General features: G+C 44.7%; 6 protein-coding genes across 10 annotated transcripts; 2 read left to right on the top strand and 4 right to left on the bottom strand.

Annotated features, from left to right (window-relative positions):
- The first annotated feature begins 37239 nt into the window (after positions 1 to 37239).
- LOC127319223 (protein FREE1) lies at positions 37240 to 41719 on the top strand. Of its 2 annotated transcripts, none has more exons than XM_051349456.2 (10): positions 37240 to 38107; positions 38737 to 38823; positions 38916 to 39047; positions 39166 to 39312; positions 39734 to 39799; positions 39879 to 39989; positions 40604 to 40693; positions 41063 to 41096; positions 41185 to 41261; positions 41374 to 41719. In XM_051349456.2, the coding sequence occupies exons 1-10, from the start codon at positions 37355 to 37357 to the stop codon at positions 41443 to 41445; spliced, it is 1569 nt and encodes a 522-aa protein (XP_051205416.1). In that variant the 5' UTR covers positions 37240 to 37354; the 3' UTR covers positions 41446 to 41719. The 2 variants fall into 2 exon arrangements, with proteins under 2 accessions (XP_051205416.1, XP_051205415.1); XM_051349455.2 differs by having other exon boundaries at positions 41368 to 41719.
- Positions 41720 to 42077: 358 nt separating this feature from the next.
- Positions 42078 to 44626, top strand: LOC127319224 (uncharacterized). The gene is made up of 3 exons (XM_051349457.2): positions 42078 to 42361; positions 43305 to 43757; positions 43839 to 44626. The coding sequence occupies exons 1-3, from the start codon at positions 42242 to 42244 to the stop codon at positions 44424 to 44426; spliced, it is 1161 nt and encodes a 386-aa protein (XP_051205417.1). The 5' UTR covers positions 42078 to 42241; the 3' UTR covers positions 44427 to 44626.
- Positions 44627 to 45452: 826 nt separating this feature from the next.
- On the bottom strand, positions 45453 to 49629 carry LOC127319147 (probable hexosyltransferase MUCI70). The gene is made up of 7 exons (XM_051349362.2): positions 49428 to 49629; positions 49165 to 49335; positions 48580 to 48651; positions 48309 to 48496; positions 46456 to 46871; positions 46187 to 46371; positions 45453 to 46007 (listed from the first exon to the last, which is right to left on the bottom strand). The coding sequence occupies exons 1-7, from the start codon at positions 49444 to 49446 to the stop codon at positions 45640 to 45642; spliced, it is 1419 nt and encodes a 472-aa protein (XP_051205322.1). The 5' UTR covers positions 49447 to 49629; the 3' UTR covers positions 45453 to 45639.
- A 6338-nt stretch (positions 49630 to 55967) lies between these two features.
- On the bottom strand, positions 55968 to 57991 carry LOC127319229 (uncharacterized). The gene is made up of 4 exons (XM_051349465.2): positions 57823 to 57991; positions 57620 to 57741; positions 57212 to 57457; positions 55968 to 56324 (listed from the first exon to the last, which is right to left on the bottom strand). The coding sequence occupies exons 1-4, from the start codon at positions 57917 to 57919 to the stop codon at positions 56166 to 56168; spliced, it is 624 nt and encodes a 207-aa protein (XP_051205425.1). The 5' UTR covers positions 57920 to 57991; the 3' UTR covers positions 55968 to 56165.
- A 339-nt stretch (positions 57992 to 58330) lies between these two features.
- On the bottom strand, positions 58331 to 61186 carry LOC127319174 (uncharacterized). The gene is made up of 5 exons (XM_051349386.2): positions 61029 to 61186; positions 60535 to 60786; positions 60300 to 60443; positions 59524 to 60213; positions 58331 to 58825 (listed from the first exon to the last, which is right to left on the bottom strand). Exons 1-5 carry the CDS (start codon positions 61122 to 61124, stop codon positions 58535 to 58537), a joined length of 1473 nt encoding a protein of 490 aa, XP_051205346.2. The 5' UTR covers positions 61125 to 61186; the 3' UTR covers positions 58331 to 58534.
- A 667-nt stretch (positions 61187 to 61853) lies between these two features.
- Positions 61854 to 64985, bottom strand: LOC127319176 (uncharacterized). 4 transcript variants are annotated; one of them, XR_007862440.2, is made up of 6 exons: positions 64798 to 64985; positions 63994 to 64245; positions 63771 to 63911; positions 63012 to 63689; positions 62171 to 62475; positions 61854 to 62044 (listed from the first exon to the last, which is right to left on the bottom strand). XR_007862440.2 is itself a non-coding variant. In XM_051349388.2 (6 exons), the coding sequence occupies exons 1-5, from the start codon at positions 64891 to 64893 to the stop codon at positions 62204 to 62206; spliced, it is 1473 nt and encodes a 490-aa protein (XP_051205348.1). In that variant the 5' UTR covers positions 64894 to 64985; the 3' UTR covers positions 61854 to 62044; positions 62171 to 62203. The 4 variants fall into 4 exon arrangements, 3 of the variants coding, with proteins under 3 accessions (XP_051205348.1, XP_051205347.1, XP_051205349.1); XM_051349388.2 differs by having other exon boundaries at positions 62171 to 62509; XM_051349387.2 differs by having other exon boundaries at positions 61854 to 62509.
- Positions 64986 to 69912: the final 4927 nt, after the last annotated feature.

Below are 69912 nucleotides of genomic sequence, written 5' to 3'. Positions count from 1 at the left end.
TATGTATTTCAGGAAACCATCATATCTGGAGGATCCAAGGACATTTATGGGCTAATTGCAACGAAATAAAGACATTTCCTTTTGAGGCAAACTTGATCCTGGAGACGCAGATGCTTTAACGGGCATCGGTACGGGCGAGGCTTGCCCATACCGTCCGCTCGTACGGACCAGTGCCGCCTTCGTCTAATCAAACCCGACCTTTTCTGTGAAGGCACAGAGACGAAAAACAAAACACAGCAGCCACCATTCGCACCAGAGAGAAGAGATCAGATCTGAAGAAGGAGAAGACCAACCTCGACTCCATCGAAGATCCATCTCATCAAGATCATCACCCCATCCATTACATCCTACTTGTACTAAGAGAGAGAGAGAGATTCATACATATAAGATTAGGGATTGAAACCTCTATTTTCATCCTGGTTTGTATTTGATTCGATCTTCAACTATTGTGGCTTGACTCCATTTACTATGCTATGATGTTGTTATGCTATTCTCCTATCATGTGTGAGTAGATCCCATTGGCGTGGGAGATGTAGGGGATTGGTGAGATGTGATGTGCCAATTTTATTCCATCCATTTGTGAACTTATGTTTGAGATTATTTTGTATATGAGTATGAATGTTTATGTGCACCTAATGATGTTATCTAATTTAAAGGCCCAGATAGCATGATCTCAAGAACTCATAAACAACACCTTTTGTGCTAGTGAACCGGCGACCCCCGAGTGACACGGCCGATATCAAAGAGGATCTAGCAATACTCGAGGAATCACAAACCACCGAGCTTAAAGCTTTACTCCGATTTAACCACCTTAATAAATGCGCTGACCATGGCTTTGGTAACAGGCAGAAGGATTATTGGAGGAAGATGAAATCTACCAAGAGGAGTCTTTCTCTCTAATGGGTTGGTTGCCTTCTCGGAAATAAATATGACGAATCATATTCACTTATCACATTTATTCCACCTGGCACATTCACTATCACCATGAACCGAGTCACCCTGCGCCTACTTTTCCATCTGCAGAAACTCGTTTATTCTTATTGAAGGAGATATACCCTAGAGGCAATAATAAAGTGGTTATTATTTATATCTTTATGATAAATGTTTATATATCATGCTATAATTGTATTAACCGAAACATTAGTACATGTGTGATATGTAGACAACAAAGAAGTCCCTAGTATGCCTCTTAAACTAGCCTGTTGATTAATGGATGATTAGTTTCATAATCATGAACATTGGATGTTATTAATAACAAGGTTATATCATTATATGAATGATGTAATGGACACACCCAATTAAGCGTAGCATAAGATCTCGTCATTAAGTTTTTTGCTATAAGCTTTCGATACATAGTTACCTAATCCTTATGACCATGAGATCATGTAAATCACTTATACCGGAAAGGTACTTTGATTACACCAAACGCCACTGCGTAAATGGGTGGTTATAAAGGTGGGATTAAGTATCCGGAAAGTATGAGTTGAAGCATATGGATCAACAGTGGGATTTGTCCATCCCGATGACGGATAGATATACTCTGGGCCCTCTCGGTGGAATGTCGTCTAATGTCTTGCAAGCATATGAATAAGTTCATAAGAGACCACATACCACGGTACGAGTAAAGAGTACTTGTCAGGAGACGAGGTTGAACAAGGTATAGAGTGATACCGAAGATCAAACCTCGGACAAGTAAAATATCGCGTGACAAAGGGAATTGGTATCGTATGTGAATGGTTCATTCGATCACTAAAGTCATCGTTCAATATGTGGGAGCCATTATGGATCTCCAGATCCCGCTATTGGTTATTGGTCGGAGTGAGTACTCAACCATGTCCGCATAGTTCACGAACCGTAGGGTGACACACTTAAAGTTGGATGTTGAAATGGTAGAACTTGAATATGGAATGGAGTTCGAATATTTGTTCGGAGTCCCGGATGAGATCCCGGACATCACGAGGAGTTCCGGAATGGTCCGGAGAATAAGATTCATATATAGGATGTCATTTTATGTGAAATAAAATGTCGCGGAAGGTTCTATGGAAGGTTCTAGAAAATTCCGGAAGAAACCACCAAGGAAGGTGGAGTCCACATGGGACTCCACCTCCATGGCCGGCCAGCCCTAGATGGGGAGGAGTCCCAAGTGGACTCCTCCATAGAGGCCGGCCACCCCCACATGGGAGGTGGAAATCCCACCTTTTGGTGGGAGTCCTAGTTGGGCTAGGTTTCCCCTCTTAAGGAAGGTTTTTGGTTCGGGTCTTATTCGAAGACTTGGACACCAACACTTGGGGATCCACCTATATAATGAGGGGCCAAGGGAGGGGGCCGGCCACCCCAAGACCACAAGCTGGCCGCCCCCCTTGAGTGGCCGGCCACCCCCTCCCAAACCCTAGCCGCCCCTTCTCCTCCATATCTCCCGCGTAGCTTAGCGAAGCTCCGCCGGACTTCTTCACCGCCACCGACACCACGCCGTCGTGCTGTCGGATTCAAGAGGAGCTACTACTTCCGCTGCCCGCTGGAACGGGGAGGTGGACGTCGTCTTCATCAACAACCGAACGTGTGACCGAGTACGGAGGTGCTGCCCGTTCGTGGCGCCGGAACCGATCGTGATCAAGATCTTCTACGCGCTTTTGCAAGCGGCAAGTGATCGTCTACCGCAGCAACAAGAGCCTCATCTTGTAGGCTTTGGAATCTCTTCAAGGGTGAGACTCGATACCCCCTCGTTGCTACCGTCTTCTAGATTGCATCTTGGCTTGGATTGCGTGTTCGCCGTAGGAAAATTTTTGTTTTCTATGCAACGTTATCCTACAGTGGTATCAGAGCCGTGTCTATGCATAGATGGTTGCACGAGTAGAACACAATGGTTTTGTGGGCGTTGATGCTCTTGTTATCTTTAGTTTGAGTACTTTGCATCTTTGTGGCATAGTGGGATGAAGCGGCCCGGACTAACTTTACATGACCGCGTTCATGAGACTTGTTCCTCGTTCGACATGCAACTTGTATTGCATAAGAGGCTTTGCGGGTGTCTGTCTCTCCTACTATAGTGAAGATTCAACTTACTCTTCTATTGAAAACATTAGTATCACCGTTGTGGTTCATGTTCGTAGGTAGATTAGATCTCTCTCGAAAACCCTAAACCACGTAAAATATGCAAACCAAATTAGAGACGTCTAACTTGTTTTTGCAGGGTTTGGTGATGTGATATGGCCATGATATGATGATGAATATGTATGAGATGATCATTATTGTATTGTGGCAACCGGCAGGAGCCTTATGGTTGTCTTTAATTTTCATGTTGAGTAGTATTTCAAAGTAGTTGTAATAGTTGCTACATGAGGTGAACAACCATGAAGACGGCGCCATGGACCTTGACGCTACGCCGACGATGATGGAGATCATGCCCGAAGATGATGGAGATCATGTCCGTGCTTTGGAGATGAAGATCAAAGGCGCAAAGACAAAAAGGGCCATATCATATCACATATGAACTGCATGTGATGTTAATCCTTTTATGCATCTTATTTTGCTTAGATCGCGACGGTAGCATTATAAGATGATCCCTCACATTAATATCAAGATAATAAAGTGTTCTCCCCTCGTATGCACCGTTGTAACAGTTAAAGTCGTTTCGAAGCATCTCGTGATGATCGGATGTGATAGATTCAACGATTCACATACAACGGGTGTAAGCCATGTTGCACACGCGGAATACTTGGGTTTGCTTGACGAGCCTAGCATGTACAGACATGGCCTCGGGACAATGGAAACCGAAAAGGTTGAACACGAGTCATATGGATGATATGATCAACATGTTGATGTTCACCATTGAAACTACATCATCTCACGTGATGATCGGTTTTGGTGTAGTGAATTTGGATCGTGTACCACTTTACAACTATGAGGGATGTTGTATTAAGTGGGAGTTCATTAGTAATTAGATTAAAACATGAACTAATTATCATAAACATAGTCTTAGTAGTATTTTGAATTAATTTTGTAGTATTGGCATCCGTTTACTACTATGCGCTAGTCTTATAATTGAGATAGAAATACTATTAAAATCTGACAAGAAACTTTACGGATTGGTACCGTATTGTTAAAGAATCAAGAATTGATTAAGTCCTATTGCAAACTTTTAGTAAACCTCACATTATTGATTCAAAGAGCTATGGTTTCAATTAGTACCTAAAGTTATCTTGTCTCCGTGAAACTTGAAGTTCAAATCTGTTTGAAAAGTAAGGAGCTGAAAATTTAGTTTTCAGAAATAATCAAGGTATGAGATATATGTGATATCTAAGACCTTATTGCAAGATGATAGAATATAATTTGGTGAGACTACATGAACTCATAAGTTTTATGGGAATGTACGAAGGTTGAAGACGCAAGGCGTCACAATCCTCCAACTATTGGGGCACTAACGTTATTCGCATATCCATGAAGTGACCATCCTTAATATGCACCGTTACTAAAACTCGTCGTTTCGAAGCATCACGTGATGATCGGGTGTGATAGATTCTACGTGTGCATACAACGGGTGCAAGCTAGATTTGCACATGCAAATACCAAGGTTAAAACTTTACGAGCCTAGCATGTACAGACATGGTCTCGGAAAGTCGTCATGATATGATGGATAAAATTATGAGTGAAATTGTTCATCATATTACAAAGTTACTAATAGTGAAATCTGGAACACTTGTCATATGATGATCAACTTCAAAGTAAGAACCTCAAGGTTATTGGTATTTGACCAACAAACCTAGAAGTTATTAATGTTGAAGTGTTTTTTTCTGAATAATGAGGAAAGCTAAAAGAGAAACTGCAAAAGATATTTTGGCAAAAAGAAAAGAAAAGACTAGAAAGTCTAGCTCAGGTGTATATAAATGATATACATGTTATGGTTGTATTCCTAGTTAAGTCACACAATGAAATTCTTGGGTATTAGTACCATATTGGTTGGTATGAAGTGTCATACAAAACAACGCAATACAAGAATACAATGGCCTAAGTGAGTGACAAGGAATATGATAGGAATGCACGTCTGGAACAAAATAAAGTGTTATTATGTTCGTCGTTGACATTCTATCTAGCCCTTAGAATTTATAATAAAGAACTTAATAATTGTTATTTTGCTCTGGTCAAATGAAAACAATGAGTTGTTTAAATTATGACATTACTCCATGTAAAATGGATAAGTTATTATAAATCTTAATGGTGAAACACACATACATAACACTGACGCTAAAAATGCCATAAGGCAAATGATTTGAATTCCACTTATTTGTGGAACCGCAATTTAGGTCATGTTAGAAAGGATCGCATGAAGGAACTCCATGCAAATGGATTTTTGGAGTCATTCGATTTGTTGAATCGTTTGGCACTTGCAAAATCTTTTCTGAAAGGTAATGACTGAAATACCGTTCATAGGCCGAAGAGTTGAACGGGCAACTAACTTAGTGAAAACATACATAATGATATATGTGGTTCACTGGGCATAGTTGTGTGCGGAAGATTCTTCTACTTCATGAAAACTTTCAAACAATGAATTGAGTATATATGTGGATATATTCAATAAGGAAAAGTTTGAAACATTTGAATAGGATTCAAATAAATTTCAGCATGAAGTGGAAATCATCGTAATAGAAAAATCAAATATCTATGATTGGATCATGGTGGAAATATTTGAATTACGAGTTTTAGCGAACATCTAAGAGAGTTATGAAATTGTTCTACAACTCACATTTCTTGGAGTATCATAATGATGATATAGTATCCGAGATATGTATCCAAACCTTGTTGGATTAATGATGAGATAAAATATTATGACGCCATTATATTTTTGTGAATTATGCTTTAGTGACTACCGCTTTTACACTGAATAGAGCATCATCATGATCCGTTGAAATGACACCATACGAGTTATGGCATGGGTATAAACCTTAATAGTCCTTTCTTTAAATTTTGGTCTAAGAGTTTTCAACCAAAATCGGATGAATATCTTTGTTGGTTATCCCAGAGATTTAATTGGGAATTCTTCCCACGAGACAAAGACAAAAGTGTTTGTCAATGTTTCTTATTTCAAAGAAATTGTTTCTAGTGAAGTTTTTGAGTGGGAGGACAATATAATTTGATAAGGTTTATGAACCTGAGCATAATGATCAGATTAGCGCAGCATCGAAATTGGTTTCGGAAGCGGCTACGACGATCATGGCTCCCATGACTACAAAGTGTTTTAGCCATGGAGATCGAAGTACATATTGAACATTGTAGGTATGGTTTACTTTGTGATCAAATAAAAGATTTGTGGACAAAGGATTGATTTTGAACAATAATAAACCAACTACAAACAAAGAAGTTATGATGGGCCCTGACTCCGTTAAAATGGCTATACGCCATGAAATCCAAGATAGATGAATACTTTTTGAAAGTAAATGGATCTATGAAATTGATGGACTTGGATGAAATATCCTTGAAGAAGCTCAACTTGTCGAAAAGTTGTTTATGACAAAGTTCAAAGAGTTGACTACGATAAGATTAAATCTTCCGTAGCAATGCTTATAGTCTATGTGGATTATTCTAGTAATCACTACATATTTCTTTTATGAGATATGTTAGTAGAGTGGCAAAATACACTACTTAACAGAAGTGTGTATTAAAGGTGTATACAAGATACAACCAAGAGTTTTGCTGGTCCATGGAATACTAGATAGGTATACGAACTTCCACCACCTATCTATTGGTTTCATTGGGTTTTCATTGGATTTTGTGTTTCAACTAAGGATAATATCACGATCCAAGCCAAACTTTGTTTTCAACTATGTATTTCAGGAAACCATCATATCTGGAGGATCCAAGGACATTTATGGGCTAATTGCAACGAAATAAAGACATTTCCTTTTGAGGCAAACTTGATCCTGGAGACGCAGATGCTTTAACGGGCATCGGTACGGGCGAGGCTTGCCCATACCGTCCGCTCGTACGGACCAGTGCCGCCTTCGTCTAATCAAACCCGACCTTTTCTGTGAAGGCACAGAGACGAAAAACAAAACACAGCAGCCACCATTCGCACCAGAGAGAAGAGATCAGATCTGAAGAAGGAGAAGACCAACCTCGACTCCATCGAAGATCCATCTCATCAAGATCATCACCCCATCCATTACATCCTACTTGTACTAAGAGAGAGAGAGAGATTCATACATATAAGATTAGGGATTGAAACCTCTATTTTCATCCTGGTTTGTATTTGATTCGATCTTCAACTATTGTGGCTTGACTCCATTTACTATGCTATGATGTTGTTATGCTATTCTCCTATCATGTGTGAGTAGATCCCATTGGCGTGGGAGATGTAGGGGATTGGTGAGATGTGATGTGCCAATTTTATTCCATCCATTTGTGAACTTATGTTTGAGATTATTTTGTATATGAGTATGAATGTTTATGTGCACCTAATGATGTTATCTAATTTAAAGGCCCAGATAGCATGATCTCAAGAACTCATAAACAACACCTTTTGTGCTAGTGAACCGGCGACCCCCGAGTGACACGGCCGATATCAAAGAGGATCTAGCAATACTCGAGGAATCACAAACCACCGAGCTTAAAGCTTTACTCCGATTTAACCACCTTAATAAATGCGCTGACCATGGCTTTGGTAACAGGCAGAAGGATTATTGGAGGAAGATGAAATCTACCAAGAGGAGTCTTTCTCTCTAATGGGTTGGTTGCCTTCTCAGAAATAAATATGACGAATCATATTCACTTATCACATTTATTCCACCTGGCACATTCACTATCACCATGAACCGAGTCACCCTGCGCCTACTTTTCCATCTGCAGAAACTCGTTTATTCTTATTGAAGGAGATATACCCTAGAGGCAATAATAAAGTGGTTATTATTTATATCTTTATGATAAATGTTTATATATCATGCTATAATTGTATTAACCGAAACATTAGTACATGTGTGATATGTAGACAACAAAGAAGTCCCTAGTATGCCTCTTAAACTAGCCTGTTGATTAATGGATGATTAGTTTCATAATCATGAACATTGGATGTTATTAATAACAAGGTTATATCATTATATGAATGATGTAATGGACACACCCAATTAAGCGTAGCATAAGATCTCGTCATTAAGTTTTTTGCTATAAGCTTTCGATACATAGTTACCTAATCCTTATGACCATGAGATCATGTAAATCACTTATACCGGAAAGGTACTTTGATTACACCAAACGCCACTGCGTAAATGGGTGGTTATAAAGGTGGGATTAAGTATCCGGAAAGTATGAGTTGAAGCATATGGATCAACAGTGGGATTTGTCCATCCCGATGACGGATAGATATACTCTGGGCCCTCTCGGTGGAATGTCGTCTAATGTCTTGCAAGCATATGAATAAGTTCATAAGAGACCACATACCACGGTACGAGTAAAGAGTACTTGTCAGGAGACGAGGTTGAACAAGGTATAGAGTGATACCGAAGATCAAACCTCGGACAAGTAAAATATCGCGTGACAAAGGGAATTGGTATCGTATGTGAATGGTTCATTCGATCACTAAAGTCATCGTTCAATATGTGGGAGCCATTATGGATCTCCAGATCCCGCTATTGGTTATTGGTCGGAGTGAGTACTCAACCATGTCCGCATAGTTCACGAACCGTAGGGTGACACACTTAAAGTTGGATGTTGAAATGGTAGAACTTGAATATGGAATGGAGTTCGAATATTTGTTCGGAGTCCCGGATGAGATCCCGGACATCACGAGGAGTTCCGGAATGGTCCGGAGAATAAGATTCATATATAGGATGTCATTTTATGTGAAATAAAATGTCGCGGAAGGTTCTATGGAAGGTTCTAGAAGGTTCTAGAAAATTCCGGAAGAAACCACCAAGGAAGGTGGAGTCCACATGGGACTCCACCTCCATGGCCGGCCAGCCCTAGATGGGGAGGAGTCCCAAGTGGACTCCTCCATATGGGGCCGGCCACCCCCCACATGGGAGGTGGAAATCCCACCTTTTGGTGGGAGTCCTAGTTGGGCTAGGTTTTCCCTCTTATGGAAGGTTTTTGGTTCGGGTCTTATTCGAAGACTTGGACACCAACACTTGGGGATCCACCTATATAATGAGGGGCCAAGGGAGGGGGCCGGCCACCCCAAGACCACAAGCTGGCCGCCCCCCTTGAGTGGCCGGCCACCCCCTCCCAAACCCTAGCCGCCCCCTTCTCCTCCATATCTCCCGCGTAGCTTAGCGAAGCTCCGCCGGACTTCTTCACCGCCACCGACACCACGCCGTCGTGCTGTCGGATTCAAGAGGAGCTACTACTTCCGCTGCCCGCTAGAACGGGGAGGTGGACGTCGTCTTCATCAACAACCGAACGTGTGACCGAGTACGGAGGTGCTGCCCGTTCGTGGCGCCGGAACCGATCGTGATCAAGATCTTCTACGCGCTTTTGCAAGCGGCAAGTGATCGTCTACCGCAGCAACAAGAGCCTCATCTTGTAGGCTTTGGAATCTCTTCAAGGGTGAGACTCGATACCCCCTCGTTGCTACCGTCTTCTAGATTGCATCTTGGCTTGGATTGCGTGTTCGCCGTAGGAAAATTTTTGTTTTCTATGCAACGTTATCCTACACTTATTAGCTGTTTACTTTTATGCACTTTACTTTATTGCACTATCAATACTCAAAACTCTTATCAATTGCATTCACCGCTTTCCATTTCAACTCTTGCAGTCAACTCACCTAAGACTTGTGACACCTTGGGTGCGGCATAAACACCTCTGATAAACATCCCCCCACGCTCCTTGTTGGGATACGATATAAAAACTGGAAATAATACTTCCGCGAAAATATACACGAATGACCCAGGCCATCACATCACCATTGCTTGGTCATTTCCAAATGTATGTGAATAAGAACTGCCATCTTTTAGATTTACCAAATGCATATCCGGACTTATGTCATGTATTAACTTGTAGGTTCATAAGTCAGATGGAGCTCTTGGGTTGAACATTAAGACTACTTCTACTCTTGGATTAGGGAAATGTAAGCCTAGGCCTCTAGCTAGTACATACACACTACGCATACATGTTTCTTTCATTGTAGCAAAAGAGATTTACACTTCATTTTATTCTTTGTTCATTAAGAGTATAAAGGCCAAGCAATAATCACTTCTTCATCGTAGACTTGTTACCCTGGATGAAATGAGTTTCATGGTGGTCGAGGGATTGTGTGAGTCAAACTGTGTGATTTTACACTTTGTCATGAAAACCTATGTGATGGATGTACGTATCAAAAATTTGGATCGCTTCTAACTTTTGTGGTGCTACGATGATGTATGAGTATGATACTATGTTACATGATATATTCGAGTTTGTGCTAGGATTTCTGTAATTTCCATTGGTTATCTATGATTTCTACTAATTAAACGAACCGTAATTAAATAAAAACATCATGCTAAAATATCATAGGGGGCACTAATTTTGTGTCGTGCAGGCAATTACATATACATGCACAACAAATAGTTTCGGCCCACAAACACCTAGCACGGCGCCTATGGTGTGCCCTCCCGCACATTTGTACCCCAGTGTTAGCTTTATCTGCAGCACTCGAACAAGCTTGGCGTGTCACCATACGCCGCGCAAAAAAAGCGTCGGATCTGCACTTTCCTCGATGCGGTTATCCTTGGCGGCTCTTTTATCGGGTTATGGTTGTTGCCGGCATGAGTTGGCACTAGGAAAAGCTCGTGGTTCACATGGTGGTTAGGCATTCCTCCTGTGCGAATAAAGCGTCGGCAAGGGTCCATGTCACCATTTGTAGCTTGTTTTACCGTAGGGTGGCGGCTCCGAAGAGCAGAGGACGAGCCTTGCGCCGGACATGCTGTAATTGGCGTTGTCGGGCGCGAGTGTTTTCTTCCTTACCATGTTGAGGTCATGTGTTATCATAGTTGTGTATTCAATGTATTATATATGTTTGTTTATGGTTTTGATTCCCTATCTTGTATCAACTTTGATAATACGCAGATACCAAGGAGGGAGGTAAGACTTTTGGAGAAAATAAAACATAGATGCCATATCATGACAAGAAATGCATATATCTTTGTAATAGACCTAGCCTTATTCATATAAATTAGTTTCCGTGTGAATCTGAGTTAGATTGATGTTACAAGTGAGCTAACTTCATTAGCTCGGTAGGCCGTAGTGTCCATAACAATATGGCAGAAACTCAATTCGGCTCCCGGGTCCGTATGATCCCTCTACCATAAAAACATATTTTCAAGTGTTAAAAAAATTTGACAAAAAAATGTACATGTACATCTCCATAATATATGTGTGTTCGTCAAGTTTCACGAAAAAATGATATTTTTTTGTAGTCTACGTGAAAAAGAGAAAATTTATCTTGTGACAAGTCTTTGTTTTAGCACCGAATTTTGTCTTTTTTACACACGCCACACGACAAGTCGATTTTTCATGGAATGACTTTGTGAGCGCTTAAGACATGAAGATGTATGTGCGAAATTTTTTGTTTCAAATTTTTAGACATTTCAAAATGTCTCTAACGTGTATTTCAAAATAAAGGGAGCATATGCTCCCATGTGCCAAAACATCACTCCCACAATATGGTCCTTTCTTTCTTTCCAAGAGTCGTGCATGACTCCTCCCAAAAAATATCAAAAGAAGCAAGCCATATGCATGTTTGGCCTTTGTCGATCAGTTTAATTAGCTAGGGTGTAGTTGTTGCATGTGCCCTCCACTATATATATTTCCTTCAATTTTTGCTGCACTGATAGTTGTCTGTTAGCTCTCCAGCTGGTCCCATGCACCGCTAGGCCATTTTCAGCTAAACCAAAGTCTTTAGCTTTGTCCGCACCCCTGAACTAACCAAACATGCATACATATATACAATGCTTCTTTTCGCAAAATAAATATAAACAATGCTTCTTCCAATCCTCATCCACCGTGCATTGTTCTTTGCTCACATTTAGTGGCAATTGCCAATAAAGCAGGAGCAACCACGACAAACAAAAAGTGAGAAGATCAGCACCATGCATCTGCTATAGTCTATAGATGCAAAATCAATCAACGTCATTTCCAGAACCAGTATCTAGATCGATGCAAGTGTCGTCACCGGAAATAAGAAACCCTTTGCTTGGTGGCGTCCACTGCACTGCATTTGATTCTTTTCCAGCTTACCTAGCAAGCTGAGAAGCAAGATATGTTTGTATTTGCCGACCTTAAGCTGCTTATATATTTTTCAAAAACAAGTTGTTTAGCTAGGTAGCCCAGATGCGTGGACACTGAACAAGAAAGGCAGTACGTCACCATCGGCTGCAAAATTGATTCGCAGCTTGTGGTGTGTCCATATACATGAGTGACAAGAGCTTCGTTTCTTTTTTGGGTGTCATTTTGATGGACGGTAATCAAGATTAAATTAAAGAACCATGATGGCTACAGGCTAGTTGTTTAAAACCTTGCTCAATTGAGAGATAAACCCAGCTACTAGCTCTGGCTCGAGCAGTGCGACATGGCAGGTTTCGGCAAGAGTCAGCGCGAAGGTTCCATGCACTTGGCTGGACTTGGTCGCTGTCAAAAGCTCACCGGCCTCGTCGTAAGCTTAAGAGTTTTTGGTTGACTTGCAATTATATTGGAGTATTCAGAGATGTTTTGCAATTTGCAAGGTCGGCTAGCCAGGAAGACATCAGCAAATGATTTTAAAAAAATCAGCAAATGATTTATGTTCATTTGATGGTCGATTCGGATCACGTATTGCATTGTGGCGAGCTAGTCTCCCAACGAGGTAGTAGCCGCGTAGTAGGTGTCCCAGCAATTTGTATTCCTTTTTTTAGTGGAGAGGACTTGGCAGTGACACTAGTGACGAGCAATGCAGAAGTTTTTTTTTGTATGGATAAAAAAAGAAGAATAGAGTCGAGTTGATTTGATTTGTAGGTGGGGCAGGTAGAATTATGAGTATGGACTGGTAAAGATGACATATTGGTAGTTTTATTTTACACCATGGTGAGTAGTGCTACCACCACTAGGGTCATTAGAAATTCTACTACCTCTATCCATAAAAGGATGTCGAAAATTTGTCTAAATTTAGATGTATCTAGATACCTTTTATGACTGGGGGAGGTTTAGAGAGTATGAGGTGTTGTTTGTAACTCAATTGCACGCTTAATATTAGTACCAGTTGTCACCCTTCCTGGCCGAACCGGTTGTCTCGCTCCTTGCCACCCTTACTCAACCACCATCGCCGCTGATCATGTCATCACCATTGGCAATTTCTCTAACTCAAGGGCATAGTAGTCTTCTCTGGTGCTACCGGTGTCATGTGCGGTCGATGTTTCCATCTCGAGGGAGCAAGAAATCACGAAGATATTGCATGGTTGGAAAATCATCTAAATTAACTATTGAAATAAATATATTTCCTAACCTATTTTCATTAGTTTGGAAATTTATAATAGTTGGTTAGTGCATTAATTTTATATGGTATCAGACCTAAAGAGGTCTCAAGTTTATGACCATGCTCACGCGGTATAAGAAAAAAAGATTGCGTGGCCTATATCAAACCTATGCTAAGGACTAAAACAGCGTAGACGTGAGAGGGAGTGTTAAAATAAATATATTGTCTAGCCCTTTCCATAAATTTGGACTTTTACAATAGTTGGTTAGTGCACCAATTTTTTTTATATTAACTACATTAGCCAAGAAAGCTCGAGATAACTTTTGGATTTAACTTTCATGGTTCTTTTGATTCGTGGGATTTTCACAAGATTTATGTAGGATTGAATTCCTATGGAAATTTTTCCTGCATGGGGTTTGGATTCATGGGTCATACTTCATCAGAACTAGTCTCATAAAATTTCATAGTGTAAATTTTAAAATAAAATAGCATTTTGAACCTCCTAGAAAATTACTTTGCTACCATAAAAAAAAGTTTATCTTCGATACAATTTTTTTGACATGACATCCCAATCCTGTATGTTTTATAGTACTATAATTTTCCTATGCTATGATTGAAAGGAGCCTTTGTACTTTATCATCACATAAATGCGCTCTTTCATTTTAAACATCGATTTACTTGAATACTTCTCTTAGGGCCAAATGTTGGCGCCCTTTATTACAGCGTAGGCCCTTAGGTTGAGCTAGCTTTTAGGTTTAACTTTCATGGCTCTTTTGATTTGTGATATTTTCACAAGATTTATGTATGATTTAAATCCTATAGAAATTTTTCCTGCAAAAGGTTTTGGATTCATGGGAACATATTTCATCGAAACTAATCCCATGAGAATCTCGTAGTAGCATTTTGAACCTCATAGAAAATTACTTCTACAATCAAAAGGATTTTCTCTTTTCATAGGATTTAATTTGGCAGTAAATCCCAATCATATATGGTTTATACTCCTATATTTTTCCTATGCTATGATCGAACGGAGACTTTGTACTTCCTCATCACATAAATGCGCTCTTTCATTCTAAACATTGATTTACACGAATACTTTTCTTAGGGCTAAACGTTGTTGTCCTCAGCAGTCAAGTATTCTTACAAAAAAAAGCCCGCATCCACAAATGTAACCATAAAGCAAGGTCCTTAAATGAAAAAATCTTACTCAAATGAGAGATAAACCCAGCTACTAGCCCCGGTTTGAGTAGTCACTAGTAGAAAACAGGGCTTTCGTGGGAGCCTTTTGTCGTGGGCGCGCCTGCACCCGCGACAAATGGCGTGGCCACATCGCCCCGAAACCATTCGGAGCAAGGCGGGCACGACCCGCGACAAAAGGGCCATGCCTATATATACTCACAGCCAGCTTCCCCCCCCCCCCCCCCCCCCCACCTCCCTACATTTTTTTCCTTGGTGGTGAAAGGTGGAGGTGTATGCTAGCTCATTTTTTCTTCATGTGCACAAGAGGTGTTTGATGAAATGCTTGTGAGGGATGCCACTTGATTTTATTTGATAAGATTTCTCCTCTTTTTGATCCTAAAAGGTTAGCAACTATTTTCTCGTATATACATAGTCCGTACAATACTAATTTTAGCAAGGTGATTGCATCTGATACATAATTGTACTTATGATGCAGATGAGTCATCCATGGATGTACGGTAACCGATGTGCTCCCACTTTCAGAGAGGGCGTGAATTCTTTCCTGCTTGTGGCCGAGGCCAACAAGTCGAAGCAAGGTTTTATGTGTTGTCCATGTCTGAAATGTAAGAACGAGAAGGATTCTCTTGCTCAAGAGACATTAAGAGCCACCTGCTTCGGTTTGGATTCATGTCCAGCTATAATGTTTGGACCAAGCACGGAGAAGAAGGGCGGCGATGAAGAAGAAGATAACGATGACCAGTACCGATCTATGTTCTCTGAATGCGATGATACCGCAATGGAAGACAATGAAGAAGAAGGAGGTGAAGAACAGACAGCAGATGATCGTGTTGATGATGATCTTCGTCGGGCCATTTCTGATGCAAGAAGAGACTGTGGCACGGATAAGGAGAGGTTGCAGTTCGACAAGATGTTAGAGGACCACCACAAATTGTTGTACCCAGGTTGTGAAGATGGGCAGAGAAAGCTGGGTAGCATATTGGAATTGCTGAAATGGAAGGCAGAGGTCGGTGTGACTGACTCGGGATTTGAAAAATTGATGATAATATTAAAGAAGCTGTTTCCAAGAAATAACGAATTGCCCGTCAGTACATATGAAGCAAAGAAGCTTGTCTGCCCTCTAGGATTAGATGTGCAGAAGATACATGCATGCATTAATGACTGTATCCTCTACCGCGGTGAGAAGTACGAGAATTTGAATAAATGCCCGATATGCGGTGCATTGCGGTATAAGATCAGAAAAGAAGACCCTGGTGATGTTGAGGGCGAGCCACCCAGGAAGAGGGTTCCTGCGAAGGTGATGTGGTATGCTCCCATAATACCACGGTTGAAACGTTTGTTCAGAAACAAAGAGCATGCCAAGTTGTTGCGATGGCACATGAAAGAACGTAAGAAAGACGCGATGTTGAGGCACCCCGCTGATGGTCGGCAGTGGAGAAACATCGGGAGAGAGTTCCCGGATTTTGCAGGTGAGGCAAGGAACTTATGGTTTGGTCTAAGTACAGATGGCATGAATCCTTTTGGGGAGCAGAGCTGCAGTCACAGCACCTGGCCCGTGACTCTATGTATCTACAACCTTCCTCCTTGGTTGTGCATGAAGCGGAAGTTCATTATGATGCCAGTGCTTATCCAAGGCCCAAAGCAACCCGGCAACGACATTGATGTGTACCTAAGGCCATTAGTTGATGAACTTTTGGAGTTGTGGGCCAAACCAGGTGTACGTGTGTGGGATGAGTACACCGAGCAAGAATTTGACCTACGAGCGTTGCTATTCGTAACCATCAATGATTGGTCTGCTCTTAGTAACATTTCAGGACAGACGAACAAAGGATACAATGCATGCACACACTGTTTAGATGAGACTGAAAGTAAATATTTGGGAAAAAGCAGAAAAGTTGTGTACCCGTACAATCGCCGTTTCCTTCCGCGCAAGCATCTCTTAAGGAAAAAAGGCAAGCATTTCGCTGGCGAGGCAGACAACCGTCCGAAGCCTGTCCCCCGTAGTGGTGCTGATATATTTGACATGGTCAAGGATTTAAATGTTATCTTTGGAAAGGGTCCAGGCAGTCGACCTGTTCCGAAAGACGCTGACGGACACGCGCCCATGTGGAAGAAGAAATCTATTTTTTGGGAGCTAGAATATTGGAAAGTCCTGGAAGTCCGCTCTGCAATCGACGTGATGCACCTGACCAAGAATCTTTGTGTGAATATTCTAGGTTTTCTGGGCGTGTATGGGAAGACAAAAGATACAACAGAAGCACGGGAGGACCAGGAACGTCATAAAGGATGAAACAGGAATCATCCAGGGCAGTTTGAAGGGCACACAGCCTACGCTCTTACCAAACAAGAGAAGGAGATCTTTTTTGAAGCCCTATTCAGTATCAAGGTTCCGTCTGGTTTCTCGTCGAATATAAAGGGAATAGTAAATATGAAGGAGAAAAAATTCCAGAACCTGAAGTCCCATGACTGCCACGTGCTTAGGACACAATTGCTTCCGGTTGCATTGAGGGGACTTCTACCAGAAAATGTTCGACTAGCCATTGTGAAGATATGTGCATTCCTCAACGCAATTTCTCAGAAGGTAATGGATCCAGAAACTTTGTCAGGATTACAGGAAGATGTGGTCGAATGTCTTGTCAGCTTCGAGTTGTTGTTCCCACCATCCTTCTTCAATATTATGACGCACCTCCTCGTTCACCTAGTTGAAGAGATTAGAATTCTCGGTCCTGTATTTCTACACAATATGTTCCCCTTCGAGAGGTTCATGGGAGTATTAAAGAAATATGTTCATAACCGAGCTAGGCCGGAAGGAAGTATCTCAAAGGGCTACGGAACTGAGGAGGTCATTGAGTTTTGTGTTGACTTTCTTCCTGACCTTAAGCCGATTGGTGTTCCTGAATCTCGGTATGAGGGGAGGCTGACTGGAAAAGGCACACTAGGAAGGAAAGCAACGGTGTGCAGGGACAAGATTTCTTTCAATCAAGCACACTACACAGTTCTATACAATTCCAGCTTGGTGGCTCCGTACATCGAGAAACAAAAGAATGTTTTACGAGAAATAAACCCAGGCCAGCCCGAGTCCTTGATTACACGTCAACACATGAATACCTTCGGCAGTTGGTTGCAAAGACATCTCATTAGTGACCCAACTGTTGTAGAGCAGCTGTACTTGTTGGCCAGGTTACCATCTTCAAACATATGTACATTCCCGCCGGAAAAAGTTTAGAAAAGTGGACTGATCCGCGTCCAACGGCTCCAGGCCGTTGGATTCAAGCGGCCGGAGCCGTTGGATGCACTTGGCGCGGATCATCCCCAACCCCCTTTTGTCGTGGGTGGTGGCACGACCCGCGACAAAAGACCCCCCCCTTTTGTCGCGGGTCGTGCCACCACCCGCGACAAAAGGGGGCCTTTTGTCGCGGGCCGTGGCACGACCCGCGAAAAAAGGGGGTCTCCTATATAACCTCCGCGTCGCGGGCGGAGCCACCACCCGCGACCCCGGAGGCAACCCTAGACGAGAATTGCGCCGCCCGGCTGCCAAATTTTCCCGCACCGCCGCGCCGTCGCCGCCAGCATCTACGCCGCCCCGGCCGCCGCCGCCACCTCTGCGCCGTCGCCCACTGCCGCGCCGCCGCCCTCTGCCACGCCGGAGGCCGCCGCCATCTCTGCCGCACCGCCGCCCTCTGCGCGCCACGCCGGAGGCCGCCACCGGCCCTCTACCGCGCGCGCCCATCTGCGCAGGTAGCCGCCGCCGGCCACCGGCGCCCCCGCCATTTTTTTTTAAATTTTTTTTGTAATATTATTAGTTAGTTATTTAGTATATGTAGCTAGTTAGTTTAAATTTAGTATATGTAGTTAGTTAGTTTAAATTTTGTATTAGTTTTTTGTAAGTTTTTTGTATTAGTTTAAATTTTGTATTAGTTAGCTAGTTTAAATTTTGTATTAGTTAGCTAGTTAGTTAGTTTAAATTTATGTATATGTAGTCAGTTATTTAGTATATGTAGTTAGTTAGTTTAAATTTAGTATATGTAGTTAGTTAGTTTAAATTTTGTATTAGTTTTTTGTAAGTTTTTTGTATTAGTTTAAATTTTTTATTAGTTAGCTAGTTTAAATTTTGTATTAGTTAGCTAGTTAGTTAGTTTAAATTTATGTATATGTAGTTAGTTATTTAGTATATGTAGTTAGTTAGTTTAAATTTAGTATATGTAGTTAGTTAGTTTAAATTTTGTATTAGTTTTTTGTAAGTTTTTTGTATGAGTTTAAATTTTGTATTAGTTAGCTAGTTTAAATTTTGTATTAGTTAGCTAGTTAGTTAGTTTAAATTTATGTATAAGTTAGTTAGTTTTTTAGTTAATTAGTTTTATGTTGTTTATGTATTAAGTTAGTAATTTAGTTAGTATTTAGTTAATCGCCACGCGCCACCGGTATTAAGTTAGTAATTTAGTTAGTATTTTTTAGTTAGTTAGTTTAAGTTTTCTGTAAATCTTTCAAAACGCCCCGACCGGACCGACACCGTCCCACGCTCCGTCTCCCTCGCTTCGCCACCCCCGACGCCGCAACTTCCCTCTCCTCTACCTCTGAAACATCACAACTTCCCTCTCCTCTCCCTCTCGCCGACACCAGTCGCCGACACCCTCACGCGCCCTCTCCCTCTCGGAAACACCCCTCTTCTCTCCCTCTCGCGAACACCCCCGACGCCGCAACTTCCCTCCCTCTCGCAAACAACCGACACCCTCTCCCTCTCGCAAATACCAGTCGCCGACACCCTCTCCCTCTCGCAACCAACCGACGTCGATACCCTCTTCCTCACGTGAGCATTGTCGAGATCCTCTCCTTGAGCCTACCCCATCCGTGGTTAGGGTTAGGGTTTGGGTAGTGTTTGGTTAGGGTTAGTGTTTGATTAAGTTTAGGGTTTGGTTAGGGTTAGAACATGTACTTATCGATTTAATTTTTTGCAGAAACAATGGATCCATTCGAAATCCATCGAGACTTGGAACAGGAAGACCTATTCGAGGACATAATCCGCGATGGTCCAGAAGCCGACCGAGAAGAGCGCGACTCTGGTGATGGAGAAGACTGCGGCTCCGGTGATGGAGAAGCCGACGGCTCCGGTGATGGAGAAGCCGACGGCTTCGGTGATGGAGAAACCGACGGCTCCGGTCATGGCGAGGTATACGATCACTAGGCATTAATGGAATTCTATATGTACATATAGATATAAATTAATTAATTTTTATTCTCTTAGGCCTCCGAAGATAAGTTGGAGAAACGAGGCCCGGCAAAGAGGTTGAGCCCAAAAGACCACTTCACAATTGAAGCTATATCACCGAAAGGCCAACCGGTGGCACCCGCGACTGTCAGAGTGACATTTAAAAATCAGTGCGGAGTTCTGGTTAGGGATCGTCTCCCGATCACTATTAGAGAATGGAACAAGACCAAGAATGTGTCCGAAGATCAGGTTGCCGATAGGTACAAAGACACACTTTTTGACGACCTCATGACACATTTCACTTTGCCAGTTTTGAGATCGGAGTCTGAGATGGCCAAGCAGAGGGCGCTAGTGAAGAAATGGGCTCTTAAGAAGATGGGGGAACTTTTCCGGGCGTATAAGAACCGGTTATGGGCAACTTATAAGGCCGAGAAGAAGCCTCCATTATTCGAAAACTATCTAGCGAAGCAGGAGCATAACTGGGAAGAATTTGTGAAGTACAAAGAATCAGAGGAGGCTATGAGACTGTCAAAGAAAAACAAGAAGAATGCAAGCGAAAAGAAATATCACCATCATACGGGGCGAGGGGGCTACGAAGTAGCCATGCCTAAGTGGGATGCACAAGAGGCTGAGATGAAGCGGAATAGGATCACTCCAGAATCCGAGCGAGAAGGATGGGACACTAGGGCTCGAAATTGGTTCCTTGGGCATGGCTGTGAGTATGACATGAAGACAGGGAACCTTGTTGAAAGTGACAGCAAGGTTAAGGTACCCAGGGAAAAATGGATTGAAGTGATGGCTGATATTAAAGCGGGAAAACTGAAGTTTGCTCCCGATAGAGAGAAAGACTTGCTGACGCTTGTCCTCGGTAATCCTGAAAAGGGAGGACGAACAAGAGGCTTCGGCCCTAGTGTTCCGTGGGCGCTTGGGTTTCCGGACGACGCGGAGACTTATAGAAGCCGAGCGAGAGCAAAAAAACGCGAGCTGGAGGTGCAGAATGACCGGATGGCCGAGTTCCAACGTCAACTTGACCAGCAGCAGCGGGAGATTCAGCAGCAGCAGCGGGAGATAAATGAACTAAAAGGACAGCGCCAGCCAGATAATACCGCCGGCATATCTCAGCGGCGAGACAGCAGCGTGGCCGACTCGGAGGCCCCGCCTTTACGGATGATAGATGGCGGTCCTGGCGACCCCGTGGATGGAATCAAGGAGCAAACACCTTGTGATCTCCATGAGGTGTTCAGGAACTTATCTGTTAAGGTGGCGGTCGGCTTTGTCTTACCTGCATTTGGAGCTGAAGGTGAGCCGGCAACATGGCATGGCAATGAGATTCCAGCTGGCTATGCTCGTGTCGGGGTGGATTCAGTTGTACCGTCGTGGGAGACATTGCAGCTCGTAATCCCTGGAGGTGATGGTCAGGTTACACTCGGAGACGTACTGGGAGAAATCATTCTTTGGGAAAAGAAAAACATCAAGCTTCCAGGTTGGGTAGCCCCTAGTACTAGTCGTCCCAGGTCACCATCACCTCCTCCAAGTGATCGCAGACCACCATCACCTCTTCCGACTGATCACATGTCGCCACCATCACCCTATGGGTACGACCATGACATCCGTAGTCCATCTCCATCTCCAGCGCCGCCGCCTGCGCCCACTAAGACTCGGAATGCACCCAGCCGGAAGCGTTTCAAGAGTCCTGTCCGCAAGCGGTCGCCCCTCCCAACAGTACCAAAGGTTCCTCCCCCCGTCCTTACGATCGTACTAAAGAGGAAAATGAGGCCATTGTAAAGAAACACGTGCATGAACAGCTTCATAAGGAAAAACCTCCAGCGCCAGCGCCATACACCGAGAAGCAAAAAGGATATGCTCTTGATTTTCTGAACACACCATCGCAATATGACTTACACGAGAAGAAGGATGACTACACACGCACACTTGCGAGGGTAATTGAGGACAAGGGCACTGCTAAGAAGAAGGATAGTGCTAGCACGAGCAAATCATCAGCTAGAAGTGTAGCCGGGAAGAAATCAAGTTCAACAAGTGCACCCCTCAAGGCCAAGCAAGCAGCGACAACGGGCAGAAAAAGAAAGGAAGTTCCCCAGCTCGGAGAACAGGCCAAACAATCGATCCCACCACTCAAAGTGTTAGATGTTCCCTCGGTGTACCAGGAACATGGTGATTTCGATCTGGAAGCTGCTGCGGCGCTAGCGGCTCAAGTTGGCTGTACCGTGGAGGAATTGCTGAGTGCCCTTGATGCAGTACTACCCATTGCTGATATAGCTCCTAAATTTGTCTACAGGGCCGACTTGGTCAGCAAAGAGCGGCTGCATAAACTGCCAACGCATATGCGGAATTTGCATCAGTGGTACCTTGATGCGTGCAAGGAGAACACAAGTTACATCGTGGCGGATATCCCAGAAGATTATTACTTCCGAAAGGAGGAGATCCATATTGAGATGAATGAACTACGCGAGTTACTCAATTTAGACGCCCTCGACAAATCTCTCATGAGTTGCTACTGCTTGTAAGTTGTTAACTACATATAAGTTCATGTTCATTCAGTTGTTCCTGTTCATTGCATATACTCATTATATCTTATGTGTTCTCTTATGCAGACTGAAGATCATTGAATGCAGAAGTAATAAGATGTTCAATGTTGGGTTTGTTGACCCAGATAAAGTACATCATGACACGGTAAAGAATAATGTCGAAGAAACGGGGGGAAACCTACTAAGGTTTATAGGGGAGCAAAGCTTCTGTGATTCAATACTGTTTCCTTACAACTACAGGTGAGAGTCTTACTGATCTGTTGTGCACATTCAGTTTTTCTTACTCGATGTTATGTGTAATTCATGACATATATATATATATATATATATATATATATATATATATATATATATATATATATATATAAATATGAGCAGTGACCACTGGATTGTGCTAAATATACAAGTTGATAAGGGAATAGTTGAAGTAAGGGACCCATTGAGTAGAGGCACGGACGGGTTCCGCGACTTGCAGAAGATTCTCCAGACGTAATTTCAATCATTGCCGCGCTATATCTTTCGTGAGATATCAATTAATTATCCACTCATTCAATCATTCTTTTGCCTGGCAGGTGTTGGAGAGCTTTGAAGAATAATATTGCGGGTAACTTCGCAGAGAAGCTAACATTTACTCTTGTACCGTGCACCCAGCAGCTACAGGGGACGAATCTATGTGGATACTACGTTTGCGAGTCCATTCGCATGTTAACCACTGAGAAGCACAACGATAATAGATTCAACGTAAGCAATAACATTCACAACTTTAGTTTATTATCGTCAGTATTTCGTTATCAAGATTGATATAGTCATATTCATCTCATTTTCCTATATAGGTCGACTTCATGCGGGAGAAGCTCCAACCACACGAGCACATACTAGGAATTACGGAGGAATTGGCGGGACTTCTAATGAAAGAAGTAATAGACGACAACGGCTTGTTTAGTCCAAATAGGCGCAACAAATGATCCCCATGTATTAGTTCGAATAGACGACGGGCTTTAGTCCCGGTGGTAGTGAGCTCCATGTATATGTGTAAGGGGAATCTACGAAGTTTTGCTCCCAATATTTGTTTGCTCGATCTATATATAATGAATGAACGTGTACAACTTGTAGTAGCGTACAAATATTTGTTATGCAACTTTTATTTTAAAATGAAAAAATGAAATAAAAGGGGGGGGCGGTGGCGGGGGGGGGGGGGGGGGGAGGGTTGCTGCACACCTCAAACCCTAAAGCAGCAGCGTTCTGCGCGCGCCACGTAGAGGACCTTTTGTCGCGGGTGGTAATACCGCCCGCGACAAAAGGGTGTGCCCCTGGGGCACCCCGCGCCTGCCACGTGGTGGACCATATGTCGCGGGTGGTAAGCGACCCGCGACAAAAGGTCCCCTTTTGTAGCGCCTTCGTTGTCGCGGGTGGCCGCCCGCGACAAAAGGCCCTTACGGCCCGCGACAAAAGGGTTGTTTTCCACTAGTGAGTGCAACATGTCCGGTTTTGGCAGGTTCCATGCATATGGCTGGACTTGGTCGATGTCAAAAGCTCACCGGCCTTGCCATAAGCGTATGAGTTTTTGTTTGACTTGCAAATAGATTTCAGTATTCAGATACGTTTGTTTGTTTTTTGTATGCAATTTGCCATCAAGGTCGGTTAAATAACCGAGGCGTGCTTATGGTGAGCCTCCCAATGAGGTGGTAGGTGTCTTAAAGTTGCAATTTGTAATAATTTTTAAACACATAGGAGATGACTTTTCCCCCCTTAGAATAGGAGAGGACTTGTTAGTGACACTAGGGACGAGGACCGCAGAGGTTTCTGCATGGACAAAGAAAAAGAATGGAGTTAAGTTGGTGTGTAACTGGGGCAGTTAGAATTATGAATGTGGATTGGTAAAGATGACATATTGCTAGTTTAATTTTACATCACGGCGAGTAGTGCTATTATCTCAAAGGTCAGTACAAGTTATACTATCTTTTAGGTTTCATTTCATGGTTATTTCATTCGTGGGTTATAAGATCTGTGTAGGATTGAAATCCTATGAAAAAGTTCTTGCAAAAGCATGAGATCATATTTCATCATAGCTGATCCGGTAAGAACCTTGTATCCTAAAGTTTAAAGGAAAATAGCATTTTGAACCTCATAGAAAATTCTTCGCAACAATCAAAAATAGTGCTACTTGGTTAGGTTCTGGACCTGAAGCTATTCTTCAAGATCTAGATCATGATCGACTTGTAACTCATCCTGCTTAATAAAGTTCCTATTTTACGCGTAAACAAAAAACAATCAAAAATAATTTATCTTTTTATAGGATTTAATTTGATGGAACATTCTAATTCCATATTTTTCTGCTATGAATCAACGGAACCCTTGTACTTTATCATCACATAAATGTGCTCTTTCATTTCAAACCTCGATTTACATGAATATTTTTCTTAGAGCCAAACGGTTGCCATCCTCAAAAGTCAAGTATTTATAGAGAATCTCTGTAACATCCCAAAAATTTCAAAATAAAGACAATGAATTTCCCTTTTTCCAAATTTTGGAACTAACAAAAACTTTTATTCAATTAAGTTTGATCCATAGTAATCTTACTTAATTCTTGTGCTATTGCCATGATTGCTTGTTATAGTACTTTGAATGATCTTAAACCCTAAACCTCACCCCTCTTTTCATCACCCAAGTTAAAATAAAATAAAAGGAAATTAAATAAGAAAAAGGTATGTGTGCCTATGGCTATTGTTATAAATCTTTACCCTAGACCTTTCTACTTTGTTTAGAGGTTTGGAAAACCTTCATACACCTTACCTAGTACTTATCAAACCAAATCCAAGGTGAAACAAAAGAAAATAAAAAGAAACTAAAAATGCTATAGAGGCATATGAGAGTAAAATAGCAAATATGTGAATTTAAGAATCTTGACCCTAAGACATGTTGTGAATGGTTGGATCACTCCTATATACCAATTCAACACTCAACAACCTCATTTGGGTCAAGCCAAGTCAAATTAAAAATCAAATGCAACATATGCATAGAGGCATATGTGGCACATTGCCATAATACCCAATTCTTGTCCTATGCACTTATACCTTGCCCAAATGGTGTGAAACCATCTCTAAACCTAATCTAACCCTAAATGGACCCTTACCCATGCCCAAGTAAAGCAAGATAAATAAAAGAGGAAAATAAGAAAAATTGGAATATCACCTCTTATGTGTTCATGGCCATTTTTGCAAATCTTTGAGCTAGACCTTTGGGAATGGTTTCAATGGTTTGGAAATGTTCCTAAACTAATAAGAATCACTTTTGAGTCAAGAAAAAATCAAATCAAATAGAGAGAAATGAAATAGTGAGAAAATTCCATTTTCACTCACATACACTTAGCCAATTTTGCCAATCTTCAACCAAGGCCACCATGGCTTGTGCCATTGTTTGTAAAACACTTATATATCAATAACACACCCTTTTGAATCAAAGAAACCCAATTCAAAGCAAAGGAAAATTCAAATCCAACATACATGTGATAATGGTCAAATTGTCACATTATAAAATGCTACCCACTTTGCACCCCTGGTTTGGAAAATTCTTAAACTAAACTTGCCCAACTCTCACCACCTCATCCAAGACCATGTCAAGGTGAACCACTTTGATGTTGACCATCAATGTTGACTTTGCTTGGGTTGACCAGAATAGATGAGACAAGAGGAGACATTGAAACTAAGAGAAGATCAATCCACTTTTTGAAATCTTGCAAACCTTCACCAAATTGACCACCACCACCACCATTCTACTTCTTTGATTATTCAAATCAACTCCACCAAAAAGAATTGAAAAATTTGAATATTTTCTTCATGCGGCCATTTCATCGAGCACTTGGCAGGCACAATTCTGGTTTATACACACCCCTCTATATCCATCAGATTTTAGCCTAAACCACTTTAGTTCTGAGGTGATAAGTGCCTCTATGTGTCTCCTGCATCAAGCCATGTCCTTGCATTGGTGTTTAAAGCTGTAGAAAGCCACAAACTATGCAATGCCGTACCCATGCCGACCCTCATGCCACTCATCCTCTCCACCCCTCTCTGGCCAGCCTTGCCATGTCAACTAGGTAGCCCTCACTCCACCCTGCACGCTGGTACACTCCCTGGCTCGAAACAAGCACGACACTGGCAAAACGACGCGCGCCCAGACCACGCCCAGACACGCCCAGAACAATGCCAGAGCGCGCACGGGCACCGTCCTGGACGCGCCAGAGCGCACGCCGTGCCGTCACCTCAGTCCACCCCTGCACACCTACCTCTGCATCAAGCGTCGCCACCACCTCCTCTACCCCGTAGACACGCTCAATAGCTCGCGGAGGACCCATTGCCGTCGCCATGATCAAACCCGTGCCGCCAGTACCCGCCACAGACACGGAAGCTATTTGAGCCGTCCCCTCCTCCCTTTCTTGCGCCAGCACGCTCCCTAGCTCCACCATGATGCCTGCAACACCACGCCCCCATCGCCTTGCCCCTTCGCGCCCTGGACAGCCATCGCCGTCGACGACCTCCACGGCACCCACAGCACCCGCGCGCCATTATAAATAGAGCCCCTCCCGCACTTCATCCTCCACACCAAATCCGCTCCCCTCCTTCTCCTCGACCCCTTCTCCACCTGGATTATGCCCTAGATAGCTCCAATTGATCCGTCGATCGCCGGAGCCCGCCGCAGAACAATCCCTCGATTTAGGCCACCCCAAGCCCTGCCGCGACTACCGTTGAGCTCAGCGTCGTCGACAACGCCGCCGTGCCTCATCGCTGACCCTCGCCGGAGCCCCAGCTCGCCGCCGACCCCCTACCTCCGCCGTGCCAGCAGCCGCCTCTCGACGACGACGACGACAACCCTCAACCGCTCGATCAGCTCCTAATCGCACGGCTCAGGGTGAAAGGTACCGTTTCGGGAATTTAAGTCGCTGACCACTGGGTCCCACTGTCAGTTGGCCCGTGGCATTTTAAACGCTGTTGGGCTGGCCCCTTCGCCTTTTCAAACCAATTCGGCCCAACTGTTTTCCCGCCTAGCCCATTTAGCCTTTTTCCAATTAAATTGTTTCAGAGAATTTCAATACTGGTCCCTTGCTATAAATTGAATAGTTTCAAATCTACAAACCCAAATTGAGTGATTCGAAATGTTCTGGAAAGCTTATGAAATTATCTAACTAACCCCACTAGATTCAACCTTATAGCTTGTGTAGATTTTGAATAGAAAAAATAACAAATCAGAGACTTTTCAGTATTCAAATAAATAGTAAAAATCAACCACTTTGAATTTTGAAGTGAATCCAATTGCTATAATTCACATTTCACAAACTCTAATTTAATATGTAAAAATATGATATGGGTTCTGTACATGATCATGGGCTAGAAGCAAAATATTGGCTATGTAGTCAATAACTAGCCCATTTAAATCATTTCAAATTTTAGGAATTTAAATCTATGGGGTGTAGCACCTCATTCAAATCACTTTCTCAAGTGTTATGAAGTAATGAGATGTCCTTAATTAGATGGTCTCATAATTGCTCACTTGGGGAGCTTAAATCAAAATAGTATTTAAATTACAATGGGTATTTAAATCACATGAGATGATGAATCTCATTTAAATCATTTTTCCCAAATGCTAAGTGTGAAGTGTTGACCTTGGTCAACATGTGATCATACATGGTTATTTGAGAAGATTAAATCTTAAGAAGATTCAATGAGAGGAAATTATTTCTCACAAACTAAAGAGAAACCCTAACTCCAATTTCAATGAGAGGAAATTATTTTCCTAATACTAAATAAGGAAACCCTAGCATAATTTTGGACTAAATGTTAAGTAGTGGTGCTAGATCAAGTGTGTGAGCCATTAAGGCAAATTAAGACTACTTAAGTGTTGTTTGGTGATTGTATCCTCGTATTCGTTTATAGACGCTAGTACCGGAGACTATCAAGAGGAAGAGGTCTTCTACCAAGAGGAAGAGGAAGAAAACTTTGATCACCCCACCAATCAAGGCAAGCTATTGCTAACCCCAGCTATTACCATGAGCAAGCTAACACTCTCGCCCAGTTCCTAAAAGCAAAGCTCTAATGGAGCAAGGCACCATTACACTTATTTTTCTGTTCAAGGATCCAATCCCAAGTTTTATTCTTACAAGCTTTTACTTTGGTTATTTAAAGCTTACTTTTATAGTTAACTTTGGTCTAAGTATAGAGTGTTACAAGAGTATCAAACTTAGCCTAGAAAGCTATAAGCTATTTAGCACCCCTCATAACTAGTTGCTAGGGCTAAATATTAAAAGTGACTACTCTAGTTGGGAACTTGTGAAATGAAATGACTTTGAAAACCTTGGAATGATGAGTCATTCTATTGAGAGATTTTGAAGGTGAATATGACTTGTGAATATGACTTGGTGAATTTTACCAAAACTGATGGTTGGGTTCGGATGCGATACCATTCCAATTTTACAAGTACCCCCACAATACCTGAATCTGGGTAAGGCTTAGCTGGAAACTTATGTATTTTAGTATGGGTTCCCTCTAAACAAGCGTCATAGGGGTTATGCCGAGGCTGCCTCCATTGAATGTGAAATGACGTGAAATGAGGTGAATGTCCTACCCAAGCCATGTGCAGTTCCCGGGTTGACGGTTTGTTTCCACCGGGAGGCCAAGCTCATGGGGAGAGGTGCCTATACTAGGGTATGTAAATGAAAGGTTAGGATTGGTAGTTCGCGTACTGCGTACGATAAATCAGGGCCAGTTACCCCTGACGAACTATTGCAATTGTTGTGGCACAAGTGTACAACCTCTGCAGAGTTTAACCTATTCGAATAGCCGCGTTCGCGGTCATGGACAGTTGGAAAGGCCATACTGTTCCGTCATCAGAACTTTTCTAAAAATATGAATGGTGACTTGTGAATTGAATTGAAAGTTGACTTTGACTTTGACTCACAACTGAGTTGTGGGAATGACACTAATGTTCCCACTTGAGCTAAGTTAGGCAAATGAAGAGGCTTTGAGTACTAAAGTGCTTATGAAATAAAACTGGCTTTATGCAAATGAAACTAGAGCTTAGAACCCCCTTACTATAGTTGATAGTTTTTACCTTAGTATTAGTTTGCGAGTACTTTAAAGTACTCATGGCTGTGTCCCTGGCTATTCAAATGGCCAGACTATGAAGAGGAGTATCAGAACCCGGAAGAAGGACAGCAGGACGTCTACGACAACTAGGATCACTCCTGACGTCAACAGTTGCCTGTGGAACAGATGGACCAAGACCATTACTACTTCGCTTCCGCTATGTGTTTTGTATTTGGATCTCTAGATCCCCTATGTTGTATTAAGACTGGATCATGTGATCCTTTGTTGTAAGACGATTATGGTATGTAATGAATGATGTGTTGTGATATCAATCTATTATGTCTCGCAAAAACAATATTCCTGGGATTGCGAGGAACGGCATAATAGGCATCTGGACTTAAAAATCCGGGTGTTGACAAGTTGGTATCAGAGCCGTTGTTGACCTTTGGAGACCCTAGCTAGAATGGATGTCTGAAAAACTTAGTTTCAAAACAAATGAAGTGATTATTTATGAAAACGTATTCTCCCTCTTATCCTTGAGATCTTCTTCAAAATAAGAAAGTAATGCTCTATTCTTCTTATACTACTACATAAAATTTTGACACACTACTCACTTCTCTAATTTACTCCTCATAATTCTTCACAGATGGAGTACACCTGCAAGTCCTATCAGCTTGGTCACGGAGGAAACCTAATGTTCGAGAAGGATCTAAAGCAACTGGTTGAATATTTAGGACGCCCGTATCCCGAGTTCTTCGGAATACCCCTCAACCATCCATCAGGAAGACAACCTCGGTGGGAAGTTACTGCAGATCTAAGAGGAAAGCTCGGAGCCCCAATATGGGACACCATCTGGTTTTCTGTAACGGGAAACACTTGGAAGGAAGGACTAGTCAGAGCTATGCAAGAAGCAATTGCCCGTTTGTGTGGACAAAATGAGAACAAGATCAAGAGCACCCGCTTCATTTACTACCCAAGACATGACCCCATGGGAAGACCAATAATCATGCCCCCGCACCCGGAGATGAACCACTATGTGGCATATCTAGATTTCATGTTGTACAAGACCCGCAAGGAGTTGGACAACGCCCTTGCTTTTCGCCAAGCACATTACCCGTGAAGACGAAGAATCCCCCTGAAGAGTAGCATCACCAAAGCCCTATCGTAGGTGTGAGTTGTATCAGGATCCCCTTGTATCGTAGAACGAATGAATGGTTCTTCAAACCAACGGTGTGTTAGCTTTGTAATGTGTGATGCTTGGTATGAATGAAAAAGTGTTGTTGGTTTTTACCCCCGCAACACTACTCCAGTTTTCAAGTTATGAATTTTTTAAACTTTAACCAAACAAACCATAGAAATTTCCCTCTTATCTTATCATCTACCTCAACGTTCAGAATGGACCCCACCATACCCAGAAGTACCGCAACAACTCCTCGGGAGGATTTACCCCAAGAAACAACAAGCCAACCACTCAGACGTATCGCCCCAACTACCCCAACAACAACGGAGGACCCCCGAAGACCGGAGGCAACAACAACAACAGCCACCACACCAGCAACAACAACAATGGAAACAACAACAACACCAATACTGCCCCGAGGACTGGAAGCAATGCCACCCCCGTCACCCCGAAGGACAAGTCAACTGTGAACTGCTATGAATGTGGAGTTGTGGGTCACTACTCCAATGAGTGCCCCAAGAAGCTTGCTAAGATTGCTGCCAATACCGCTGCACCTGCTCAACAACAGCGCCGCTTCGCAGGAAGAAGGAACCAGAACAACAACAACGGCCGCCTCTACCACATGAATGCCACTGAAGCCCAGGAAGCACCCCAGACCATGCCAAGTATGTCTTCCTGTTAATCAAAATGCTCAATCTCTCTTAGGAACCTAATTTTTCTTAAAATCTCGGGACGAGATTTGTTTAAGGGGGAAGGGTTTGTAACATCCCAAAAATTTCAAAATAAAGACAATGAATTTCCCTTTTTCCAAATTTTGGAACTAACAAAAACTTTTATTCAATTAAGTTTGATCCATAGTAATCTTACTTAATTCTTGTGCTATTGCCATGATTGCTTGTTATAGTACTTTGAATGATCTTAAACCCTAAACCTCACCCCTCTTTTCATCACCCAAGTTAAAATAAAATAAAAGGAAATTAAATAAGAAAAAGGTATATGTGCCTATGGATATTGTTATAAATCTTTACCCTAGAACTTTCTACTTTGTTTAGAGGTTTGGAAAACCTTCATACACCTTACCTAGTACTTATCAAACCAAATCCAAGGTGAAACAAAAGAAAATAAAAAGAAACTAAAAATGCTATAGAGGCATATGAGAGTAAAATAGCAAATATGTGAATTTAAGAATCTTGACCCTAAGACATGTTGTGAATGGTTGGATCACTCCTATATACCAATTCAACACTCAACAACCTCATTTGGGTCAAGCCAAGTCAAATTAAAAATCAAATGCAACATATGCATAGAGGCATATGTGGCACATAGCCATAATACCCAATTCTTGTCCTATGCACTTATACCTTGCCCAAATGGTGTGAAACCATCTCTAAACCTAATCTAACCCTAAATGGACCCTTACCCATGCCCAAGTAAAGCAAGATAAATAAAAGAGGAAAATAAGAAAAATTGGAATATCACCTCTTATGTGTTCATGGCCATTTTTGCAAATCTTTGAGCTAGACCTTTGGGAATGGTTTCAATGGTTTGGAAATGTTCCTAAACTAATAAGAATCACTTTTGAGTCAAGAAAAATCAAATCAAATAGAGAGAAATGAAATAGTGAGAAAATTCCATTTTCACTCACATACACTTAGCCAATTTTGCCAATCTTCAACCAAGGCCACCATGGCTTGTGCCATTGTTTGTAAAACACTTATATATCAATAACACACCCTTTTGAATCAAAGAAACCCAATTCAAAGCAAAGGAAAATTCAAATCCAACATACATGTGATAATGGTCAAATTGTCACATTATAAAATGCTACCCACTTTGCACCCCTGGTTTGGAAAATTCTTAAACTAAACTTGCCCAACTCTCACCACCTCATCCAAGACCATGTCAAGGTGAACCACTTTGATGTTGACCATCAATGTTGACTTTGCTTGGGTTGACCAGAATAGATGAGACAAGAGGAGACATTGAAACTAAGAGAAGATCAATCCACTTTTTGAAATCTTGCAAACCTTCACCAAATTGACCACCACCACCACCATTCTACTTCTTTGATTATTCAAATCAACTCCACCAAAAAGAATTGAAAAATTTGAATATTTTCTTCATGCGGCCATTTCATCGAGCACTTGGCAGGCACAATTCTGGTTTATACACACCCCTCTATATCCATCAGATTTTAGCCTAAACCACTTTAGTTCTGAGGTGATAAGTGCCTCTATGTGTCTCCTGCATCAAGCCATGTCCTTGCATTGGTGTTTAAAGCTGTAGAAAGCCACAAACTATGCAATGCCGTACCCATGCCGACCCTCATGCCACTCATCCTCTCCACCCCTCTCTGGCCAGCCTTGCCATGTCAACTAGGTAGCCCTCACTCCACCCTGCAGGCTGGTACACTCCCTGGCTCGAAACAAGCACGGCACTGGCAAAACGACGCGCGCCCAGACCACGCCCAGACACGCCCAGAACAATGCTAGAGCGCGCACGGGCACCGTCCTGGACGCGCCAGAGCGCACGCCGTGCCGTCACCTCAGTCCACCCCTGCACACCTACCTCTGCATCAAGCGTCGCCACCACCTCCTCTACCCCGTAAACACGCTCAATAGCTCGCGGAGGACCCATTGCCGTCGCCATGATCAAACCCGTGCCGCCAGTACCCGCCGCAGACACGGAAGCTATTTGAGCCGTCCCCTCCTCCCTTTCTTGCGCCAGCACGCTCCCTAGCTCCGCCATGATGCCTGCAACACCACGCCCCCATCACCTTGCCCCTTCGCGCCCTGGACAGCCATCACCGTCGACGACCTCCACGACACCCACAGCACCTGCGCGCCATTATAAATAGAGCCCCTCCCGCACTTCATCCTCCACACCAAATCCGCTCCCCTCCTTCTCCTCGACCTCCTCGACCCCTTCTCCACCTGGATTACGCCCTAGATAGCTCCAATTGATCCGTCGATCGCCGGAGCCCGCCGCAGAACAATCCCTCGATTTAGGCCACCCCAAGCCCTGCCGCGACTACCGTTGAGCTCAGCGTCGTCGACAACGCCGCCGTGCCTCATCGCTGACCCTCGCCAGAGCCCCAGCTCGCCGCCGACCCCCTACCTCCGCCGTGCCAGCAGCCACCTCTCGACGACGACGACGACAACCCTCAACCGCTCGATCAGCTCCTAATCGCACGGCTCAGGGTGAAAGGTACCGTTTCGGGAATTTAAGTCGCTGACCACTGGGTCCCACTGTCAGTTGGCCCGTGGCGTTTTAAACGCTGTTGGGCTGGCCCCTTTGCCTTTTCAAACCAATTCGGCCCAACTGTTTTCCCGCCTAGCCCATTTAGCCTTTTTCCAATTAAATTGTTTCAGAGAATTTCAATACTGGTCCCTTGCTATAAATTGAATAGTTTCAAATCTACAAACCCAAATTGAGTGATTCGAAATGTTCTGGAAAGCTTATGAAATTATCTAACTAACCCCACTGGATTCAACCTTATAGCTTGTGTAGATTTTGAATAGAAAAAATAACAAGTCAGAGACTTTTCAGTATTCAAATAAATAGTAAAAATCAACCACTTTGAATTTTGAAGTGAATCCAATTGCTATAATTCACATTTCACAAACTCTAATTTAATATGTAAAAATATGATATGGGTTCTGTACATGATCATGGGCTAGAAGCAAAATATTGGCTATGTAGTCAATAACTAGCCCATTTAAATCATTTCAAATTTTAGGAATTTAAATCTATGGGGTGTAGCACCTCATTCAAATCACTTTCTCAAGTGTTATGAAGTAATGAGATGTCCTTAATTAGATGGTCTCATACTTGCTCACTTGGGGAGCTTAAATCAAAATAGTATTTAAATTACAATGGGTATTTAAATCACATGAGATGATGAATCTCATTTAAATCATTTTTCCCAAATGCTAAGTGTGAAGTGTTGACCTTGGTCAACATGTGATCATACATGGTTATTTGAGAAGATTAAATCTTAAGAAGATTCAATGAGAGGAAATTATTTCTCACAAACTAAAGAGAAACCCTAACTCCAATTTCAATGAGAGGAAATTATTTTCCTAATACTAAATAAGGAAACCCTAGCATAATTTTGGACTAAATGTTAAGTAGTGGTGCTAGATCAAGTGTGTGAGCCATTAAGGCAAATTAAGACTACTTAAGTGTTGTTTGGTGATTGTATCCTCGTATTCGTTTATAGACGCTAGTACCGGAGACTATCAAGAGGAAGAGGTCTTCTACCAAGAGGAAGAGGAAGAAAACTTTGATCACCCCACCAATCAAGGCAAGCTATTGCTAACCCCAGCTATTACCATGAGCAAGCTAACACTCTCGCCCAGTTCCTAAGAGCAAAGCTCTAATGGAGCAAGGCACCATTACACTTATTTTTCTGTTCAAGGATCCAATCCCAAGTTTTATTCTTACAAGCTTTTACTTTGGTTATTTAAAGCTTACTTTTATAGTTAACTTTGGTCTAAGTATAGAGTGTTACAAGAGTATCAAACTTAGCCTAGAAAGCTATAAGCTATTTAGCACCCCTCATAACTAGTTGCTAGGGCTAAAGATTAAAAGTGACTACTCTAGTTGGGAACTTGTGAAATGAAATGACTTTGAAAACCTTGGAATGATGAGTCATTCTATTGAGAGATTTTGAAGGTGAATATGACTTGTGAATATGACTTGGTGAATTTTACCAAAACTGATGGTTGGGTTCGGATGCGATACCATTCCAATTTTACAAGTACCCCCACAATACCTGAATCTGGGTAAGGCTTAGCTGGAAACTTATGTATTTTAGTATGGGTTCCCTCTAAACAAGCGTCATAGGGGTTATGCCGAGGCTGCCTCCATTGAATGTGAAATGACGTGAAATGAGGTGAATGTCCTACCCAAGCCCTGTGCAGTTCCCGGGTTGACGGTTTGTTTCCACCGGGAGGCCAAGCTCATGGGGAGAGATGCCTATACTAGGGTATGTAAATGAAAGGTTAGGATTGGTAGTTCGCGTACTGCGTACGATAAATCAGGGCCAGTTACCCCTGACGAACTATTGCAATTGTTGTGGCACAAGTGTACAACCTCTGCAGAGTTTAACCTATTCGAATAGCCGCGTCCGCGGTCATGGACAGTTGGAAAGTCCATACTGTTCCGTCATCAGAACTTTTCTAAAAATATGAATGGTGACTTGTGAATTGAATTGAAAGTTGACTTTGACTTTGACTCACAACTGAGTTGTGGGAATGACACTAATGTTCCCACTTGAGCTAAGTTAGGCAAATGAAGAGGCTTTGAGTACTAAAGTGCTTATGAAATAAAACTGGCTTTATGCAAATGAAACTAGAGCTTAGAACCCACTTACTATAGTTGATAGTTTTTACCTTAGTATTAGTTTGCGAGTACTTTAAAGTACTCATGGCTGTGTCCCTGGCTATTCAAATGGCCAGACTATGAAGAGGAGTATCAGAACCCGGAAGAAGGACAGCAGGACGTCTACGACAACTAGGATCACTCCTGACGTCAACAGTTGCCTGTGGAACAGATGGACCAAGACCATTACTACTTCGCTTCCGCTATGTGTTTTGTATTTGGATCTCTAGATCCCCTATGTTGTATTAAGACTGGATCATGTGATCCTTTGTTATAAGACGATTATGGTATGTAATGAATAATGTGTTGTGATATCAATCTATTATGTCTCGCAAAAACAATATTCCTGGGATTGCGAGGAACGGCATAATAGGCATCTGGACTTAAAAATCCGAGTGTTGACAATCTCTAACAGAGCCCGTAAACAGCTCAAAACTGAATAATAACCGCTAGTTTAAGGGTCCGGTTCGAAAAGCGACGTAGATCAGCGACCGCATACTAGTCAAAACCGAAAAAAAGTTTTCGGGCCGAGAACGAACCCCAACTCGGCCTGTATTTGTAGAGGTCGAACGAGCGAACCGAATGCAACCCGAACGAAACCCCTAGTTTGCGCGTGACAGAACTTCCACCTCCTCCCAACAACGGCCGTCGTCGCCGTTCTGCGCGCCCTCACCGTCCTCTGCGCCGCCGTCGCCCGATCTCGCCGGCATGAGTCTCGAATCGACCCCGCCGGTTGCCGGAGCTAGCTAGAAGGCCCCGCCACCCTCTCCCATGGCCGCCGGAGCTCCCGCCACCCCAACCACCCCCGCCACCCTGCCGATGTCGTGAGCCTGGTCATTTCCACGAGCTTCCTCAAGCGGCGGCGCACGGGAACACACATGGTCCCGCAAACTGGTGTTGCGACCACCGGTGTTGGGGCCAAAGCAATGAAGCAACTATTGGCCGAAGAGAGGGAGATCGTGATGATGAACACAAAGGACATGAATGGGCAACAAATGGAGTGGTGGAAGGAGGCCTCAGTGGAGATCATGGAGAGATGGAGACTAGCTCGTGAAGGGGCAAGTGGTGGTGCATCGGCTACGCATGGAGGCGGTGGCGATGATGGTGACGACGGTCCTACCTCCGTTTGATGCAGGTGGTGAGAGGAGATGGTGAGGAGATTGAGCAACTTTTCATTGTTTAGGGCTCTGTTAGAGATGCTCTTACAGCATATGCCCTTATCCACAAATGTAACCATAGAGCAAGGTCCTTACCGCAAAACAGCCCCACTGATCACTCGCTCGCTCGCGAACCACCCGCTCGTCTCCTTCCTCCGTCTCCCCCACCACCTCCGGTCAACCTCGCCCCGATCCGCCGGAGATGCATCCCGCCGGCGCCGGCGACTACTCCGCCTCCTACTACCCGCCGTACCCCGCCTCGGCCCCCGCGCCCGCTCCGCCGCCGCCCACCTTCCACCCCTACGACAACTCCGCCTCCGCGCCCCCGTACTCCCCCTACCCCACCCACGACTACCCTCCCGCTCCCGCTCCGGTGCCGTACCCCACCTACCCACCTCCGCCCGCCGCCGCCGCCGACCATCTCCCCCACCACTACGCCCCACCGCCCCCGACCACCGCGCCCCCGCAGCCGTACTACCCCTACGAGCCCTCGCCCCTCCCGTCCCAGCACCACATCCCCGCCCCCTCCCCTTCCCCCTACCCATCGCTGGACCGCCCCACCACCTACGGCGGGTACGGATCCGGCGACGGGTACGCGCCGCAGCAGGGCCAGCTCTACCCCGCCCCGCCGCCGCCGCCTCCCAGCGCGGGCGGCTGGTCCGACGACGGGGCCTACGCGTACCGCGGCGGCGACGCGCCGGAGCCCTACGGCGCGCGGGGCACCGCGCCGCGCTCCGGCTCCGGCTCCGCGGCGGCGGCACTGTTCGACGACTACGGGCGGTCGATCGGCCCTGGCGGGAAGGAGCGGGGCGCTGGCGGGGGCGCGGCGAGCCCGAAGGTGGTGAGGGCCGTGCCCAAGGCGGAGACGTCCGAGGACGTGCGGGGCGGCGTGCAGAAGTTCCGGGTCAAGCTGCTGCCCGAGGGCGCCGGTAGCCCCATGGATGTGCTGTGCCAGGTAGCTGGCTCTGCGTAGACATCCGGAAATTGCCATTCGAATGCATAGCGCTTCTCAGTGGATAGTTAGCTGTAAAATTGGTCCTATAATGTAGATCATGGAGCTTAGTTGAATGCTTCTTAATGTAGCATCGGTCAGTTGTTTAGAGCTGGTAATGAAAATGTGTAGCATGGGTAAATAACTAAATATCGAGAAGCCGATGAACTTGCTAACTACTAGTTTATGCTTTGAGAGGAAGGTTAAAACATGCAACTTTACCAAATTGGCGCTAGGAGCTTTGTTTGGACCTGCTTTCCATAGAACTGTTTGCAGAGGCTGAAGAGGTTATGCAATTTAATTGGTGGTTCCCGACCTGAAAAAATGAACAATTGTGGCATGCAATCTAGCTCAGAGTAAAGGGCAAGTGCAGTTAGTTACTAGCTAACCAACCGGATGTTATATCAGGAATTATGAGATGGTCATTTTGTTGATTAGCAATCAGTCTTCATTTAATTTCTCATAAAATCTGACTTCATTGAGTACTGGAATAGGGTAGGGTTGTTATGCTGTTGTGCTTGGTCTATCAATGCCTAGAGTAATCAACCAGTAATCCCTGCTAATCATTACTTACCCTGTTGTACCTCATGCAGGTTGGTTTGGATGGGATTCGGATGCTTGATCCCAACACTAGTAGAACACTGAGGATATATTCCCTTGAGAATGTAACTAGATGGGATGTAAGTGACAAGCTCTTGTTCCATCAAAGTGCAAAACTTTTTTTTTCCTTCTTAAGATTTGCTTGACTAAGCCTGGTAGCTTATGTATCTAGGTGTTAGATTCTTCTATATTTGCCTTTTGGTCAAAGAGTTCAGTTGATCATGAAGCAAGAAGAATAAGGCTCAAGTCAAGCAGCTATACAACCAACACCATTCTGGACACTGTGACAGCTGCGTCTGTGCAGGTTTGCATCTGCAATTGATGATATTTTCTGTTTTATGATTCAGTTTGTTCTGATTTTGAGGTGTTGGTATTTTTTGTTTATGGAAACAAGAGTTGACACTAAGTTTACTGTACTATAGTTCAAGGAGATGGGTGGAAGCAGCATTTCGAGAAGTAAAGCAGTTAGTGATGCTGCCAGCCCTTCTGAACCGCAAACTGAGAAGAGGAAGAATTTCCTTGATTGGAGGAACTTAATGAAGCCCATGATTGAGGAGAAAGACCACTGGGTAAGTTCTTTCTCTGCCTCCATCTGAAATGAGGCATTCTTGTAAGTGTTTATTGAATTATTACCTGCTTATTTGCAATGTGGAATTTTGGAGATACACCAATTATATCCTTCTGTAACTCAGTTATTGTCTGTTAATCTTTCAATCTGTTATTTCGCTTGTACGCATGACGCTCATACTGTGTTTTATTCTACCATTATACAGATTCTGTTAATAACTGTTGATGAACTGTTTGAACTTCTATTCTACTCCATTTGCAAACATATATTGCAGAAACTAATTCTATAGATATCGCGGTTCAATTAGAAATGCACGAAAGCTCTTTAGAAGAAAGTTTAGAGTTCATATATAATTTGCTTACCTAATATTGATAGGCTCTATTGTTAGTAATAATATCCTGTTTTCTGCATCTTACTGTCAGGTCCCAGATGAAGCGGTCAATAAATGCACGGGCTGTGCGGGAGACTTCAGTGCCTTCAACCGCAGGGTAAGGACAGTTTACTATTGACATGTTGATGATGTACACTTGAGGTACGTTAATTAATGTCGTGAACCTGTATATTCAGCATCACTGTCGAAACTGTGGTGATGTTTTCTGCGATAAGTGCACCCAAGGAAGGACTCCTCTAAATTCAGATGCTGATTCTCAACCAGTCCGAGTTTGCGACAAATGCATGGTAGTGTTCTTTTGCTTCATGCTCTTATATTGCAGTCGCAGTTGTGATTTATCATTTATGCTATGCAGATCTTTTGGTGCATGTGTTGCTTAGTGAGCATGGACACTTAAACAACCTCTTGAGGCTTGAGATATTAATAGCTATTAGCTCTTTGACTTGGGGCTCCACTGGTCATTTAAATCACCAAGAGGCCGGAACAGGTGTTGAACTCATGCAAATTGGAATCATATCTTAGTTATGCTTCCTTGTTACTGCTCTGTTGGGGGAAATGAGGGTGTGCCATGTTAGTGTCTGTATTTTGTCATTGAGCTGAATGAAATTGGCGCCCCCAGCGCCTGTCTTTGTTAAAAAAAAAAGGTATACCATTCTTAAGTTTTGGTTCAGTCAATACCACCACATTTTCTTGGCGAAGTATATCATGTTTAAGGGCAAAAGCAGCTACCAACTTCTTATTGCAGACTGGTAGCCCCCTTTCCGTTATGCCTATGTTTCTTGCCGTTATGCCTATGTTTCTTGTTTCTTCCATCCTTTACCCCATTACTTCTGGGGAGAGGTTTATACCATTCTGAGTTCTCAATGAATGATAACAGTGCCATTTTTTTCTATTCTGATAGGCTGAAGTTTCTAGAAGACTGAACAGTGCAAAGGAAGCAGCAAATCGACCTATTGTTCACAGTCATGAGGATCTTGCCAAAAAACTTCAGGTATGCGCTTTAGTTTCTTATTTCGGTTATTTAGCCAGCTAGTAGAGCTTGCAATATTCATACAACATACCATGTACTTGGCTCAACATACTATGTTACCGGACCATTCAGTACTGCAAAGCACATGGAACCAGGAAATGACATTACTGAACATCTGCAACCCTGTTAGCACGCATGTTTCTTGTAGAGTATAAACTGTAGGGTGTCCTGGTGTTTGTGTTATGATTTCCTGCACTAGTTTCTTTTCTATATTATCAGGCATGTAGAAAGGAGTGATAAAATATGGAAAAACTCTGATTACCTCGCAAACTTTCCATACTTGAAAAACTTATGCTGACATGACACAATCTCTGATCTGGTCTGATGCAGGAAGCAATGGATATAAATAAGAAAACATCTTCAGGTTTGTGTCTTCATATACATGTTCCATTTCAGACGGGCCCTCTTCAGTGTCCATTATTTTGTTTATAAATGTGTTGGTTCCTCGACAGGCTCGAGATCTTCGGATGGATCTTCTGGCAAGCGAATGCGAGAGGTCGCATGCCCCATCTGCACAGTACACCTTCAGGTTCATCACAGCTGCATGCCTTCCCTACTACGGATAACATTCGTTCATTCAGTAGTCAGCACCGACATCGAAACACGGTATCTAACTAACCCAGCTTTTCCCACAGGTACAGGTCCCGGCATCGGGTTCAGAGACAATAGAGTGCGGCGTATGCCAACATCCTTTCCTCGTCAGCTCTCGCTAAACTCCACCGTGCCGAGTTCGGTCTCCGGAGAAATCCTCGCTCCCATGAAGGCTGCTGCTTCGGTTCGCCATGGCGACCTTTGACTAGTGCACACCTTTGGTCTTTGTATATGAATCGATGCGGTGGTTCGGTACAGTTATGTCCAGAATCAAGGAAGAGATGAATAATAAGAGACGCTGTCCGTTGCTACCCCTTTCCTTACTCTAAACTGTATAGCTTCAAGTTCCATGAGATGTATGTAATGTAGTGTGCATCGCCGTTTGACCTGTTGCAACTCAACATGTTTCCTTTTCTACTATCATCCTCTTACAATCTGTTCACAGTTCTCTTGGTTCCCTAGGATGCATGTTGGCTTTGTCAAGACTACTCACAAAATACGAATAAAATATTGAAATTGTCATGGGAAATGCTATTGCTGAATTTGCTACCGAAAGCACCGATATGTCTTCCTAGTTTATATATATACGAAGAACTTCTATTTTTGAGTAATATATACTTTTCAAGAATTTTGTGAGATCGATTGGACCTGAAGCCCAAACCGGCCCAGTGAACCCGTACGAACTCGGCCCTGAGACCCGGCCCGCTATGCTCGCGCGGCCCAAAACCGGCGAGCTTCGAAGCCACCAGGCGAAAGCAGCAGAGACCGACTGAGAAAAAAGGCAGCGAAAGCCTACTCCTCCCTCACGCCACCCCCAACCCCGGCGGCGCTCCGGCGAGCGGCCACAGGCGCGCGGAGGGCAATACACGAGGCGGCGCAACAGCGCAGCAGCGGGTGGGCGGCGGCCGCCGCGCGAGGATGGACGCGGCGTGGGCGTGCGCGGTGGACCGGGCCGCCGGCGCCGCCGACTCCACCAAGCGCTTCTTCCTCTCCTTCCGCCGCCCTCCCGTTCCTCCCCAGCAATCTGGCGCCAACCCGGTGAGCGCGCGAGCCCTCCGTTTCTCCCGCCGGCACCCCCCTTACTGAACTGAATTTGCCCTCCTGCTCCTGGACTGAATCGCTGTGGCTGATGTAGCTTCTTCAGATGTATTTCGCTTAGAGTTTTGCTAAAATAAATGTTTCGCAGACGAGCTTAGAGAAAATGACCTGCAACCGAGGTGAGAATGATTGCTTATCGTGCTTAGGACAACTGAACTGATTTGCGGTGGCATTGAACCAAAGTAGCTTCTTCAGATAGCCTGAAAATAAGGTGTTTTTGTTGGGAATGGCCAGTCCTCAAGATCTGGAATGATATGTTGCTGGTACTCGTGAGGGTTTCTGGGGAGGGGAAGATAATAGAACAATGTTGCCGACGTACATAAGCGATGTGGTCTGCTTGAAGGATTCTTTTTCCATCTCGAGTAAAAATGATCATGTCTTGTGCTTAATTACAACTGCTGAACTGAATTGTTGTGGCTTCTTTCAGATTTATTAGTGGTCTCACAGGGCACAGGCTACTACAAGTAGATAAAACCTGCAAGGGGGGTGTTTTTGTTGGCATTGACCAGTCCTGAAGGTCTAATGATCTATGACTGGACATTTGTGTGAATCTGTGATTATGCATATCTACGAAATCTAATAATTTTGAAACAAAAATTAGTATGGGGGATGAAATGTCTCAGTTGCATCAGCAAGAATCACAATTATTCCACCGTGAGCTTTGAGATACTCACTGCCGTTTCTAACATACATCTTTCAGCATTATGGCCCGTTGTGAAGTGGGTATCCAATTGGTAGCCGACCACATTTTTATTCTCCTTTCTTTCTTCGTAGAAATGCTTTCTGTCTGTCCTCTGATTCCATGTATATTCAGAAGACAATGACAAGAAAGGACCAACTCATATTGATCTCTTATCGTTTATCCTCTCCTTTTCAACATCAGATAGACATCTTGAAGCGGTTGCAGCGACAAGCGTTTTACGACATAATGCAGCTGAGGGAGAGGCAGGAGAAAGTCGAGAAGGTGCTCACACTGTTCAAATCTAGTAAGATCGGTCCATTTGCAGAAGACAGCACCCGAGTCAAGGGCCTCGTCAATTTTTCCGGAGCTCTAGCGCTAAAAAACAAACAAGCCACAGCACCAGATACCTCAGAAGCAAATCCTGGCATCAGTTCACAGTTTGCGTTCCACACCACTGTTCGAAAGAAGGATTCTCTCGTGGCAGAGCTTGCCACCGACTCAAGATTCTTATTTCAGGAAAATGATCTCGTTGGGAGCCCTCTTGTGCTGTCGAAGGTGATGTACCTGGCAAATGTCAATGACAACTTCTCTGTTGCTGCTGTGCCAGTAGGAGCAAGGTGTGATGATTTTTCAACTGATCCAAGCACCCGAGAGGTAATTTCCTCGTCCATGCAGTTGTACTCACACACATATCACTTTTCCTGCTAATATATCAGGTAATAGTTTTCTTGACAGGGGCACTGGCTTCCCAGCTTCCGTTCCTCGCTGAGGCCACCGTTGCTGCGTAAGCGCCACCAGCATGCTGCTGGCCTGATACTAAAGTCACAGAACTTTGCAGCTTCTCTTGCCGAGCTGGTCTCAACAGCTATGAAAAGCTCGTCAGATGAAGCCAGCAGCATTTTCACCGGTTTTGGGCAGATCTCATGTCGAATACACGATGAAATGAAGCTGACTATGTCTGCGGCTGTGCACAGACCGTGTGTAATTCCTCGGAAGCGCAAACCGACTGCTGGAGGGTGTGTCGATCTTGAACTGAAGCTCGACGAGGACTCTAGGATCGGGGCCTGGGTTGAGGTGAAGAGGTCGAACCCGAAGCAGCTGAAATGGGCTGTCGCGCTGTCAGACATGCCGGACGATGACCTAGGCTGGGGCGTGAGCGTGCGGAGGGGTTGTTCCGAGGGGGCGCCAGAACAGATCCAGCTGGAAGGGTTTCTGAATTTGCATCTTGGCCAGAAGGCCACCTTGCAGCCTGGGTTAGTGTTCAGCTTGGATGGTAGGAGGTGCGCGCCATCTTTCGTGCTCCAGTCAAGTTGGTTCCTGTGAGGCCTGGATCATTCAGGGGTGCTCCTGATGAGCATGTAGAGACAACATTTTGTAGATCAGAGAATATAAAAGTGATTGTTTGTATCGTCTCCATGAATGACAAATATCTATAAGCAAAGAGCGTGTGATCCACCTTTGCTATTGTCTAACATTCATCTCAATGAATGCCGATTATTTATAAGCAAAGAGTGTGCGGTTCGTCTTCAGTGTTGTCTAAGACTATGATTAGTCTTGTTATTGCTGTCTTGTACTTCAGGGGTTTAAAACCTGATCGACTATAGCTGTCGTTGCAGGGAGCTATGTTCTGATATCGTGGCATTTTTTTTTCTGTTTTTCTAGTGATGCACATTCTCCTATTTATATCTTCAAGGCAATTAGTCTGAAATGATCATGCTCACTTGTTTCCAAATTTTGAAATAACGATTCTAAATATCAGATCAGTTCCACTTTACATACAGTTACAGACCAATGTTGTAACTTTTCTCAGAGGACTGGAAGTAGCAAAACTCGAAGAACTAAACCTATAGTGAATCCCTATCTCTTCCGCAGCAGAATCTACATCAAATTACATTGGTTACACCACCCAAAAAAGGAGTATTCTACTTTACACAACAAAATATCATGATGCCTGTGAAGTTCTTTTTACAGCGGGGAGTTCAACAGAGCTGATGTCCATAGCCCCAACCCTCCCCTGCTCTCCTTCAATCCCTTCTTCACGATCTCGTCGATCATCTTAGCCCACTCGACCATCGACGAGTGCTCCCTTGTGTGTCTGTGCAAGACAAACAATGAATTGTACTCGCAGTTGGGGAACATGAAGAGTTTAAGAGCGTCTCTGAGCCAATGAAGCACATAGCTGTCGTTGCAGGGAGCTATGTTCTGATATTGTGGCGTTCTTTCTGTTTTTCTAGTGATGCACATTCAGACACTATATCTGTTATTTATATATTCAAGGCAATTTAAGTCTGAAATGGTTATGGTTACTTGTTTCCAAATTTTGAAATAACAATTCTGAATATCAGATCCGTTCCACCGACATTTTTTACATACAGTTACAGACCAATGTTGCAACTTTTGTCAGAGTACTGGAAGTAACAGAACTCAAAGAACTAACCTATAGTGAATCCCTATCTCATCTGCAGCAGAATCTACATCAAATTACATTGCTTACACCACCCCAAAAAAGGAGTGTTCTACTTTACACAACAAAATATCATGATGCCTGTGAAGTTCTTTTTACAGCGGGGAGTTCAACAGAGCTGAGGTCCGCAGGATACGGAGTCCACAGCCCCAACCCTCCCCTGCTCTCCTTCAATCCCTTCTTCACGATCTCGTCGATCGTCTTAGCCCACTCGACCTTCGACGAGTGCTCCCTTGTGTGTCTGTGCAAGATAAACAATGAATTGTACTCGCAGTTGGGGAACATGAAGAGTTTAAGAGCATCTCCGAGCCGATGAAGCACATAGCCGAAGCTGAGCTGGTCACGAGGTGTGAAAAGATTGACTTCGTTAAACCAGAGGCAGCTGAACAGATCAGCTATCGTCGTGTGCTCTCTGATCAGCACCGCTCCCTCTGGCACATCTGCAAGTTCTGTTTAATCAGCACTGAGGATTGAGGGGACTATGGTAGCACAACAGAAATACAGAAGATGTGGAATGAAGCATCAGTTATTTCAGAAACAACACGCTATGTATCCTAGGCTTTGCTTAACAGATCCAAATAGATGTCTAACTTAGTGGGGGAAACATAAATCCACTCACCGCTGGGCATCCTTTTGTTTGCTTCCCAAGGCTCCATCCCCTCGTGATAGTACATCTTCATCTGAAGATCGACCAAAGGCCGAGCATATCGCTTCCTCCGTTTGATTGCATCACCCTCCTCATATATGCTCCTATGGTGCTTATGGACAGCAACAGCAAATGTATATTTACCCCGCCAGAGGTATCTGCACAGAATTTACAGCGGTAAATATATTTTCAGGCCTTCAACAAAACAAAACGACCTTGGTTGAGGTTTCAGAAACAAAAACCTTTCAAGAATAAGCAGCGGATCAACCATAAGCTCCATTTTCCCATCAATCCAAATGCTATACCAAGCTCGAGGAAACAATCTATGCGTCAATATCTTTGGTACTTTTCCATTCCTTCTAGGTTCATCAAATGGAGGGCGATGCAATGTTACAAGTCGCCATATACCAACCCATTTCCCCCCTGCACTGTCGACTCTGACAGTGACGTTCTTTTCAATAAAGTCAAGGGATACATCATCCACCACCATCAAGAAGCAGAACAACTTTTGAGACCGAAGGCTAATATTTGATGGCTGATGAGGAATGTCATAACCATCAAAAATACCGGAGGCAACCACGAATTTGCATTTCTGTATGTACTCCATGTCAACATCATCCATGTCTGCGCCGCTGTTTTTCATAAATCCACAGTGCACCTGAGCATTACCACAAACCATGATCATCCACTTTGAAGAAAGTTCAGTAAATTAAAATAAACCATCAATAACTGAAGATTCAGAACATCAAGAAAACAAGAGGTGGGAGTACACTATTCCTTCTGAAGACCGAAGTGCAATTTCCTTTAGACACAATGAATAAATTTGCAGCTGATAGTATTGTGAGCAAGCGCTTATAAGATTACCACCATTCCAACTCAGGTACATATTTCCAGTATCTTTGTGTGCTCCATTTACTCAAAGAATGGAAAAAGAGACAGCGACTACGGAACATGCAACAATAAACTTCATCTTCTGCACACTTTTCCCAGAATTAAATGTTACCATTTCTTGCAAGTTCTATGAGATTGAAACAGAGCAAGTTTCAGATAAATTATGAGCTTAAGGATGTTTCCACCCCCGCCTGCACATCATGTGCGCCTTGTCTGTTAAGCTTGCAATATTCCACATATGCAGAACAAGTGCATAGTGAAATATCAAACTTCAAATATTCAGAATATTATTTTTCGGCTAAAATTTAGACTAGTAAATGGGGAAATTCCTGCGTTAGAGTCAGACATGTGATTTAATATCAGGCTCACACATTTAGAAGTAACAATAAATCCATGGATGTTTCAGAGTAAACTACTGAATTGAAGATAATGTAGCTGTTTCCCACACCTTTATCACTTTCTTTGGTAATTACCTTCAGTGAATTAAAAATAAACCATTAATAACCAAAGATTTAGAACATGATGAAGATAAGAGGTGGGAGTAAACTATTCCCTTTGAAGGACAATGTGCAATTTTCTTTAGACACAATGAATAAACTGCAGTTGATATTCTATCTTGCAAGCAAGCACTTCAAACTTACCCCACCATCCTTTCTTTAGTACAGATTCTAGGCATACTATGTGTTTTACTATGTAATTGCTCAAAGAAATAAAAAAAAAAAAAAAGCAAGTCAATGGGTACATACGTGCAAACAATAAACTTAATAGTGTGCATACTTTTCCCAGAATGAAATGTTATCACTTCTAGCAAGCAAACTCTATGAGATTGAAAACGAGTAAGTATCAGGAAAATTATGGGCTTAATTTTTTTTCCAACCCAGCTTGCACATCATGTGCGCCTTGTCCGTTAATCTTACAAGATGCCAACATGCAGAGCAAGCACATAGTGATACATCAAATATTCAGAATATTAATTTTCGGTTAAAAAATAAGACTGCTCAGTGGGGCAATTCCTGAGTTAGTCATGCAAGTTGCATTACTACCATATCCACTTGTTTAGAAGCCAGGACAAATCCATACATGCTTTACCGACAATCTACTGAAATTCAAATAATGTAGCTGTTCGCCGCATCTCTATCACTCTGTTCGGTAATTAACAGAAATAAATATGACATATAAACCTGTGTTAAAGCTAACCGATTACCTTCATGGTAGCATTCAGCTTAAAGCTGTCCTCCCTCTGCTTCCAGTTCTGCCGCCCTCCAAACAACGGTGGAGAATCCTTGTCCCGTTTGTCAACTGTTAGATACGACAGCTTCTTGACGATCGCATTTGGAGTCCTCTTCGGAATCACGACAGCATCCGGATCATCTGCGACAGGTATCGAGCAACCTGTAGAACGGAGGAACCACCAATTGTTTAGACCATGAAAGAGGACGCATTACCGTTGCAAAATTGCAAGCCGGTGATCTTACGGTGGAGCGGTTTCGATGAGACGCCCGTTGGGTCGACCGCGTAGAGAACTTTGCTGTCGTTCTTACAGAGAGCTGCATGGACGCGAAGCAGAGAAAGCCATGTCAGGGTAACACGAGGGGATAGTCATACGCAGTCCCAACAGAGACGCCAAGGTGTATTTAACTTGAGAATGCAGTTTCGAACAAGCACGCGCAAAGCATCATAACAGAGGCGGCTAATGCGTGTGTCAAGGAGATACACAAGTTAATCGATCAGCTGTCACGAGCATTAGCTGGAACTTTTGATCAGAAAAATCTGTGCCTATCAACTAATATGTACACCTAAAAGTAGCACCCAAGTTCGTCACCGGGATCAATCAGTAAGACAATTTCATTTCCTTATTCGGCGGGATCGCGAGAAACACCCACGTTGAACTCTCCCACTCCAAACCAATGTGCACACGGATATAGCAGTGCTAGAGCAAAGCATGACCAACCAATCAAGTGGCTAATAATAAACTGGAAGCACGATGACCAGGGGCAGCATTGCTACCGGCAGCAGGAGAGGGTGTGAGAGCCTGAGGGGAGGGAGCGGGGTGACCGGACCTGAGAGGAAGGAGACGGAGGAGGTGCAGGACCAGAGGTGGAAGGCGAGGGCGAGGAGGACGAGCACCCCCCAGGCGACGGCGGCGACGAGCACGAGCCGCACCGCGCCCCTGCGCCACGCCGCCCGCATCGCGTCCCCCTTCGCCGCCGCGTCCGCGCCGCCGCCGCCGCCTGCGGCCGGTCCGGTTAGATCAGGGGGAAGTAGGCGGTGGTGGTCGAGTGCGGGAAATTTTGGTTCGGGAGGACTGTGTTGCCCTGGTTACCTTTGCTTCGCCTCGCCATTGCCGCTCCGACGGGAGTGGGGGGAGGAGGGGTTAGGGTTCCGGCGGCGGCGGCGGCGGCGGCGGCGGCGCCAGGATCCTCTCTGTTGGCCGGATTGGAGTTGGAGGAAGGAATCTGGGAAGGGATGGGGATGCACTCCACTGGAGTGGGAGCAGGATGAACAAGCTGCGTTTTCTGAATTTTTGTCAAAAAGACCACCATCCCCAATTCATTGACAAAAAAAAACCACCTGTAAATAGAATTGACAAAAAGGACCACCTCCGGATTGGCGGCGGAGCCCCCAGACGACACGTGGAGGATGCCGCCGGGCTGTGTGGCGGCAGGGACCTGCCGTCCAAGCAGGTGGCGGCACGTTAGCCTCCAGCCCCGCCGTGAAGTCGCCGTCGATCGCCGCGGGCCATGCCGCCGCTGCACGGGGCGGCATGCTTGCGTGGCACATGCCGCCACACTTGGTGGAGGCAGGCCTCGAGCGGGAATCCGGCCGGCCGACCGCGCCTGCACCCGACACTGACCGACACTGATTTCTATTACACTGATTGCCCTGATTTGGAAGCGACGAGACGAGAAGCTGTCGGAGATTCCCGCTCGATACAGAACATTAACCACCGAAAGCAGCCTATTTGCGTAGGAGTTCTGTGCTGATACAACAATTAGACAGCCTATACCAATAATTCTGCACTAATTTTTTTGGTACTGCTCACACTAATTGAAGGCTATATAAGTCGTCTTTCCCGCATAGAAATCGAAACAGCAGGATCAAGTTTGCCTTCTCTGTGTCTTTGTTTCGTGCACAAAATATTGGAGTGAGTATGAGTGTGTCTTGCTCAGACCAGGATTTCAGGCCGATGAAGGGGAAGAATGCAAGCTTGCCACCGGGGGTGAGAGCAGCGCGGTGTTGGTGCGGTCGCCTTGCGAAGGTGAAGGAGGTGGTTGATTTTTCTGATAAGTTAGGAATGAAATATTTCATGTGCGCGAGTTATGATCATGATCCACCCAGACAAACAAGTTCATCGTCCTCGAGGCCTACGGTATTGATACGTCTCAAACGTATCTATAATTTCTTATGTTCCATGCTAGTTATATGACAATACTCACATGTTTTATATACACTTTATATCATTTTGATGCATTTTCCGGCACTAACCTATTAACAAGATGCCGAAGTGCCAGTTCCTGTTTTCTGCTCTTTTTGGTTTCAGAAATCCTACACAGGAAATATTCTCGGAATTGGACGAAACAAAAGCCCACGGTCTTATTTTGCACGGAGCCTTCCAGAACACCGAAGAGGAGACGGAGAGGGGCCAAGGTGGCCCCACACCCTAGGGCAGCGCGGCCAGGAAGGGGGGGCGCGCCGGCCTATGGGGTGGGCCCCTCGGAAGCCTCCCGACTCTGCCCCTTCGCCTATAAATTCCCTCCGTCGCGAAAACCCTATGATCGAGAGCCACGATACGAGAAAAGTTCCGGAGACGCCGCTGCCAATCCCATCTCGGGGGTTTCAGGAGATCGCCTCCGGCACCCTGCCGGAGAGGGGAATTATCACCGGAGGGCTCTACATCACCATGCCCGCCTCCGGACTGATGCGTGAGTAGTTCATCCTTGGACTATGGGTCCATAGCAGTAGCTAGATGGTTGTCTTCTTCTCTTGTGCTATCATGTTTAGATCTTGTGAGTTACCTATCATGATCAAGATCATCTATTTGTAATGCTACATGTTGTGTTTGTTGGGATCCGATGAATATGGAATACTATGTCAAGTTGATTATCAATCTATCATATATGTGTTGTTTATGTTCTTGCATGCTCTCCATTGCTAGTAGAGGCTCTGGCAAGTTGATACTTGTGACTCCAAGAGGGAGTATTTATGCTCGATAGTGGGTTCATGCCTCCATTGAATCTGGGACAGTGACAGATAATTCTAAGGTTGTGGATGTGATGTTGCCACTAGGGATAAAACATCGATGCTTTGTCTAAGGATATTTGTGTTGATTACATTACGCGCAGTACTTGATGCAATTGTCTGTTGTTTGCAATTTAATACTGGAAGGGGTGCGGATGCTAACCCGAAGGTGGACTTTTTAGGCATAGATGCATGCTGGATAGCTGTCTATGTTATTTGTCGTAATGCCCTAATTAAATCTCATAGTAGTCATCATGATATGTATGTGCATTGTTATGCCCTCTCTATTTGTCAATTGCCCAACTGTAATTTGTTCACCCAACATGCTATTTATCTTATTGGAGAGACACCACTAGTGAATTGTGGACCCCGGTCCATTCTTTTACATCTGAAATACAATCTACTGCAATCTCTGTTCTCTGTTGTTTTCTACAAGCAAACATCATTCTCTACACCATACGTTTAATCCTTTGTTTTCAGCAAGCCGGTGAGATTGACAACCTCACTATTAAGTTGGGGCAAAGTATTGTGATTGTGTTGTGCAGATTCCACGTTGGCGCCGGAATCCCTGGTGTTGCGCCGCACTACACTCCTCCACCAACAACCTTCACGTGGCCTTCATCTCCTACTGGTTCGATAACCTTGGTTTTTACTGAGGGAAAACTTGCTGCTGTACGCATCACACCTTCCTCTTGGGGTTCCCAACAGACTTGTGCTTCACGCGCCATCAGGTATGTTATAACAACATGATTAAAAAAAATATTTGTATGTCATTAATTTTCGTTTATTAACTGTATTATTTGTGTTGCAGTCTCCCCTGCCCCTTTGCATGTGGTTTCACTGGATAGACCAGGAGCAGCCGGATTAGGCACGCCGTGAGGTGGAGGAAAAACAGCGACGTGCATGGGCAAGGTTCCATGAGGAGGAGCATTGGGAAAAGGCTACTGCTATTAATAAAGTAGAGAGAGACATATACAAAAAGTTAAGAGCGGAACAAGCTCGAAATCGTGAGGTGAATCAGAAGAGGATGGATGATGAGGTTGCACGTAGGTATGCAGAGAAAGAGGTGCGCAGAGAGCCATGTGAAGCGGAAAGGAAGAGATTAAGGGAAAGAGTTGCTGAGACGCGAGCGGCAGAAGAACGCTGCCGCAAGTCCGGAAAATGGCCACGTTGGACGCAGGGAAATTAAAATAAGTACAGATAGATTTTAGTACCTCAACTTCAGCCCGTGCACTTCTAATTATATCTTAAAATTCTTCCACCTTATTGCAATTAGAACGGTCTATAATCATATCCACCTAAAATACACGTTCAACATATTTAGTTAGAACATTAATATTTCAGCACCATACTATTATATGTCTACTTTAACATGGATCTTCAACAGATCATTATTTACTACTAATATTCACCATTACTTAGTCTACTTAGTCCTAATATGCATCATTACTAATTAGAAGAGATTATTATTTACTTCTAATATTCACCGTTACTTAGTCCACTTAGTCCTATATGCACCATTACTTAGTCTAATTAGAAGAGATCATTATTTACTACTAATGTTCACCGTTACTTACTGTACCGTATATGCACCATTCCTTAATCTAATTAGAAGCTGATTGATATATTTCTACGAACATAAAATCATATTCCATATATTTCGCATGTTGCATACATAAAACATAAATTCTAAACGGCACATTCAATTAGCTATTTACGTCCTAATTACACGTTGCATGTCCTAATATGTCGTAAACACGGTCAATATATGACCTAATCACATTCTCTCTAACTACACGATGCTACATGATTCTTGCATGTTCAAATAAACTACTCTATAACAATTATAGCCATGCCATACTACACGCGCTAATGACATTCTAAAGCTAATTACAACAAATATTAATGAGAAAATTACAACATGCATGATACACATACCTTGATCTATCTTCTCTGCTAAATTAACTCCTGCACCCTACACTAAATGCAAAGCTAAGTGAGTTCAGATCGAGAGACTAGAGCGTGAGAGAGTGAGTGATACACCGTACACTAACTCAAAATCATGTGAGCTGAGAATGAGAGGCAAAGCATGACAGAGTGAGTGAGTGATACCGCGCAGACGAAACACACTCCAGCTTATAAAGAACAGTCTGACACGCTGCAATATTTTACGGACGAGAATCAAGCATCTTTCACAGTACATCATCGAAACCAGCGCCATTTATCGACTGTTACAACATGCAGTATGGTCGGGCGAGCAGGATAGCATGCAAATTCATCACTTTCGGTGGTCATTCAGCTTCATTCAGCTGTATATGTCTACGAATCTCAGTCTAATTTATGTACACTACAGTGCATCCACTGATAAAAGGATTGCAAAGTTTCAGAAACGAGAATCATCGCAATCAGTGGAGCCACCTAAAAATCAACGCACACTAGTAGAAAAAAAGTCTTCCATCCCAACCCATTAGTCCCCAAATACTTTGACCTGGGACTAATGGGTCTTTAGTCCCGGTTCTGCTGGTGAACCGAGACTAATGCTCGGAACAACCAGGACTAAAGGGCTACGGTGGGCAGTGGCCAGGGCAATAACCTTTAATCCCGGTTGGAGACACCAACCGAGACTAAAGGGCCCTTTAGTCCCGGTTGGTGTCCCCAACCGGGATTAAAGGTTTTTTTTTCTGATTTTTGCCTCCCCACGCACCTCCACACCCCCCCTGTGGATCGCCTTTTTTAGCACTGTAAAATAGAAAATAAAATGATAGAAAATTTAAAAAAATAAAATGTTTTCAGATTCTTGTATGTTATGCAACCTAGTATTAGGGAAAATTAACAAATTTGAATTTTCACTTTTTTGCAAATTTTTTTTGAAAAATGGTAAAACCGCAATAACTTTTGCATACGACGTCGAAAAAAAACGTATAATATATCAAAATGATCGTGGGAAAAAGTTACATCCGAATTCACCTGGGTTTACCCGGTTAGCCAATTTTTAGATTCTCAAAATTCCAAATGGAAATACAAAAGCAGGAAAATTTTAGTTTTTGCTATAAATTATGGATTTTTTATTTTTTTTATTTTTTAAAACCTAAAATTAATAATTGCATCCTGCATAAAGATTACTTTAATTTTTACCCAATTTTTAGATTTTCAAATTTTTAGGTTTTAGGTTTGGCAAAAAAAAAATTAATTAATAAAATTAAAAATAATACAAATTAAAAAGTTAATGTTTATTTATTTATTCAAGATTATTATTACATCATTACTTTTATTTATTAAAAGAATTATTTGAAATTCAAACAATAAAGAAATGTGATATCGATCAACATGTTAATAGGATTGATATGATACTACTATCACATACATGCGCGCGAAGCACTTGGATGCGGAACGGGATGGAACTCGGAAGTTAAGCGTGCTAGTGCTAGAGTAGTGGGAGGATGGGTGACCGAGCGGGAAGTTTAACCACGAGTATGTAATTTGACTAGAGATAAGTGTAGTTAGAGATAGAGACTAAACTATGCAAATATCTGAAATAGTAGAAATTCTGAAGAAAAAAAAGAAAAACAAAAGAGGGAGTGAAAAATAATTAGAAACCCAAATGAATTTAAAAAAAATAACTTGAAATAGCCTTTAGTCCCGGTTCGTGTTACAAACCGGGACTAAAGGTCCTTCGCGCCGGCGCATGCCAGCCGCCCACGTGGCGGGGCCTTTAGTTCCGGTTCGTAACCAACCGGGACTAAAGGGGGGACCTTTAGTCGCGCATAATTAGTCCCGGGACTAAAGCCCCTTTTTCTACTAGTGGCAGTTTGTCTCCACTAGCCTCGGAATCAGGGCCGCTGTTTGTCGGCCGGGAATCCCGCGCGCGTCGTCGCTTTTAGCCGCGCGTGCATGCATGACGGGCCCTGCCTCCGGAGAGAGTGGCAGCATGCGCCACGTCGACATGCCTCCCCGCGCGACGGTGGCATGGCCCACCGTGCCCAACGGCGACTCACGGCGCAGCGACGCAGGTAACGTGCCGTCACCTGCTGCGACGGCGGGTCCCTGCTGCCATAGCCCCCGGCGGCAAGCTCCACGTGTCGGCTGGGGCCTGCCGCCACGCATGAGGTGGTCTTTTTTGTCAATTTGATTCAGAGGTGGTCCTTTTTGTCAATGAATTGGGGCAGGTGGTCTCTTTTGGCAAATCTTTTGGCAAAATTTCGCGTTTTCTTCTCCTGCTTTTGAACCACTACTACTTGAAATAGCAGTATATTTTAATTAAATTTTGGTTAAATTCGTATCTCTGCTCATGAAATAGCAGGATTTTTTTGGAAAATTGTTTTTGGAGGTTATGCAAAGATTAGACAGATGCATTTCCTAGACAGGCATTTGCAGACTGAACTCTGGGATTGTGGTCGCCGTATTCAAGCAACAAGCAAGTGAACTGCCATGAGTTGAGTTGCCCCTCCTGAATCTGGAGAATGTTGTTGCTGTGTATTTTTTATCGTCACAGGTCAGAAGCTCTGGCATCCCAGGGGCTAGCAATGCAACAGCCAACAATAGCTCTCAGTGACCACACACACACAATAATGCCATATTCATGTTACATAATCATCCCATTCTAAACACATATGAAGAAGACCAATTGACACAAAGGCAGTGAATTTTCCGTATCTTGTTATCATTATTATCCACTGCACTTGTGCTATTTATATACATCTGTACTGAATATATACAAGTACTGAATGGCGCCCTTCCACACCAACATACAGCCTAGTGTTTATTAACATAGAGCTAACTGCGCGGGTGCGAACTAGAGCACCGTCATGCACTGGGACGCAGATTAGAGACCTGGAAAGATGTTGTCGCCGTCCTCGCCGCCGTCGAGGTAGTTGAACGGCGCGTCCCCCTCGTAGCGGAAGTCCGGGCCGACGTAGCACTTCATCTCGTGGAACAGGTTCAGGTTGTCCACCAGTTTGTGGAAAATGTTGCAGCCGCAGCACTGGTATGCAACAACAAAGGCACTGATGGTTTAGTAGATCCGTAGGTTAAGAGAAGAGGTGCTTTGATAATACGAAGGCACACAGGTAAACATGCATGATAAAAAAAACATTAATGCAGATATATGACCAAAAACGAAAAAAAAATACATACTCTGGAGTTGGTTGGTAACAAATTTAGAATCAGCATCTATTACAATGAATAAGTAATGAGACCGCAACTTGACACTACCCAATAAAGATGGACAAGCAAGTTTGAGTTTGTAGGTCAAAATAACCACTATGGTTATCAAAAAAGTAACACCAGTGGATTAAAGGTTGCTACTGTATATTAGCTGACTAAACACAAACAGTTTTGCATATTTAACCGAAAGAACAGAGTCGTGCACTGAAAGAATAACATGAACTTGTATCAGGGTAAAACAGCACAGCCTGCTATTTTCATCTGTGTAGTATCAGGCCATCTCTTCTGGCACAAGATGGACTAACCCTCTTCAGGCTCGATGTTACAGATGCCGGGCAGATTGCATTTTCAAAATGACTATAGACCTGCAGGACTGGAAGCTGCTTAGCAAGCCAGGCGGCCCAAGCAAGCTCTGGAGGAGTTGATGGCTTCGATGAGAAGCCTGTATGCAAGACTAACTTTCCTTTTAAAAATGTTACAGATGCCAGAGAACAAATTCTGTGCAAGAGCATGTGTCTTATGGTAACAACCTCCATTTGTTAACTACACTACTATGCTTAAATATTCATCACCTCTTGTCATCAAACAGTACAACACAAGGATAACCACCAGCAAGCCCAATTGCTTAGGATAGATTCAGGATGAGCTCAACATGGACCCCTGTCCAGCACCTGACACTACACATGAGCGCAGCAGCAACGATACCTGAACGAAGACGGTGCCGTCGGTGTAGGCGTGCGGGTTGATGGCGCGGGTGGTGCGCTGCCCGCACACGTTGCAGGTGAAGGCCACCCGCATCCTCCGCCGCGGGGACCTCGTGAAGAGCGACCACGGCAGCGTCGACACCTCGGGCCGGCCCGCGCCGCCGGCCGTCGGCGGGCCCTCCATCCCCGACCCCGTCGTCCAGCCGCTCCCCGTCGCCGCGCTCATCACCAGCCCCATCGCCGCGTCCTGCAGGTGACATGCCACGGCGGCCCGGTCAGCGCCCGTCGGCATGAGATCGCGTGAATCAACTCGTCGAGTGGCAGGGAAACAAAATCGCGAGCGGATCGGAGCAGGACGCGTCGGATCGCGGCGGGCGGGGATGAGATCGGGGGGCAGAAGGGCCCGTACCTTGGAGAAGGGCGAGACGGAGAGCCCGTACGGCGCGAGGCCGGCGGGCTCGCGGCCCCCGCCGCCGGCTGAGGACGGCCTGGACCCTCTCGCCGCCTCGTCGCCCCCCTCGCCGTCTCGCCCTGCACACAAACGGTGACGTGAGCACTGGCGCAAGCGCGCAACGGTGGGAGCTGAGAACTTGTGGGGGCGGGAGCACGCACGCTTGGCGGCGGCGGCGACGCGGCGCCGCCGAGGCGCTGCCGGCGGGAAGCGGATCGGGAGGGTGCGGGAGGTGGTGGCGATCGCGACGGACTCCATGGGAGGGAGCAGATTTTTTTCTCTTCCTTTCTCGCCGATCGGGAGCGAAATGCGTTTCGGCAGAAGCGGGTGAGGAATATGTGCACGTCTGTGAAGTCACACATGCTTCATGGACCTGGATAATCCAAACATTTTGCAAACTGTTTGTTTTCAGCGCAAATTCCTGCAAATCAAATTTGGGCTGCAACATAATGTTTGAAAATGCAGGGAAATTCACAGGGAATCATTTCGATTTTCGCCGAAAGCATGATTCGGAATAGCCACTTTGTCAGAAAAGCCATCAGAATTGAGACGAACTGTGTCGAACTTACAGTCTTACAGAAGAAGAAAAAAACTGTATCAAAAGCTGTTATCGTTACCAGGCAAAATTACTGGCAGGAAAAGATTTACATCACATCACATTGCTTTTTTTTTTTTTTTTGAACATCATCGCATTGCTCAACTATCTTTGAAAGTATATGTACAAAAAAAAAACCTATCTCGCAGAGTGAAAAAATGAAACACTAACAGTAACCTCGTATACACCTACCTACGCAAAGGCACGCCCTTCTTTAAAGTCAGAATCCTACATCCGATCATTGATCAGCTCCCAGGGAAGAAAAAAACGCACTCTCGTCATTCATCATCCATGTCGCCGTCGCCGCCCTTGTCGACTTCTTCCTCCACAACTTCATCTCCATCCACCATTTCTTCCGCATCCTCTTCTTCCTCGCTTTCGTCTCCCTCCGCCATTTCTTCCGTATCGCCTTCGTCGCTGCTGGTGGTGTCCTCGCCGGAGGAATCGTCGTCTTCATCCTCGCCATCAGAGGAGGACCCGGAGACCGGGGCGAAGATGTAGTCGTCCATGTATTCTGAGCTGTCGGAGTCGCTGCTCATGCTGAAGAGATACGGGTCTGGGTCATCAACCTTCAAAGAGTAAAATTAACTTGTCAGCATCGTTTTACCGATCGGATAGTTGCATCACTTGATATAGCAGTGACAGAAGACAGATGCCACAGCACGGGGTTTTTCGGCCCAGTTCCAACAACCTCTGTTAAAAGTACTAGGGCAGAAACAACGTGGTACTTACAACAGTGGGTGAACACTGTGTACCAAAACAAAAACACATAATATAGCAGGGGTGTTCTTATGCCAACACAATTCACATACTGCTTGATTTAGACAAAGTGCTTAGTTACAATAAAAATAGAAGCTGTACTGCCTCTCCCCAGGGCCAGCAGTTACTTGGACACAATTGTTCTGTCAGCTACAAAACATACCTACACCCAACTTACTTTCTAACGTGTACAACTAGTCCTTCCCCCTTCAGAATCATTGCAATGAAAACATATGAGTTGAGTCCAATATACCAAGTCAGGGTGCAAATGAACCAGGTTTTTCACTTCCCAAAATTTATATGGGAAAATAAGACGCAGGAGTGATACACTATTTGAGCTTTATTAAAGCGTGATCATGACTCAAACAAAAAATGTATAAATAGCCCCATATATAAATTCAGAACCAAGCCTACGCAACATATTAGGCCATACCTACCAAGTTCTGCATCCGAACAATACAACAGTCGGCAAGAAACACAACGTGTTTAGTAAAAACAAAGAACAAACCTCATCAAAGTTTGCAACGGAGGGGTCTTCACTTCCACCAGCTCCCCAGATCTTGATGCTCGTATCAATGCCACTGCTTGCGAAAATACTCTCGGAAGGGTGCTGTTCAACACAGTTCACAATCCGTTTATCTCCTTTCATCACACGTATAAGCTCCCCACCCTTCTTTCTCCAAATAAATACATAGCCACAGTCTGATCCGGAGGCAACAAAGTCATAATTGGGACCAAGGAAGTTAACACCCTTGACGGTTTGCATGTTCTGGTGTCCCTTGAAAGTCTGAGGTAATGTGGCACCCATGGTTTCATCCATCAGGAGTTTCTCGCCAACCTTGAAATTGTTGAAGTGCAACCCGTGCTCTCTCTCGAAAAGGTAGATGTTGTCATAACTGTAGGACGCCAACATCTCGCCGGCCTGTGAGAAAGCCAGGCCGGTTATTCCGTCTTTGTTTTGACCGATCAAATGCGGCGGGCAGAAGTGCTCGACTGGGGTACCGAAAAGGGAACCCCCGTTCACAAAACTCTTGCGGCGGTCATATAGCCTGACATACTCGTCGGATCCGGAGAGCGCGAAATAACATGGATTTCTTGGGTCCATGGCGACAGCATAGAGTTCGATGATCTTGGTTGTCTTGTCGTTAATAGACGGGCAGCTGAAGAGCTTGGTGGCCTCTTTCCCCCTTAGGTCAAACTGGGAGGAAAACCGAGTCAGCGACAGAGGAACCCTGCGGCGATAATTCACAAATGAAGGAAGCGAGTTGGTATGTAAGAACTTACATGCCACACGGAGCCATCTCCCCCGCAGCTATAGAACGTGTGCGGGCTCCCCGGCTCAACGGCCAGCCGGTGGACCGGATACTCCAGTTCGACAAACCTGTCCACAACCACAGGACCGCCTTCTCGCATCTGCAAATGCCTCACCTGTTTCACCGCCGCAACCATGACCAAATGAGCAAACAAAAAAAGCACAAGATGAAACATAGAACCGTCGATTCGGGTGTGTGTATTGTACCTCCCCGTCGGCACCGGCCGTGACGATGCTCCGGTCACCCGAGGAGGGCATGAACTGCGCGTGGAGCACGTTGTTCTCGTGGCCGGTGTGGAGGCTCGTGGCCGGCGTCCCGGCCTCCCAGTCCCACAGCACCAGGGTCATGTCGTCCGACCCGGACAGCAGCAGGCTCCCGCTGCTGTTGAAGCTCACGGTGTTCACGCAGCCCCGGTGCTCCCGCAGCCTCTTCTGAATACCCAGAGACTGCACAAAGTCCTGCGGAGGCAGAGAGGCAGATTCCCATTGTTACAAGCAAGAGATGAACTGCAAACTACTATTAGAAGATGGTGACCCGCCGTGAAATTGGCAAGCGGGGTGCAGCGAGGGCGATCTAAGACTAGGTTAGCCGCGCTGAATCTCGCTAGGTCGACCCAATCTTGTTCGATTTCGAGGTGGTGGCGGCGCGAGCGGAGGAGAGGGGCGGAGGGGGGAGGAAGGGAGAGAGAGGGGGGACGGACCCTGGAAGCCATGAAGGCGTTGGCGAAGCGCTTGGGCCGCAGGCGGCCGACCTCCCGCTCCCATAGCCCCGCCATCCGCGTCCCCTCCGCCGGCATCGCCGCCGCCGCCGCGAGGGTTTCCCGGCTTCTTTCGGACTCCTCTTTTTTCTGAGATGTTCTTTCGTGGAAGAGGGAGACGCAAGATGGCGGAAGGCCCATGGCGGTGACTGAGGTCAGATCTGGTCCGTCCATCTCAGAACGAAGGGGCCAGATCCAGCGGTTCCTTCCCCAAAGCGTGCATTTGCTGGGCCTGGGCCCTAGCATGGACTTCTTTTGGGCCCGCTCAACGGCTAACCAGATGAACATCCTGGCAAACCCCTCAAAAAAACATCCTGGCACTGTCTACAAGTTACCGTGGTAACAAAAATGTGCAAAATTGTTTGGGTGTTTGCATTTACCTGGAGTAACCGGCGCTATGCTTTCAGTGATAGGTGACGTGCCCGTCAACAGCGAGACGTTAGTGATGACTTCGTCAACCTCGAGATATGCCGGCTCGGTACCTTGTAGGTGTTCATAGGAGTAGGATCTGTGTGCGTTCATATGGGTGAGACATGCGTGTTTGTTTGTAAGCTGCTGTGTTGTACTATGTTCTCAAAAAAAAAAATTGTGATTTCAGTCAACCTAACAATTCTTATATGGAGCAAAAAACATCAGAAAAGCAGGAACTTGAAATGTTAGTAGCTCGACACATTCTCCATACTTGCCACAGTAACTGCTAGAGAATATATACAATAATTAGATAAGATGCCAGTCACCAGAAAACCGTTGTCCCGAAACATTTTAACGTCAGGAAGATTAACTGCATTAAAATAATATGTACATGTGCTGAAAGAGTGACAAGGAAACACACAAGAGAACTACACACATCCTAATAACTAAGCACACAAGCTTTCCTAAGTTTGAAGGCTTGTGTCCAACTATCCCAGGAAACTAGGAACAACTCTTCAAACAGTAGCCTGACATAGCCTCCATCCTCGCTACAATAACAGCATCATTCATCATTCATCATTTGTATATTCAATATCGCCGGCCAAGGACCGGTAACGACCCAGCCTTCAGCCGAGACAAAATTTGATTTCAGCAAGACATTTAACCCATCAAACCTTGGTTCTTCTGCTCAGTGGATAAATACTGCTTCACTGGACAGTTCTATCTGCCGGGCTGGTAAACTGGCCATACATATTTTGCTGACTTGCTGTCATGTACCTCCACTCGTCATCTTTCTGATCTTCGTCTCCATCCGTCTCATCATCATCGTCAAAGTAATCATCATATTCCTCCTCCTCCTCCTCCTCATCATCATCATCATCATAATCATCATCATCATCATCATCATCATCATCAGACGACGACGACGACGAATCAAAGCGCGCAGATAACACGTAAGCAGAGCAATCGGAATCACTGCCTGTGCTACGGACAAGAGACGGATTTGAATCAACCTTCATAAAGTAAAATTCAGATGTCAAAAACTGAATTATCAATAACATATTCATCTCTGGATATAGCAGTAACAATACAAGCAAATAATAAAGCATGGATATTCTGACGCCAACATATTTACATTCGCAGAATTTGCTTTATCATGTGTAAAATTGGTCTGTCCCTATCTAGCATCTTTGCAGTGAAATTAAAGACTCGCGTCCAATATCCCAATGTCATGGTGCAAACCCTTTCATTTCTGATTTCTTGACAACTCAAAAGGAAAACATGCAGCAGGGCATTACACACTAGCTTGAGGTACATGCAAAATCATAAAGCACAAACATATCCCGAGAAATGTATTTTTTTTACAGGTATTATCGGAGTATTATGTATAATACTCCTACTGAAAGTCTAAAACTAGCCTACCGGAAATATTACACCAAATTTGAGAAGCTGTGCAACGAAAGAACATAACTATCCATGTGAAACACATAGTATCTGAGTAAAAAAAGAACACACCTCATCAAAGCGAGCAGTGGAGGGGTTCTCATTATCACCGGGTGCCCAAATCTTGACATCTGCATCAATGCCACAACTCGCAACAACAATCTCAGTAGGATGTTGTTTAACACAGTTCACAATCCGTTTATCTCCTTTCATCACTCGTATAAGCTCCCCGTCCTTCTTTCTCCAAATAAATATATTGCCACAGTCTGATCCAGAGGTAACATAGTCACAATTGGGACCAAGGAAGCTAACACCTTTAATGGCATGCTTGTTCTCGTGGCCCTTGAAGGTCCGAGGTACAGGCAACTTCTCCACGGCAATGCCACCAAAATCGTTGAAGTGTAACCCATGCTCTCTCGAAAAAAGGTAGATGTTGTCATGACGATAGGATGCTAATAGCTCGCCGGTCTGTGAGAAAGCCAAACCGGCGATTCCATCTCTCTTATTACAAATCAAATCTGGAGGGCAGAATTGCTCAAATGGGATACCAAATTTAGACCTTTCCAGATCAATCTTACGGGCATCATATAACCGTACATACTCATCATCTCCGGAAACTGCAAAACAAGAGGGATATCTCGGGTCCAGGGCAATAGCATAGAGTTGCATGGTGTCACCTGATAAGTAATCAAAGCTTCTAACTGCACCACATTTGAAGAGCTTCCTGGGGCGTTTTTCTCTCAGGTCAAACTGAAGGGAAGAGAAGACAAAGTCAGCAGCAGAGGAATTCAGCAGAGATAGTTACAAGTGGGAAGTAAGTTCACAACTTACATGCCAAACAGAGCCATCCTCCACACAGCTAAAGAATGTATGACTTCCCGGCTGAACAGCCAACTGGGTCACCATGTACCTCAGGTCAGCAAGCTTATCAGTAGACACACAACCCCCTTCTTGTATACGTGAACGCCTCACCTGTTGCACAGCCACACCGAATACCCGACCCATGACCATATGAGCAATGTAAAAAAGCTCAAGACTGGCAGCATGTGTATACCTCGGCATCAGCGCCGCACGTGATGATGCTCTGATCATCCGATAAGGGCATGAACCGCGCGTCCAGCACATCGTTACCATGCCCGGTGTGGAACTTCAGTGCCGATGCTGGCTCTTCCAAGTTCCACAGCACGGCAGTCTCATCGTCTGAAGAAGACAGGAGCAGGCTCCCGCTAGTGTTGAAGCATATGCTGTTCACGGCACCCTTGTGGTTGCGCAGCCTTTTCTGGATACCCAGGGAATGCACAAAGTCCTGCGCAGCAAGCCAAACGACAGATTAATTCTGCTCTTCAGTCTCAAATGGAGTAAATGACTGGCTGGTCCTGCGGCGTCCCCTCGCCGACTCCTCTAGGCACATATGGGTGGGGGTTACATTGACCCGGGAAACTCTGTGCCACAGAGGTGCCTAGCATGGTCGAGAGTCGAGCCAAGGCCTTGATGAGCAAGTGTGAGTGGTGGCTAATCTCCTAGATTAGATTTGTAAGAAAAAAATCCATTGTTCTAGCCGCTAGGCTATCCTTCTATGAATAATGAACAAATTTCCATGGTTTATTCTAGAAAAAAAGCTTAAAAATTGCAGACTAAATTAAATTTTTGGAGAAAAATAATCCACATTTCCTCGTCATTGTGGTCGTCAGTGGAAGGCTGCAAGAACCCCAAATCCTAGGTGAATCGCAGTAACCTCGGTAGCAGATACTGAACTTGCTCACGATAAAACTAATGTTGCCGATTTGAAGGTCCAATGGCTGGCTCAAGAAGAGTGAAGTTGTGAAGGGGCGGGGAGAATAGAGGGGTGGAAATGGACCTCGGAGGCCATGAAGGCGTCGGCGAAGCGCTTGGGCGGGAGGCGGCCGACCTCGCGCTCCCACAGCCGCGCCATCCGCGTCCCTTCCGCCGGCATCGCCTCCTCCGTCGTCGGCCAGGGTTTCTTCTCCCCTTTCTCTTCTCCCTCTCTCACTCTGCTTTTTTTAGGGGAACACTCTCACTGTGCTGCTTGTGCTTTTGTTTGGAGGGGTCTTATGATTCGGCAACAAAAGAAACATAACAAAATTCTACGTTGTTTTATTTCTTTTATATTTTTGAGTTGCAGTTTTTTAAACTATACCCATTTGAAAATCATGGATTCGTCGTTTTGTGTATCTACATGGAGTTCGGTATTTTGAAAAAAAATATTAAGTCAATTTCACGTTTTATTGAAAAGAATTCAAAATTTATTCTATCAGCATACAAGATCTTACAACGAATACCTTGTATTTTAATGAATGGAAAATGTTTTTTTTTGCGTCGAACCGCTAGGAATACCTTCAGACGTAAACGGACGCGTGATCGATTTCGACCATTTAGACCGACGCAGACGGACCTGGCCGATCAGTTTTGACGTCCATTTTGTGTGAGATGCCAAAAGCACACAAGCTTTCCCAAGTCTAAAGGCTTGTCCAACTATCCCAGGAAATCACGAACGACTCTTCAAACAGTAGCCTGACATTGACATAGCTTCCATCCTCGCTACAGTATAGTGGTGGGCTGGATCTTTTGTAGAATTTAAAAACACTGTTTCATTCGTCTAGAAAAACAACATTATTCATCATTCATATATTCAATATCCCCTCATCATCACCGTTCACCGGCGAAGCGGGTCTCAGGGACCATTGCCTCCAGCACGACCGTGGCAGGAGCTGCCACCATGTCGACATCGACACCTACTCACATCTCCAAGTCGCATACCAATTCACGCGAGGACGTTGAGGACGGCCTCATGCCAGAGGCCAGTGGCTCCTGGATCCATCCTCTGCTATAAGCGACATCTCCACCATGTTCCAGGTTCCTACCGAGCTCCATGATGCAATCTATAAAACTAACAAAGAGATTGGTTATGCCGTGTTATTCACATCGGCTTGGGGCTCTGTATTTATATAGGCTCAACTGAGCTAGGGTTTACAGGTTAGTTTAGATTACAATCTCAACAATACATATCTATCTATTCACCTATATCTCGTCAGCATATTTATCTAACAACTCCAGTTCCGGTTAGGGTCGTATCATCTCTAACCTCTTTTAACAGCCCCTCTCGATCCAAACGTGTACTGGCTAGACACAGATCAAACTTCAGTCGATCGAAGACGTCCCGCGAGAGAGCCTTGGTAAAGATATCTGCTAACTGATCTTGAGATGAAATAAACTGCACCTTCAGAGCCCCTGCAGCGACCTTCTCACGTACAAAGTGAAAGTCGATTTCTATGTGCTTCATTCGAGCGTGAAACATCGGATTAGCAGTGAGGAACGTAGCCCCAAGATTATCACACCACAAAGTCGGTGGCTGAGGCTGAAACACTCCTAGTTCCCTGAGAACTGACTGCAACCAAATGACTTCAGCCGTTCCATTTGCAATGGCTTTATACTCCGCCTCCGTGCTTGAACGACTAACAGTTGGCTGCTTCCGTGAACTCCATGACACTAGATTGGGTCCATAGAAAACGGCATAGCCACCAGTCGATCTACGATCATCTGGGCATCCAGCCGAGTCCGCGTATGTATACACGCTCAATTCTGTTGACGATGACCTCTGAATCTGTAAGCCCATATTTACTGTCCCTTTGACATATCGCAAAATTCTTTTGACTGCTGACCAATGTACATCAGTAGGAGCAGCTAGAAACTGGCACACTCGATTTACCGCAAATGAAATATCTGGCCGAGTTAAGCAAAGGTACTGCAATGCGCCCACTGTACTCCTATACATAAACGCTGAATCATCAGTCAGCAAAGTTCCAGAATTTCTGCTGATCTTCTCTGAAGATGACATTGGTGTTGAGATATCCTTGCAGTTGATCATGTTTACTTTCTGAAGTAGATCAGCTGCATACTTGGCTTGAGTCAGCGCCACACCATTATCTGTATCAGTCACCTCAACACCAAGAAAGAATGACAGCTTACCCAAGTCCTTTACTGCAAACGAATCACTTAGTTGTTTCATCAATCTGTTCACTGCCTGCTTGCATGACCCAGTAATGATGATATCGTCGACATAGATAAGCATATAGATGATCACTTGCCTGTGAACAAACACGAACAAGGAGGTGTCTGCCTTCGATGGAACAAACCCCAAAGACTGAAGCTTGGAGCTAAGTTTGGAATACCAGGCCCTTGGTGACTGCTTGAGTCCCTAGAGGGATTTCTGAAAACGACACACATGGTGTGGAAAATCTTTGTCAACGTATCCTGGCGGCTGATACATGTATACCTCCTCCTGAATATCGCCGTGGAGAAATGCATTTTACACATCAACTTGATGGAGCTGCCATCCCCTGGACACGGCGATAGACAAAATCAGCCGAACCGTGGTGGGCTTAACCACGGGAGAGAACGTATCAGTGTAGTCAATTCCTTGTCGCTGAGTAAAACCTTTTGCAACCAGCCTAGCTTTATAACGATCCACGGAGCCATCTGGTTTTTGCTTCAACTTAAAAACCCACTTGCAGCCAACGATGAGGCGACCAGGTGGAGGAGCAACCAGGCGCCAAGTATGATTGAATGCACGCTTCTTCGGGTCATAGCGGACAATGCCATCAAACAGACGAACAGGTTTCACCGAGCGACGTGCAGGTAGAACAGGTGAAGGAGCACCAGCGGCCGTGGAGGTGGCGAGAGAATCCTCCGTTTGAGCAGAGGAGGGCGAGGATGCCGGTCCGTTGCCGTCATAGGCCGGTTCATGGGCCGTCGCAGATGGCGTGCGTGGCGGGGAATCACTGTCGGCTCGGTCGGCGTCGTCCGGGGCTGCACCACCAGGCCCCGCCGCGGGTGGGAGATCGTCGTGTATGGGTGCGTGCACCACATGCAGCTGCCGATCAACGTGCTGCTGCTGCTGGTCGTCAGAACCTGAAACATTCCGAGAGATCAAAGAATCAGTAGCACCTGCCATATCAGTGCACAAAGGATCATCCATATCCGGTTCAGAAAGAAGGATGGCATCTTCGGTGGGATGAGGGTGGGGGGTAGATTTATCACCACAAAAGGGGTAGAAATTTTCGTCGAATACGACATCGCGCGACACATAGATCCGTCCTGTGGATCGATCGAGACAACGAAAGCCTCGATGGTCAGGACTATACCCGAGGAACACACACAGACGCGAACGAAAACTGAGTTTGTGGTTGTTATACGGCCTAAGGTTAGGCCAACACGCGCACCCAAACACGTGGAGGGAACCGTAGTCAACTCCCTTTTTGAATAACTTAGTGACAGAAATTGAGTTGTGGATGACTCTACTTGGCATACGATTAATCAGATAGCAAGCAGTAAGAATGGCGTCATCCCAAAACCTGAGAGGTGCAGATGCTTGAGCTAGGAGAGCAAGAGCTGTTTCGACTAGGTGTCTGTGCTTGCGCTCGATGGCGCCGTTTTGCTGGTGGGTATGTGGGCAGGAAATGCGATGTGTAATGCCGGTATCTCTGAAGTAGGAATTGAGTTTGTGATATTCTCCTCCCCAGTCGAACTGAACTGAGAGGATTTTAGTGCCAAGAGCAAGTTCAACCCGCTTTTGAAATTGATAAAAGACGCGTTCAACATCAGACTTGTGTTTCAGCAAATATACCCATGTGAATTTACTAAAATCATCGAGAAAACTGACATAATATTTGAACCCGCCAGCTGACTTAATTGCTGGTCCCCATACATCCGTATGCACGAGTTCTAAAGGAACTTGGGAAACACGACTAGAAACTGCATAAGGCAGTTGATGAACCTTAGCTTGCTGGCATGCATCACAGACATGCGGCACTACATTATTTTGTGTAAATCCTAATTTATTGGATCGAAGGATGGCCTGGACGACAGGTTCTGCAGGGTGTCCGAGTCGACGATACCACAGTTCCTTGGACGGTGAGATGGTGTGCGCTTGCGGAGGTCGTGATGAATGGCGAGGATGGAGTGGAGGAACTCTGGGTACAGGCCATCTTGTGCTCTACCTTGAAGCAGCGTTGCCCTCGTGGTGAGGTCCTTAACAAAGAAATATTCATGATGAAGTTCAATAAGATAGTGGTTATCATTGGCAAGTTTATGAGTCGATAATAGATTTTTGCTAATGCGAGGAGCATGGAGGACATTAGATAGTCGAAGTGGGCGAGAAAAACCGGATAAGCTAGATTCACCAATGTGCAAGATAGGTATGTGCGTACCGTTGGCCACCTGGATCTGCTCGTTGCCTTTGTAGTTCTCGTGAACATGGAGGCGCTCGATGTCATTCGTCATATGATCGGTTGCACCTGAATCCATGTACCAGTTTGGATCGCTGGTGTAACTGTCGTTGGCGTTGGTGTAGTTGGCGGCGGCGCGAGTGGAGCTCTCTGGCTGGATCGCGTGATTGAACCGTGAGTAGCAGCGTAGAGCATCATGGCCGTAGACGCCACAGATTTGGCAAGTTGATTTGCCGCCGCGTCCACGTCCTCCACCCTGGGCGTCACGCCCAAAGTTATCGCCACGGCCACCGCCATGGCCTCCTCCGTTGTAGCCGCCGTTGTAGCCGCCACCATTGTAGCCGCCGCCGTTGTAGCCGCCATTGTAGCCGCCGTTGTAGCCACCGTAGCGGCCTCCGCCATTGCCACGGCCTCCGTCGCCACGGCCGCGTCCGCCACGGTGGAAGTTCCCGCGCCCGCCACCGCGGGAGGCATTGTTGGCGGAGTGCTGAAACGGTGCGTCGTGGTGGCCGCCCGAGCCGCGGCCTCCAGTCCGTGCCTCATAGGCGGTGAGATGCCCGTAGAGGTCTCCCAGGGTGAAGTCCTCGTTGGCAGCGATCACACTCATCGAGGTGGTGAAGTTCTCGTGGTCCTCGCCAAGGCCAGCGAGGATGTACGAGACGATCTCGTCGTCGCCGAGGGGATTGTCGATTGTCGCCATCGTATCGGCGATCTTCTTGGTGTGCTGG

The sequence above is a fragment of the Lolium perenne genome, chromosome 7 (assembly GCF_019359855.2).
Source record: "Lolium perenne isolate Kyuss_39 chromosome 7, Kyuss_2.0, whole genome shotgun sequence".
In the NCBI taxonomy this organism is placed as follows: Eukaryota; Viridiplantae; Streptophyta; class Magnoliopsida; order Poales; family Poaceae; genus Lolium; species Lolium perenne.
This window is presented reverse-complemented; position numbering and strand designations above follow the sequence as displayed.

Excerpts from the sequence above, each read along its gene's own strand:
- LOC127319224 (XM_051349457.2), top strand. The coding sequence starts at position 42,242 with ATGGACGCGGCGTGGGCGTGCGCGGTGGACCGGGCCGCCGGCGCCGCC. Across the intron at positions 42,362-43,304 it reads AGCAATCTGGCGCCAACCCG|ATAGACATCTTGAAGCGGTT; the intron begins GTGAGCGCGCGA and ends TTTCAACATCAG. Across the intron at positions 43,758-43,838 it reads CTGATCCAAGCACCCGAGAG|GGGCACTGGCTTCCCAGCTT; the intron begins GTAATTTCCTCG and ends TTTTCTTGACAG.
- LOC127319176 (XM_051349387.2), bottom strand. The coding sequence starts at position 64,893 with ATGCCGGCGGAAGGGACGCGGATGGCGCGGCTGTGGGAGCGCGAGGTC. Across the intron at positions 63,690-63,770 it reads AGGATGGCTCTGTTTGGCAT|TTTGACCTGAGAGAAAAACG; the intron begins GTAAGTTGTGAA and ends TCTTCCCTTCAG. Across the intron at positions 62,510-63,011 it reads CCACTGCTCGCTTTGATGAG|GTTGATTCAAATCCGTCTCT; the intron begins GTGTGTTCTTTT and ends TACTTTATGAAG.
- LOC127319223 (XM_051349455.2), top strand. The coding sequence starts at position 37,355 with ATGCATCCCGCCGGCGCCGGCGACTACTCCGCCTCCTACTACCCGCCG. Across the intron at positions 39,800-39,878 it reads TCAGTGCCTTCAACCGCAGG|CATCACTGTCGAAACTGTGG; the intron begins GTAAGGACAGTT and ends CTGTATATTCAG. Across the intron at positions 41,262-41,367 it reads TCTGCACAGTACACCTTCAG|GTACAGGTCCCGGCATCGGG; the intron begins GTTCATCACAGC and ends CTTTTCCCACAG.
- LOC127319147 (XM_051349362.2), bottom strand. Across the intron at positions 48,652-49,164 it reads CTCCGTCTCCTTCCTCTCAG|CTCTCTGTAAGAACGACAGC; the intron begins GTCCGGTCACCC and ends GCGTCCATGCAG. Across the intron at positions 48,497-48,579 it reads CTCATCGAAACCGCTCCACC|GTTGCTCGATACCTGTCGCA; the intron begins GTAAGATCACCG and ends TCCGTTCTACAG.
- LOC127319174 (XM_051349386.2), bottom strand. The coding sequence starts at position 61,124 with ATGCCGGCGGAGGGGACGCGGATGGCGGGGCTATGGGAGCGGGAGGTC. Across the intron at positions 60,444-60,534 it reads CGGCCGGTGCCGACGGGGAG|GTGAGGCATTTGCAGATGCG; the intron begins GTACAATACACA and ends GCGGTGAAACAG. Across the intron at positions 58,826-59,523 it reads CCGTTGCAAACTTTGATGAG|GTTGATGACCCAGACCCGTA; the intron begins GTTTGTTCTTTG and ends TACTCTTTGAAG.
- LOC127319229 (XM_051349465.2), bottom strand. The coding sequence starts at position 57,919 with ATGGAGTCCGTCGCGATCGCCACCACCTCCCGCACCCTCCCGATCCGC. Across the intron at positions 57,458-57,619 it reads CCGTCTCGCCCTTCTCCAAG|GACGCGGCGATGGGGCTGGT; the intron begins GTACGGGCCCTT and ends TGTCACCTGCAG. Across the intron at positions 56,325-57,211 it reads ACGGCACCGTCTTCGTTCAG|TGCTGCGGCTGCAACATTTT; the intron begins GTATCGTTGCTG and ends GTTGCATACCAG.